The sequence below is a fragment of the Henckelia pumila genome, unplaced genomic scaffold (genome assembly GCF_033568475.1).
Source record: "Henckelia pumila isolate YLH828 unplaced genomic scaffold, ASM3356847v2 CTG_627:::fragment_1, whole genome shotgun sequence".
Lineage (NCBI taxonomy): Eukaryota > Viridiplantae > Streptophyta > Magnoliopsida > Lamiales > Gesneriaceae > Henckelia > Henckelia pumila.
In genome coordinates this window covers 112,256-184,344 of record NW_027331869.1, presented here as the reverse complement: position 1 = coordinate 184,344, position 72,089 = coordinate 112,256, and the positions used below count along the sequence as shown (strand labels likewise).

Sequence of the window (72,089 nt, the reverse complement as noted above, 5' to 3'; positions counted from 1 at the left end):
TCAACTTTTTTTCTGAATTCTTTGAACTTTTCAAAAGCTTCAGATTTGTATTTCATCAAATACACATACCCATACCTTGAGAAATCATCAGTAAAGGTGATGAAGTAAGAATGCCCATGCTTAGTGGTGATGCTAAGTGGACCACACACATCTGTATGGATCAAATCTTACAGTCCATTGGCTCGCTCCATGTGGCCCTTAAAGGGAATTTTGGTCATCTTTTCTTTTAGACATGGTTCACAAGTAGTAAGAGAATTAATATCAGACATATCAAACATGCCTTCTCCCACTAGCTTGTTCATCATTCTTAAGAAAATATGACCTAATCGAGCATGCCACAAGTGTGCCGGATTCATAGTATCTTGTTTTTGCGTGTGTGTTGTTAATATTTCTTGGACATTATACATTGGAATATCTTTCAATTTTAAATTATAGAGATCGTTTTCCAATTCGCCTTTACCAATTAAACATTCATTCTTGTAAATATTGCAAACACCTTTGCCAAATAAACAAGAATATCCATCTTTATCAAGCATAGAAATGAAAACAATGTTTTTCACCAAATCTTGTACAAAGAAAACATCTCTCAAAATTAATTTAAAATCATTTTTCAACAATAAATAAACATCTCCCATAGCTTTGGCAGCAACTCTTGCCCCATTATCCATCCTCAAGAAGGTCTCACCTTCCCTGAGTCTTCTACTTCTTGCCATCACCTTCAAATCATTATAGAGATGTGGGCCACAGCCGATATCCAATAGCCAAGAAGAAGAGTTAATTGAAACATTTACTTCAATGTAGAACATACCCTTTCTAGAACCATTTTGGTGAAGATATTCCTTGCAATTACGCCTCCAATGTCCAGGCTTCTTGCAGTAATAACAGACGTCACTAGTCTTGTTAGCCTTAACTGGTGTGGCTGCCACGACGGGACTCGGAGCCTGACTCTTCAAGGGCACATTCTTCTTGGGATGATGGAAAGAACGCTTCTTTCCCTTCCCATGTGATCCTTTCTTCGCACCTGATGAGGAACCCACATAAAAAACAGGCTTCTCTTTCTTGATTGTGGATTCATACGTAAAAAACATGTTAACCAGCTCCTCAAGGGTCGGTTCAAACTTGTTCATGTTGAAATTCACCACAAAAAGGTCAAACGAGCTAGGAAGTGACAAGAGCAACACGTCCGTGGTCAACTCGGATTGTAGCACAAGATTCATGCTAACGAGTTTCTCCACTAGCCCAATCAACTTCAGGCCATGCTCATGGACCGAAGCCCCATCTCGCATGGGCAAAGTGATCAGCTCCTTTACAGTCGCATGTCGAAGCGGGCGTGTTTGCTCAACAAATAGTTCTTTGAGATGCAAATGAATGTCAGCAGCATGCTTTGCACCCTCAAAACATCGCTGCAGCTCATCATTCATAGAAGCCTGCATATAACACTTGGCTTTCAAGTCATGGTCACACCAATCCTTGTAAGTCTGTAGCTCATCAAGGCTACATCCAGTCGGAGCCTCAGCAGGGGGCGACTTATCAAGTGTATATGCAATCCTCTCCGAGTTCAAGACAATTTTCAGATTTCTTAGCCAATCGAGGTAATTTGGACCAGTCAGTGCATGTTTGTCGAGTATTGCAGATAACGGATTGCGAATTGATGACATGTCAAAAGTTTTGTACTGAAAAATAATAACAGATAAATGTTAATGACTATTTTTAAATATTTTGATAAGATATAAATTTATGAACTTTTACTTCATAAATTTCTGCTCCCACTATTTTGACATTTTCACTACCCTATATTGAAAACGGGAAACATATTTTCTCAGTAGGTACGTAAGGTCCAATTAGCCAATCATGATCCCGAATAATATCAGTCAATCACAATTCCTAAAAGGTAGTTTCCAATTGCATCACCATGCAACCGTTGCGTAAACTTTTGTCTCACGCTTGATTAGGACCCAATAATATAACGTCGTACATCTTTACGTGTCAAGCCTTAGCCATCGATATTGAACCTTAATGGACGGTCACCATGAATTCCCCCAATAATATGAGCCGAATTCATGAGAGTTCCACGTAGTTCACATCACCATATCAATGGATGTCACAAATTTCAGGCATCCAAGCCCCCAATAATATGAGTCGAGCATTGAATATGGGTAGCGTTCATCATGCACCCATTGTCGATAGAAGACAAGGAAATTATAAAAAAAAATTTATAATTCCCTTTTTTCGGGATTGATATAAATTTTGAATCTAATTCAAAAAATGAGGGTTTTTAATTTTGAAATGGTCTCATCATTAATTTTAAAACTCACCATGTTTGTTCGTATGATTGCCGGATTCATGCAAATTTGCTATTATAAAATAATAACGTACATACTCATTATTTATAATATATCATGCATATATTATAAACAGTAAATTAACAAGGATGATCAATCGCCCCAAAACTATTTGGCCCGTGTGAGCCAAACACGGGCCTAGGTCCAATCCTAGGGAATGCACGGGATGCAAATGAAACAATTACATAAGATTCCAAATAATTACATGTCTTGGATCTTCATAATTCATTATGGCCTACCATCTTCCAATCTTGATCTTTCACTATCAAATATTTTACATTAAAATATCCATGGAAAATAGGGATACATCTCATGGGGTGAAAACGGGCTATAAACCAAGCCCACTTTAAAATTTGATAATTATTACAACTCATTCAACACAAAATATCCTAGCATACACCTTGCAAATTGGGCTTGGGCTTTTGATCATCCTTCATTCATAATATCACATATCATATACCATCAAGTAATTATCACAATAATCAATTGATCAAATATTATATATCTTGGTCCAATCACTAACCGCCACAATTATAAATTAAATTAACAAAATAAACAAACACCTTAGTTTACTTTCTAATTAATTTATTTAAAACCAAATTTCTTGTAAATCACCATTTACTATAAATAATCAAAGTCCCACTTTAATTATTTATTTCATGAGAAAATACATTTTTTATAAAATTTGATTTTTCACAAAAATCAACTATTACAATTTTAACAACTTAGGACCCTTGACACTTGGATATCCCAAAACACTTTTGGAAATCCAATTCGTCAAAGTCGTTGCAGGAGCTCCGTCTTCGGATTCCGGCAAACCAAAATTATTATTATTTTTTTTATTAAAAAATGAGCTGCCCCAAACTGCCCGAAATGGGCAGCCCCTCATTTTATAATTTTTTTTCAAAAACAGCCCCTAAATTGATGGAAAAATGATTTTCTCATGCGGTTAGAAATTTATCTCAATATAATATTCAAGAAATTCTACACAAAAATGAGTAAACTAGGCTCTGATACCACTGTTAGGGATCAGTTACCTCATGCTCGAAAACGCAGCGAAAGTTTAAAATTTTAATATAAACACCGAGCACTTGTGTAGCATTCAAAAATCATCAAACATCCATAGGGTGTTTAAGATTTTTGAATGGTTCTCATTTATCGAGTGGAAAGCTCCTAGTTTATGGTTGTACACCATTAGTCCTTATGACTCGGGACAAAATGGAGACTCTATACGGTAGAATTTCACTTTGAATTGTTTACCAACTCAACTGGGGTCATCAGGTGGCAAGGTTGGGTGTTGTGTCGAAACATATAGGAGTCAATGCATTTTAGTCGGGGATTCACTGCATACCTTAGGGTATGAATATCCTATGTGATCTCATGCATATGTAGCTTGAAATATCTGATCAGAGTATGTGGTAATTAAGAAAGGGGTTTCTTGAATTATACCTTCAATGCAACTACGGCATGACCCATAGTTATCGATTCACTGACAACTCTCGATAAACAAATGGTTGTCGAATCGTTCGGGATATATGATTTGAAGGGACCGTACTGTACGCTAACCATAATTGATTGATTCTTACAGGTACTATCATTTGGTTCCTAGAGAGTCATGTAAGCAATGCTGCTAGACGTTTAACATGACTGGTTGAGTACTATCAGACTTGAGTTTTCTGACGTTCTTATTATCAAGGAGTTGATAAATAAGAATGGAGCTATATAGGGTATGCTCATATTAGGGACTTGTTGATCTCGAATCACTTGGAGATGTGAACCCACTGCTAGTTGTATCAATGAACCATTGAGGGTCATAAAAGTACTAGCTTTCTAGATTCCATTGAGATTAAAATTTGTTCAATGTGTTGAGCAACTTATAAATAAGTTTATAAGTAAAATAAATTAGAAGTTTGACTTCTAATGGAGAATAAAAGGGAAAGTAAATTTTAATTTGTGAATGTGTTCCAAGATTAAAATTTGAATTGAATAAATAATTAGTTTTTGAAAATGGTGATTTTCAAAACTATTGTTTTGAATTTAATTAAATTAATTCAAGAGTTAAAATAATTAAACACTAGTGGATCTTGTAGAGTCCAAATAATTAAATTAATTCAAGTGTTGGATTAATTAAACACTATTGGGTCTTGTAAAGCCCAAAATAAAAATAGTGTTGAATACTTATTTTACTAGTGGGCTTGAATAAATTCAAGTTGGATTTAATTAATTGATTAAACTTAAATGGATTTGATTTTAATAATTAATTATATATTAAGTTCAAGGGTCATGTATATATATGTTTGACATATATATATTATATTTGTGAAGGAATATGAAGGGTTAAAAGATTGGACACAATTTTTCATGCATGCATTTCATTTTTCCATGCATGATTTAATTGTATCAATCATATTTGACCATGATAATTAGATTATATATATTCCTCCACTAAACCACAACATAGTCGTGCACTTCAAGTCCATAATTCTCCAATTTTGTCTTTCATTTTTGGGAGAAAATGCAAGAAATATCTCAATGAAAAATGCTCTAAATATTCTAGTGCATATTTAGAGTGGATCTAGTTCAAATAGTCATGGACCTAATTCGAAGAGGAGCTATTTTCAAACAAGGTGCATCCTTGGAGGCTTGAATCCATTTGAGCAAGGTGTGATCTTGAAAGCTTGTAGATTGTGTCTACCATTTCAAGAGCTAAATTGTTTACAACTTGGTTGGAGCCATAAATAAATCTTTTGAGATTGATAGGTAAAATCTTCTTAAACACCTTATGGATGTTTGATGATTTTTGAATGCTACACAAGTGCTCGGTGTTTATATTAAAATTTTAAACTTCCGCTGCATTTCTGGGCTAAGGTAACCGATCCCCAACAAATTCATCATAGAATTCAACCAAAACAATTTTCTCAAAAGTAATAAAGATAGACTAAATGAAAGAAAAATTCAAAAAACGTTGCGAAGTTTCCAATCTTCTTCGCTTACCTCCATGAGTTCTTACGCCGCCTCCCTCTTTTTTTTCTTGTGTGTCGTTCTTGTTCACCGTGTATAATTTTGTATTTCTGGCCCTAGAATCCATCCTAATTCTTCTTCATTTTAAAATTACACCAAAATATTTATTTCCTTATCTCAGGCACGCTCGAGCGCAAGATATTCCCGCTCAAGCGCAAACTTTCGGACTTGGGCTTCAAAAATTTATTCTGCCACACTCGAGTGCAAGATCTGCCAGCTCGAGCGCAAAATATTTTGTCTCAAATCTCAACTTTATGCTCGGACACACTCCAGCGGGTAAAACTATCCGTTTGAGCACTAAATATTTTGTCTCAGCCTCGGAATTCCCTCTTTGCATGCTCGATCGCCCAAAAGTAACAGCTTGAGCGCAAGTTTTTTTGTCCCAATACCAAAAATTCTTCATAATACCTATAGTTTAACCAAAAAACTCAAGTAGTAGACCAAGTGCATGAATAACAAAAAAATCAAACATGAATGATCCTAAATACGTAAAAACCATGCCAAATGGACTCAAAAATATCACAACACAATAAGAAAAAACACTCTTATCAGATTGCAAGAAGTGCATTTAATGGGAGATAGATTGTTCGGGTGCAATAATTATCTCTGCTGGTAGAGAGATTGAATGGTGGCGCTTGGACTGATGTGCGGTTTAAAAGATTTGAATTGCACCATTACCACTGGCTATAACTTTTGGTAAAGCGGCTAGCGCTCGTTCCTACACATAGTTTGTTGAATAGAATGGTGGTGTGACCCAAATGACCATGTATCAAATCCGTAATTGTTTGAACCATCTAATTTGTGAAGAAACAATGATTAACAATTTTCCTCTTGTGAATTTGTTAATTCGTAGGAACAATGATTGACAAGATTAAATACATCTGCTTGTGTATGTTTTGTCTAAATTCATCAGTCCACTAGTTTGAATGCTACCTTGGATTTAAATCTTGATCGCTTGTATCTTGATTGATTTATTGGTAAGGGTTAATTTAGAACGCTTGTGTCTAATTAACTAGAATTAAGGTGAGATTGGAATTAAATTTCAATGATGAATATTCAATGAGAATTAATTATTTTTAGAGAATCGATGATCAAGTGAATAACTCAAGGGTGTAGTCGATCGATACCAAGACTCGTTTTAATTGATTTTTTCGTTATAATTTTTATTCTTGCATGCTAGTAGATAAAATTTCATTTTTAATTGCTTTTACTTTTTAGTAGTTAATTTCAAATCCAAAAACCCCCCCATTTATTTATTTTTAGTATTTTTTAGAGCACAAATAAATTTTGCTTTCCTCGTGGGAATGATCCGTACTCTCACTACTTCATGTTTATTTAGTTAATCTAAGTTGGGTTAATTTGGGCGCGACACGACTAAGCGTTACCACTTATGCTCACTTTCGATAGATGTGAACCCTTTAGGCTGAGCCATGTAAATCTCTTCCTTAATATCACCGTTAAGAAAAGTTGTCTTCACATCCATCTGACATATTTTATAGTCATACCATGCAGCTATGTCAAGCATTATCCTTATAGACTTGAACATTGTGACTAGAGAAAAAGTTTCCTCAAAGTCAACTTCTTGTCTTTGAGTATTCCCTTTTGCTACCAATCGAGCCTTGAAGGTCACCACCTTCACATCCGCCCCATGTTTCCTCTTGTAAATCCATTTACACCCTATAAAAACAATTCTTTCAGGTGGATCCACAAGACTCCACACTTGGTTCGAATACATGAAATTCATCTCAGATTCCATAGCTCCAAGCCACTTGGATGAATTGGCATCAGACAACCCTTCCTTGAAGGTCCTTGGATCACATCCATGGTCAGGCTCATCTTGGCCTTCTTCAAGAAGTAGACCATACATCATAGGTGATCTTGATATCCTCTCGGATCTTCTAGGATCTTGTATCTCCTCTCTTGGTTGTTCGGGTATGGGCTCTACAATCGTGAGTATTTCTCGAACTTCTTCGAGTTCTATCATCTCCCTTTTTCTATCCAATAGAAATTTCTTCTCCAAGAAGGTTGCATTCCTAAAAACAAACACCTTTGTTTCTTTGGGATGATAGAAATAATATCCAACCTAATTCCTTGGATATCCCACGAAGTAGCATAAAATGGATCGAGCATCCAATTTATCTCCTACTGTCTGCTTCACATAAGCAGGACACCCCCATATTCTAAGATAAGAATACTTAGGAGGCTTTCCCATCCATATCTCATACGGTGTCTTATCAACTGTCTTTGAATGGACATTGTTCAACAATAGTGCCGCTGTTTCAAGATCATATCCCCAAAAATATGGCGGCAACTCCGTGAACCCCATCATAGACCGAACCATGTCCATCAAAGTCCGGTTATGACGTTCTGAAACACCATTCAATTGAGGTGTAGCAGGCAGATTCCACTGCGAGAGAATCTCATTCTCCCTAAGATACTCTTGGAATTCTGCACTCAAGTACTCACCACCTTGATCCGATCGAAGTGCCTTGATGCTTCGTCCCAACTGTTTCTCCACTTCATTTATGAATTCTTTGAACTTTTCAAAAGCTTCAGATTTGTATTTCATCAAATACACATGCCCATACCTTGAGAAAGCATCGGTAAAGGTGATGATGTAGGAATGTCCATGTTTAGTGGTGATGCTAAGTGGACCACACACATCTGTATGGATCAAATCCAACAGTCAATTGGCTCGCTCCACATGGCCCTTAAAGGGAATTTTGGTCATCTTTTCTTTTAGACAGGGTTCGCAAGTATTAAGAGAATTAATATCAGAAATATCAAACATGTCTTCTCCCACTAGCTTGTTCATCATTCTTAAGGAAATATGACCTAATCGAGCATTCCACAAGTGTGCCGGATTCAGAGTATCTTGTTTTCGCGTGTGTGTTGTTAATATTTCTTGGACATTATACATTGGAATATCTTTCAATTTTAAATTATAGAGATCGTTTTCCAATTCTCCTGTACCAATTAAACATTCATTCTTGTAAATATTGCATACACCTTTGCCAAATAAACAAGAATATCCATCTTTATCAAGCATAGAAATGAAAACAATGTTTTTCACAAAATCTGGTACAAACAAAACATCTCTCAATTCATTGTACAACAATAAGTAAACATATCTCATAGCTTTGGCAGCAACTCCTGCCCCATTGCTCATCCTCAAGAAGGTCTCACCTTCCCCGAGTCTCCTACTTCTTTTCATCATCTACAAATCATTACAGAGATGTGAGCCACAGTCGGTATCCAATACCCAAGCAGAAAATTTAATTGAAATTTTTACTTCAATGTAGAACATACCCTTTCCAGAACCATTTTGGTGAAGATATTCCTTGCAATTACGCCTCCAATGTTCAGGCTTCTTGCAGTAATGACAGACATCACTAGTCTTGTTAGCCTTAACTGGTGTGGCTTCCACAACGGGACTCGTAGCCTAACTCTTCAAGGGCACGTTCTTCTAGGGATGATGGAAAGAACGCTTCTTTCCCTTCCCACGTGATCCTCTCTTCGCACCTAATGAGGAATCCACATAAAAAACAGGCTTCTCTTTCTTGATTGTGGATTCATACGTAACAAACATGTTAACCAACTCCTCAAGGGCCGGTTCCAAATTGTTCATGTTGAAGTTCACCACAAAATGGTCAAACTAGCTAGGAAGTGACAAGAGCAACACGTCTGTGGTCAACTCGGCTGGTAGCACAAGATCCATGCTAACGAGTTTCTCCACTAGCCCAATCAACTTCAAGCCATGCTCATGGACCGAAGCCCCATCTCGCATGGGAAAACTGATCAGCTACTTGACAGTCGCATGTCGAAGCGGGCGTGTTTTCTCAACAAATAGTTCTTTGAGATGCAAATGAATGTCAGCAGCATGCTTCGCACCCTCAAAATGTCGTTGCAGCTCATCATTCATAGAAGCCTGCATATAACACTTGGCTTTCAAGTCATGGTCACACCAATCCTTGTAAGTCTGTAGCTCATCAAGGCTATATACAGTCATAGCCTCAGCAGAGGGCGACTTATCAAGTGTATATGAAATCCTCTCCGAGTTCAAGACAATTTTCAGATTTCTTAGCCAATCGAGGTAATTTGGACCAGTTAGTACATGTTTGTCGAGTATTGCAGATAACGGATTGTGAATTGATGACATGTCAAAAGTTTTGTACTGAAAAATAATAACAGATAAATGTTAATGACTATTTTCAAATATTTTGATAAGATATAAATGTATGGACTTTTACTTCATAAATTCCTGCTCCCAATGTTTTGACATTTTCACTACCCTTTAGTAAAAATGGGAAACATATTTCCTTAGTAGGTACGTAAGGTCCAATTAGCCAATCATGATCCCGAATAATATCAGCCAATTATAATTCCTAAAAGGTAGTTTTCAATTATAATATGACGTCATTCATCTTTACGTGTCAAGCCTTAGCCATCGATATTGAACCTTAATGGACGGTCACATGAATTCCCCCAATAATATGAGCCGAATTCATGGGAGTTCCACGTAGTTCACATCACCATATTAATGGATGTCACAGATTTCCGGCATCCAAGCCCCCAATAATATGAGCCGAGCATTGAATACAGGTAGCGTTCATCATGCACCCATTGTCGATGGAAGACAAGAAAATTATAAAAAAATTTATAATTTCCTTTTTTCAATCTTGATATAAATTTTGAATCTAATTCAAAAAAATGAGGGTTTTTAATTTTGAAATGGTCTCATCATTAATTTTAAAACTCTCCATGTTTGTTCGTATAATTGCCGGATTCTTGCAAATTTTTTATTATAAAATAATAACGTACATACTCATTATTTATAATATATCATGCATATATTATAAACAGTAAATTAACAAGGATGATCAATCGCCCCAAAACTATTTGGCCCGTGTGAGCCAAACACGGGCCTAGGTCCAAGCCTAGGGAATGCACGGAATGCAAATGAAACAATTACATAAGCTTCCAATATTTACATGTCTTGGATCTTCATAATTCATCATGGCCCACCATCTTCCAATCTTGATCTTTCACTATCAAATATTTTACATTAAAATATCCATGGTAAATAGGGATACATCTCATGGGATGGGAACGGACTATAAACCAAGCCCACTTTAAAATTTGATAATTATTACAACTCATTCAACACAAAATATCCTAGCATACACCTTGAAAATTGGGCTTGGGATTTTGATCATCCTTCATGCATAATATCACAAACCGCCACAATTGATAAAATATTATATATCTTGGTCCAATCACTAACCGCCACAATTATAAATTAAATTAACAAAATAAACAAACACCTTTGTTTACTTTCTAATTAATTTATTTAAAACTGAATTTCTGGTAAATCACCATTTACTATAAATAATCAAAGTTCCACTTTAATTATTTATTTCATGAAAAAATACATTCTTTATAAAATTTTATTTTTCACAGAAATCAACTATTACAATTTTAACAACTTAGGGCCCTTGACACTTGGATATCCCAAAACACTTTTGGAAATCCAATTCGTCAAAGTCGTTGCCAGAGCTCCGTCACCGGATTCCGTCCAACCAAAATTATTATTATTTTTTTATTAAAAAAATGAGCTGCCCCAAACTGCCTGAAATGGGAAGCCCCTCATTTTTTAAATTTTTTTCAAAAACAGCCCCTAAATTGATGGAAAAACGATTTTCTCATGCGGTTAAAAATTTACCTCAATATAATATTCAAGAAATTCTACACAAAAATGAGTAACCTAGGCTCTGATACCACTGTTGGGGATCGGTTACCTCATGCTCGGAAACGCAGCAAAAGTTTAAAATGTTAATATAAACACCGAGCACTTGTGTAGCATTGAAAAATCATCAAACATCCATAGAGTGTTTAAGATTTTTGAATGGTTCTCATTTATCGAGTGGAAAGCTCCTAGTTTATGGTTGTACTCCATTAATCCTTATGACCCGGGACAACATGGAGACTTTATATGCTAGCACTTCACTTTAACTTGTTTATCGACTCAACTGGGGTCATCAGGTGGCAAGGTTGGGTGTTGAGTCAAAACATATAGGAATCAATGCATTTTAGTCGGGGATTCACTGCTTACCTTAGGGTATGGATATCCTATTTGATCTCATGAATATGTAGTTTGAAATCTCTGATCAGAGTATGTGGTAAATAAGAAAGGGGTTTCTTGAATTATACATTCGATGCAACTACGACATGATACATAGTTATCGATTCATTGACAACTCTCGATAAACCAATGGTTGTCGAATCGTTCGGGATATATGAGTTGAACGGACCGTACTGTACTCTAACCATAATTGATTGATTCTTGCAGGTACTATCATTTGATACCTAGGGAGTCATGTAAGCGATGTTGTTAGACATTTAACATGACTGGTTGAGTACTATCAGACTTGAGTTTTCTGACGTTCTTATTATCAAGGAGTTGATAAATAAGAATGGAGCTATATAGGTATGCTCATATAAGGGACTTGTTGATCCCGAATCACATGGAGATGTGAACACACTGCTAGTTGTATCAATGAACCATTGAGGGTCACACAAGTACTAGCTTTCTAGATTCCGTTGAGATTAAAATTTGTTCAATGTGTTGAACAACTTATAAAGGATTTTATAAGTAAAATAAATTAGAAGTTTGACTTCTAATGGAGAATAAAAGGGAAAGTAACTTTTAATTTGTGAATGTGTTCCAAGATTAAAATTTGACTTGAATAAATAATTAGTTTTTGAAAATGGTGATTTTCAAAACTATTGTTTTGAACTTAATTAAATTAATTCAAGAGTTAAAATAATTAAACACTAATGGATCTTGTAGAGTCCAAATAATTAAATTAATTCAAGTGTTGGATTAATTAAACACTATTGGGTCTTGTAAAGCCCAAAATAAAAATAGTGTTGAATACTTATTTTACTAGTGGGCTTGAATAAATTCAAGATGGATTTAATTAATTGATTAAACTTAAATGGATTTGATTTTAATAATTATTTATATATTAAGTTCAAGGGTCATGTATATATATGTTTGACATATATATATTATATTTGTGAAGGAATATGAAGGGTTAAAAGATTGGACACAATTTTCCATGCATGCATTTCATTTTTCCATGCATGATTTAATTGTATCAATAATCTTTGACCATGATAATTAGATTATATATATTCCTACACTAAACCACAACATAGTCGTGCACTTCAAGTCCATAATTCTCCAATTTTGTCTTTCATTTTTGGGAGAAAAGGCAAGAAATATCTCAATGCAAAATGCTCTAAATATTCTAATGCATATTTAGAGTGGATCTAGTTCGAATAGTCGTGGACCTAATTCGAAGAGGAGCTATTTTTGAACAAGGTGCATCCTTGGAGGCTTGAATCCATTTGAGCAAGGTGTGCTCTTGGATGCTTGTAGATTGTGTCTACCATTTCAAGAGCTAAGTTGTTCACAACTTGGTTGAAGCTATAAATCAATCTTTTGAGATTGATAGGTAAAATTTTCTTAAACACCCTATGGATGTTTGATGATTTTTGAATGCTACACAAGTGCTCGGTGTTTATATTAAAATTTTAAACTTCCGCTGCATTTTCGGGCATGAGGTAACCGATCCCCAACAAATTCATCATAGAATTCAACCAAAACAATTTTTCTCAAAAGTAATAAAGATAGACTAAACGAAAGAAAAATTCAAAAAACGTTGCGAAGTTTCCAATCTTCTTCGCTTACCTCCATGAGTTCTTACGCCGCCTCCCTCTTTTGTTTCTTGTGTGTCGTTCTTGTTCACCGTGTAAAATTTTGTATTTCTGGCCCTAGAATCCATCCTCATTCTTCTTCATTTTAAAATTACGCCAAAATATTTATTTCCTTATCTCAGGCACACTCAATCGCAAGATCTTCCCGCTCGAGCGCGAACTTTCTGACTTGGGCTTCAAAAATTTATTCTGTCGCGCTCGAGTGCAGGATCTGCCAGCTCGAGCGCAAAATATTTTGTCTCAAATCTCAACTTTATGCTCGGACATACTCGAGCGGGTAAAACTATCCGTTCGGGCACTAAATATTCTGTCTCAGCCTCGGAATTTCCTCTTTGCACGCTCGAGCGCCCAAAAATGACGGCTCGAGCGCAAGTTTTTTTGTCCCAATACCAAAAATTCTTTATAATACCTACAGTTTAACCAAAAACCTCGAGTAGTAGAGCGAGTGCATGAATAACAAAATAATCAAACATGCATGATCCTAAATACGTAAAAACCATGCCAAATGAACTCAAAAATATCACAACACAATAAGAAAAAATGAAACTTATCAGATTGCAAGAAGTGCATTTAATGGGAGACAGATTGTTCGGGTGCAATAATTATCCCTACTGGTAGAGAGATTGAATAGTGGCACTTGGACTGATGTGTGGTTTAAAAGATTTCAATTGCACCATTACCACTGGCTATAACTTTTGGTAAAGCGGCTAGCGCTCCTTCCTACACACAGTTTGTTGAATAGAATGGTGGTGTGACCCAAATGACCATGGCTTGATCCCACCTCAGCTTTCTTCGCTAAAAGATAACCAGATTTCACACTATACTCTCCATTATAGTTGAAATGCCAAATGTGTCGATCAATCCCATGTAATATATAGATTGGAAACTTGCAAAGTTTGTCATGATCAATTGGCCATAACACTCGATTAATCTTGTCCCAATCCCAGCCACCTTGCTCCAACATTAGATCACAAACACGCAAATTCGCATATTGTGGATTAGGCGATGTGATTGGTATAAAATTTAATGGTATCATCAACCAAGGATCAGCGAACACTGAAATATCTCGTCTGTTTCTAATCCTCCAACGGAGTCCTTTCTTTAACAAAGATCTACCCATAATAAGCTCCTCCAAATAAAAGATGGATTATGGCCCAAAGAAGATGTTAAGGCTGTTGTATGCTGAAAATATTTGGCCTTTAGTGATCTGGTAACCAAAGAATGTGGATGATTGATCAATCTCCATATCTGTTTTGCAAGTAACGCCTGTTGGAAGAACGAAGTATTTAAAACCCATAACCACTTGAGATTTACGAAAACAATGGCGCTGCCATCGGAGTCAGTGAATGCTCCTGTTATTATTATTATTCTACCAAAAAGGAGTGACCAATTTTTGTAAGCCCGACTCAAAACCAAAAGAATACGAAAAACCGACATGGTTTAAGTTGGGATATCCTGGGCCACAACTTTGATCAAAACCTCTCGACCAGTATCTGAAAAAATATTACACCGCCATTATTGCATTTTTTTTCCAGGCGCTCTTTTTTACCACATCAAATATTTGCCTTTTTTTTTACCCACCAAATCCGGTAGTCCCAAATAAGTTGTATGTGACTCATTAAATTGCATGACAAGTTGCTTACAAGCTTGTGATTTCTCGAGAGCACTCATATTTGGGCTAAGGGTAATGGAAGATTTCTCATGATAGATTGATTGCCCCGAAGCATTCACATATATTTGGAGAGATTCCTTAACCATCTCACAATCATTCGGACTCGCTTCACCCATTATCAGACTATCATTTGCAAAAATAAATGACTTACAATTGGAGCCGATCTAGCGAATCGAATATCTTTCAATGAATCGTTATTTACTATTAATCGTAGCATACTTGAAAGACCTTCAGAGGATAACAGAAATAGATAGGGTGATAAAGGACATCTTTGTCTTAATCCACGAGTTGAACTAAATATTATAGTGGGATTCCCATTAATAGTAATGAAAAAACTGGTAGAATGCAGATAACGCATAATCAACTCTATCCAATGAGTAGGGAATCCCATTTTGATCATACAAAGGTGGAGAAAAGACCATTCAAATCGATCATATACTTTACTAATGTCTAATTTGGGCGTCATAAGGCCCTTTCACTCGCGTTTATATTTATGAAGAGTATGGATGCCCTCAAAAGTCACCATGATATTGTCATTAATAAGCCTACCTGGGACAAATGCACTTTGTTCAGATGAAATTATCTCATACAAGAACCCTTTAAGTCGATTTTCCATAACGCAACCAATTTAGCCACCATCGAACATAAATTGATAGTCTCAAAATGATTGACTCTCCGAGGCCGATGGATTTTCGGAATTAAGGCAAGGGGTGTAATGATTCTATACTTTTAATGAATTTTTTGCGGAGTTTAAAAGTTTAGATGTATTCAATCTAAAATTTTATATACTTTATAAAAGTTTGGTGGTATTCAAGATGAATATTTGTAGAGTTTTAAAAAATCATGTGGTACTCAAACTTAACTTTAAAAACTTTATAAAAGTCTAGAGGTATTCATATTATCAATAGATTTTTTAAGACTCAATGGAATTATATTAAGTACAAGAATTAAAACATAAGGTACAACAATAAAATGTCAATAATTTTCTTTGATTCAACCTAAAGATTTGGGTGGACATTTAATTTTAAATTTATCATCAAACTCGTACACTTTCATTTCTAAAAATATATTTTTAAAGACTCAATGGAATTCTATTAAGTACAAGAATTAAAACATAAGGTACAACAATAAAATGTCAATAATTGTCTTTGGTTCAATCTAAAGATTTGGGTGGACATTTAATTTTAAATTTCACATCAAACTCATACACTTTCATTTCTAAAAATAGTGTCACATTAATTGTTTAATTGTAATGAATTTAGTACTATTTATTTATTTTTGTAAATCAAATCAAATCAAATCAAAAATTAAAAATTTATTTATATTGATAAATAAAAATACTTTTTAAAAAAATACATAATTAGAAGTTATAGAAACTCAACTACAAGAAATAATAAATTTTAAAAATCACAATATTAAGTTACAAAATTCATAAACTTATAGAAAAGATTTACAAATGTCTATAAAAGTTATGAAAAACAAATCTGCAAGATTCTGTGAAAATTTTTAGAAGTCTGTAAGATTCTACAAAAGTCAGTAGAAATCTATCAACTTCACAAAAGTATGTAATTTTTAAAAAAAATCAGTAAATCTCGGTAATGAATACACTCCCTTAAATATGTGTGATTGAATACTTCCAAACTTTGTGCCATTATTCAATATGTTCAAATAGATAGAAGAGACACGGATCCCAGAAGCTGCCAATGATATTGAAAAAACCCACGTGATAACCATCCGGACCTGGGGCCTCCCAAGGATGCATCGCAAAAATCGCATTTGATATCATGGTGAGAATAAGGAGAATTGAAAGTTTCTATCATTTGGGAAGACAACCAGCAGTCTAGCCCTTATAAAGTAACCTCAATATCAGCACATGATGGGTTTGAAGATGTAAAAGATTTGCAAAATGGTGCCACAATGCTTCACAAACTTGAGCATGAGATTGAGTCCAAAAATTATCAAGTATTTATAGCCCGCTGATAAAATTTTACATTTACGTTGTGATGTTCTTCTATGAAAATATGTGGAGCCCACACTGAGCCCAACATATATATATATATATATATATATATATATATATATATATATATATATATATATATATGTACAATTATATTCCCCTACACCCCAAGGGGTGCAGGGAAACTGGGTCGCCAGCCTAGCTGGCGCCCCATGTGGCTTCTTATTTTTTTTTTTATTTTTTTTGAGTTTTATTTTGAATTTGGGGGCTTTTGTCGTGGAAATAGAAAGCCAGAAACTCATTTCCCTTTTTTTTCCTCTTCTAGGGCGTGATCTAGATCGGGAGAAGAAGATAAATTTTGGTCTCGGTCTCGGTGGTGCTCGGTGGAGGTCGAGGTCGAGGTGGTGCTGGTGGATGGCGAGGTCGAGGTGGTGGTGGTGGTGGTGCTGGTGGTGCTGGTGCTGGTGGAGGTCTCAGTGGTTTGGTGGTGGTATTGGCCATGGTTTTGGTCTCGGTCTCGGTGGTGTTGGTGGAGGTCTCGGTGGTCTCGGTGGTCTGGTGGTGGTATTGGCCATGGTGGAGGTGCTGGTGTTGAAACACGTTCTCGGATCTGTCGGATCTGATACTCATAGCAGCGGGAGTTTAAAATATTTATTTTTTGATCTAGAACGATTCCAGATCATGGGTACCAAATCCGTACGATTAAAATAATATGAGTAAAATAAAACAATAGTAATTTTACCTCTCAAGTCTCAACTTGAGGTTATGGACTCCAACATATAAATCTGCTCTTCTTGTATATCCCAGGAACCGATGCCTCGATCAACTCCTGAATCAGGTCCACGAACAAAAATCTAAAACCCTCTGACAGACTGCACTAGAAAGTCTATCAGAAGTTTCTACGAAGAGAATAACAGATTTGATCTGTTAAACCAGACTGCAATTTCGAAAATTGCAGACTGGAATTTTTGAACAGAAGAGGGGAGGGGATCGGCCAACCCTAGGGAGACTGCTCTCTAGGTTTCAAAAATTATGAGCTGTGTTATGTAATTTTTGTACTGCAATAACTTATTTATAACATGGGCTGCTAACATCTTAGGGCCCATTAGTCATAAGTTCAAGCCTGACAAGCAAAGCCCGCATGTTCATAAATTAATATAAAATTCATCGTGACTCAAATTGATAAACCAATTTTACCAATGTGTACAAAAACCTTTTCTGCATATTTTAAAGTCAAGATAAATTTTCTGAATCCGAATTCAGTGGTTTCCAAAAATGGCATCCCCATGTCATTTTAGGAAATCTCACTCCCTTTATTCATTAATAAGAAGTCCTACTTCTCGTTCGCTAAATTTAACTCATTAAATTTAACTATCTCAACGGAGATTAAAAATCTATTACTTGTGTGACCCTCAATGGTTCAGGGATACAGCTAGCCGTGAGCCCACAACTTCTTGTGACTCGGAACAATAATTTCCGACTTGCCCATCTAATCATGGTAAGAGCCCCTAGCAACGTCGCCCCATGATTCCCTAGGTATCACTGATAGTGCCTGCAAGAACCAGTGGGTTTTGGTTAGCGTATAGTATGGTCCCTTCAACCATATATCCCGAGCAAATCAACAACCATTGGTATATCGAGAGTCGTTCGAGATTCGATAACTATGCAATATATCTTGAAGATTAAATAGTGACATCGCATGTGCAACTAGGAAACCAAGTAACCTAAAACACATCATGCACTATGGCTAGAGATTTGTCACACTAATATCTCCTCAGATCGCATAGGATATCCACACTCGCAAGCGTGTGGTGAATCCTTGACAACAAAACATTGGCTCCTATATGTGTCGTAACTGTACCCAATCTCGACACCTGATGACCCTCATGGAGTCGGTAAATGAGTCAAAGTACAGTACTAGCATATAGAGTCTCCATGATGTTTCAAGTAGTAAGGACTAATGGTGTATAACCAAAACCACGGACTTATCCACTCAATTAGTGAAAACCACTTGGAAAGTCCGAATAGGGTAATTCGATCATCCATCCAATGAATATCCATTTGCATGCTTCGAACATCTTTATGTTCCATACCAATGAAGCGTGGTACTTGGCATCGCAAATTCTAGTCTCAATCTCGAGCGATCCTTATCCTTATTGTGGACGGCTTAGGAACTGGTTTAGAATATACAGTGATTACAAGATGTGTTTCATGATAGTCATCCATATCCACTATCACATCTTACATGCACTTCAGTATATTCAAAGTCTTTATTTAAACATCGTATAGTACGTCACAACATAATAATATGATAAAAGATAAATTAAATGCCAATGAAGAGTGTAAATTATATTAAACAAAGATTGTTTACAAATAGAGTCATAAAGGCCCTTAGCCACAAGTTGGCTAGAAGGGCACCCACTCTTTCAATCTCCCACTTTCCCTAAAGCCAACTAGTCATACTACGTAGTCCAATTGCTTCGCGATGTTTGTCAAATAATGGTCCTGGCAAGGGCTTAGTAAGTGGATCAGCGATATTGTTTGCAGAGGCCACTTTCTCGACAGTAATGTCTCCTCTTTTCACGATCTCCCGGATGATATGGTATTTCCTCAGTATGTGTTTGGATCTTTGATGAGACCTTGGTTCCTTTGCTTCAGCAATGGCACCAGTGTTGTCACAGTACACCGGGACTGGACCAACAGCTTCAGGAATGACCCCCAACTCTTGGACGAAATTCCTTATCCAAACGGCCTCTTTAGCAGCAGTTGATGTTGCAATGTATTCTGCCTCAGTGGTGGAATCCGTTGTGGTGTCCTGCTTGGAACTCTTCCAAGAGACAGCACCGCCATTGAGCATGAATACAAATCCAGAGGTTGATTTTGAGTCATCCACGTTGCTTTGAAAGCTAAAGTCGGTATAGCCTTCCGATTTCAATTCTCTTCCTCAATAAACCATGAATATATTCTTAGTCCTTCTCAAGTACTTAAGAATATCCTTCACAGCTTTCAAATGCATTTGACCGGGGTTGGCCTGATATCTGCTCGTGACACTCAGAGCAAAGGCTACATCCAGTCTGGTAGATATCATCTCATACATGATACTACCTATAGCTGACGCATATGGTACGTGTGTCATTTTCTCTATCTCTTTGTCAGTCTTGAAAGACATTGACTTGGATAGAGAAACTCCATGACACATAGGTAGATGTCCTCTCTTGGACTCATCCATAGAGAACCTCTTCAATATTGTGTCGATGTAGGTCGCTAGAGTGAGTCCTATCATTCTCTTAGACCTATCTCTATAGATCTGTATTCCTAGAATATAGGACGCCTCACCCAAGTCCTTCATCAAAAATATATCTGATAACCATATTTTATTGACTGCAACATCCCTACATCATTCCCAATGAGTAGGATGTCGTCAACATAAAGCACTAAGAATGTCACAGCATCCTTAACTACTTTCTTGTACACGCACTGTAATGCCCGGGATTAATTGAATTAATCCGAGAATTATTTAATTTTAATACGAGTATATTTAATTTGGGAATATTTAGAGTTTTGATTTAAATTCTAATATTCTTAAATTATTTAGGATTGAAATTGAATTAGATTAAAGGCTGAGGACCAAATTGCAATTATTGAAGATTTGAGGGGCTATATTGCAATTATTATTGAGGTTATCAGATTTGTAATGTATTATCATCATGTCTACGTGTATGTAGGAGGACACTTTCAGAAATTTGAACAGAAAATCGAGCTCTTCTCTTGTTCTTGCAATTTTGATTTTCAAATTGCCGTATCTTTTGATCCGGTTATCCGATTTTAATTCCGAAAAGTGTTTTGGAATCCTTGAAACGAGGCCTTCGATTTGCTGTAAGTTTTTGTATCTTTCATCATGGTTTAAGAATTCGAAAATGGCAGAGATCAGATGTGATTATGAATTTATGTTGTTGAACTTCTATGTTGTGTTATATTGAAGTCGGGTTGAGGAACGGATGTCGTATCGGTTTTTTATGAATTTCCAGAAATTATTTCGAAATCCCTATAGTATGTTATGCTGGTTTTGATTGATATTCAGATGATATAGGATGTGAATGATTATTAGAATTGTTGTAGTTGAGTTTCGGTTACCGATTTTGTACCGTTGCTCCGCCGGTATAGAATTTGAAACTGTTTTGATGGATTATGATGGAACTGTGGATGAAGTGAGTTCTTGCTGATATTATGAGTTATTTTCGCTGTGTTTTCAGTTTTGAAAACAAGGAATATCGAACTCGAACCTTCAGCTTCAAACCGGGATTGAATTGGGCCAAGATTTATGAAGTTGAGCCTTGAAAATCAAGTAGTGTTTGAGCAGATTTTTGACACAAGGTTATGTTGTATGGCTTGACCAGATTTGGGAGCATATTTTGATAACCTTGAAGAGCTTGAAACCAAGACAAGAAAGGTATAAACCAACATCGAACCACGAGATATATAACTCGAGTTAGATTTGACTTGAGTTTCCCCAAACCACATACTTATTTGTTCTTGTTGGAATTGATTTATTTTCAAGTCCATAGATATATGTTCTTGATTGTTTATTGATAGATGAATTTGTATGAGATAGATGATGGCATAGATAGATAAATCTATTGCCTTTCCTTGCTAGATTAGCTGGTCTCTTGTAGGTGGCTTAGATTAATGCTTCTAGAATTGGTTGCACCTTGGTAAGCCACTAGATCTTTAAGAGTTGAAGGCGGATGTGCCATGTCTTAGGATGGCTGATGTGCCAAATTACCGAATGTTTGGACTTGTATCGATGCGCTTAGGAGTAGATCGAATCCTATGACCGAAGATCGATATAGTGGACCGAAGTTCGGGAATAAGAACGTACCGCCACCTCGAATGGGAGAGTAGGTGGGAGATTTGTTACGTTCTTATTCAAACTGGGATCCCTAGATGAGAGTTGAGAAAATAGTCAAGTCTTGGTCTAGAGTTAAGACTAAGAGTCAAGATCAAGATGTCAATACAAAGAAGGTAGAGTCAAGACTAAGACACTACTTAGATTATGTTATGCTTTGATTATAGCATGTTTTTGTGTTATGCTTTGATTTATAGCATGCCTTTGTTTTATGCTTTGAATTATAGCATGTATTGTTGTTATTGAATATTTTATGACTTAATTATGATAGTGATTACACTTGAATTTGATAGCATGCTATATGTTGCTTATACTGGGAAATGTATTTCTCACCGGAGATATCCGGTTGTTGTCGTGTTTGTATGTGTGCATGACAACAGGTGGTTCGGGAACAGGGCAGAGATGAGCTTGAAGAATAGAGATTGAGAGATTAGAGTGATGATCCGGTGTAGATTTGAAGTTGCTGTTATGTTATGTTAGTTTCAAGGACTATGCTTGTATAGAACTAGACTTGAACTTTAGTCTAGAATGTATGCTCCTTGAACTTGTAATCACACTTGATCTTGTGGTGTTTTCCTTTGCAATGACATGTATTTTATGTTATTGCCTTGTTAATGTTTCTTAGAATATGATGATGCTTAATGGACTTGATTCAACATGTCTAGAACTTGATCTTTATCTTGTGCATGTTTTATTATCAAAGGATCAAGTTGGGAAGCAATTATTCAAAGCAAGAATGAGCTGCAATTCTTGGGCAAGAATCTGCCCAGGGTAGCGCCCGAGCTGCAAAAAATAGCAGCCCGAGTGCAGCCCAGGGCAGAGGGTTCTGTTTGGAATCAAGCAGGGCGCGCCCGAGCGGCGCTTTTCAGCCGCTCGAGCGCGGCCCAAGTTTAAAAAAAAATAAATAAATCTTTGCAGCTTCGGATGCTTGTTGATTGCTTATCTTTAATTCATGATCTTGGATTAATTTTATGATTTGAGAGACTAAGAGCCGGGTCGTCACACGCACGGTTCCTCCGGGTTCTTGATGAAACCAAAGTCCTTTATTGTTTCATCAAATTTTTGGTTCCAACTTCTTGACGCCTGTTTGAGACCATAAATTGATCTATGAAGCTTGCATACCTTATGTTCGCTTCCCATGGATGTGAATCTCTCGGGTTGCATCATATAGATCTCTTCCTTGATGTTTCCATTAAGGAACGCAGTCTTCACATCCATTTGTCATATCTCATAGTCATACCATGCTGCTATGGCAATTAGGATTCTTATGTACTTGAACATTGCGACTGGTGAAAAAGTTTCATCATAGTCAACACCTTGTCTTTGATTATAACCTTTTGCGACCAATCGTGCCTTGTAGGTCAGTACCTTACCATCAGGCCCAAGTTTTCTCTTGTAGATCCATTTATATCCTATAGGAACAATTCCATCGGGAGGATCTACTAAAGACCAGACTTGGTTTGCATGCATGGAGTCTATTTCAGACTGCATGGCTTCAAGCCATAAATTCGAATCGGCATCAGAAATTACCTCCTTGAAGTTTCTTGGATCACATCCAATGTTGGGTTCACTTTGATCCCCTTTAAGTAGGAGATTAAGTCGAACAGGAGGTCTAGAAGCCCTTTCGGATCTTCTAAGAAGTGGCGCATCATTTATTGGTTCCTGAGGTGTGGGGTTGTTATTTTGTATCTCGGGTTCTTCTCGAACTTCTTCGAGTTCCATCATTTAGCCTTTTCTATCAAGTAAGAACTCCTTCTCAAGGAAGGTGGCATTCCTAGAAACAAACACTTTTGTTTCAGTAGGATGATAGAAGTAATATCCGATCGAATTCTTCGGATACCCTACAAAATAACACAAGGTGGATCGACTATCCAACTTATCTCCCACTGTCTGCTTCACGTAAGAAGGACATCCCCAAATCCTCAAGTACGAATACTTAGGAGTTTTGCCAGTACATAATTTGTATGGAGTTTTATTCACTACTTTAGTGTGAACATTGTTCAACAACAATACCGTCGTTTCAAGTGCATAGCCCCAAAACGAAGATGGTTGCTCAGTAAAGCTCATCATAGATCAAACCATGTCCAACAGAGTTTGATTACGATGCTCTGCTACACCATTGAGCTGAGGTGTGGCAGGAGGAGTCCACTGAGAAAGAATTCAATTTTCTTCAGATAGTCTAAAAACTCGGTACTCAAGTATTCACCGCCTCGATCAGATCGAAGTGCTTTAACACTTTTACCTAGCTGATTTTCTACTTCAGTCTTGAATTCTTTGAAATTTTCAAATGATTCAGACTTATATTTCATTAAATATAAATACACATACCTAGAATAATTATTAGTAAAGGTAATAAAGTATATGTGACCATATTTAGTACCAATACTAAATGGTCCACAAACATCTGTATGAATCTGATCCAATAGATTTTGACTACGCTCAGGCTTTCCCTTAAAAGGTGTTTTAGTCATTTTAACTTTCAGGCAAGACTCACAAGTAGGTAGAGAATTTATATCTGACATATCAAACATGCCCTCTCCCACTAGCTTGTTCATCCTCCGTGAGGAAATATGACCTAGCCTAGCATGCCAAAGATTTGCTGGGTTTTGACTATCGTTTTTCCTTTTCATTGTTGTTGCCGTTTTATCAACATAATTAACTGGTACATCTTTTAATTTTAAGTTATATAGATCGTTTTCAAGTTGTCCACATCCAATTAAACATTCATTCTTGTAAATATTGAAAATCTCATTCACAAAATTGCAAGAAAAACCATCTCTATCAAGCATAGAAACAGAAATAATGTTTTTAACCAAATCTGGCACAAATAAAACATTTCTTAGAAATAACTTAAAATTTTTTTGCAAAATTAAACAAACATCTCCCACAGCTGTGAGACCTCGAATTCTAATCATCAAATCTCGACAAAGAAAACATAAAATTAATCCAGCACAATTGGCGACGCAAAATCGGACATTTGGCGACGCAAAATCACGTCGCGAAACAAAAATTTTTTTTTTTTTTTTTTAAAAAAAAAATCGAGCTTGATGGCGCGGGCGCGCCGGAATTTCGCAAAATGCGAAATTCCAAGCCCAGGGGAGGCACGGGCGCCCCTCAAGTCGTGCGGGCGCGCTGCCCCTTCGACCTGCACTGAAAAACACTCTCAAAAAGCAAAACTAAAGCTTGGGAAAGTGCAAAACCATAAACCAACTTAATCATAAGCATGCATTGATACACCAAACTGTCAAAATACAATACATGAAGTTCTAGAGTTGTACAATAATCAATCTAGTAGAACATGCATCACTTCTAAGTTCCATAACCGATACAAAATGAGTTCGAATACAATCTACGTTCGATTACATATTCGACTTCTAAAACAACAAGGCCTCACGTCTATCATCTCAACCACCTAGCCATGCTGCCTCTGACTCGGTCCTGCCCCACCTGTTGCCAAGTACACATACAAACAAAGATAACAGCCGGATAATCCGGTGAGAATATAATTCCCAGTAAAAGAGACAAACATGCATATCATAAAAACATCTCAAACGAAATGCATCAACTTCCAGATATTCAATTAACAACCATGCAATTTCGAAAGCATATATAAACTCAATTCAGATGCATAAATGCAATGCATGTCTTTAAATCTGGGATTATCAAGTCGGATAATCAAAAGAGTTGCTGCTTTTGCTTTTGGGATCCCGAGGACGAGGTCACGTAAACAACTCACCGACTCTCCCGATCGAGGTGGTGCTATGTATCTCCATCCTCTAGACTTTGGTGCGACTATAAGGAGTATGCTAGCACTAGGTGAAACGGCTACACCTAGGCCACTCACAATATAATCCCCAAAACGTCTATCATAAAAGGGTCGTCCTGCCCGCTGTTCAAATCAAGGATTCTGGCTCAAGATGAATGCAATGCAAAATATAACTCAATCAACTAAATTCAAGAGCAATAACATGCAAATATGTGATTCTTGTGAACACTCGAATCAAGTCGGATTCGAGTCACACGTTCCATTCCAGTCTAAGTCATCTTATACCTCTTTTCAACAACGTCGATGCTCCAAACCTGGAAACAACAACGATTCCTCAATTCAAGATTCAATCAAACTTCCTAGTCGATAATAAGAGAATCGATACTATACCGGCTCCAATCTCCAAGTTGCACAAAGCTGCAATCTCGCAACTCCACTGGCCTCAAATCAATCTGTACAAAAAGTAATAAGGCTCGAGATTAACATACAACTCAATCGAAGGCTTGGCTCAAACAATTCGAACCGATAGACAATCCAAAACTCAAACCGGCGGCATAACGGCTATAATCTGATCAAACCGGAAATGCAGACAGCATAATATCAATCCAATAGACTCAAATAAATCAACATTCAAACATTCAAACACAAATCCAACACATATCCAAACTCACATTTTCGAAAATCCCTTCAAAAATTCATAACAATTCCGAACGACACTCTATTTCAAAATCGACAGAGAATAAACGATCAGAACTCTGCCAAGATCAACATACTCGAATCTCAAACGATTCTAACGACATCCCAAAACTAGAACGTATCTGATCGGAGAAATACTTACGGTAGAACGAAGCTCTCGCAGCCGTGATCGCTAATCTGCCTTCAGAAATAAATTCCAACGGACGGATCAAGCTCGAGATGAAATCTGAAAGCTTGGAGAATCGATTTCTTCAACAATGGAGGAGGGAGGCGTGAAGAGGAAGATGATCCAGTGAAAAGAATAGTAAAATCTCCTATAAATATCTAACAAATCTAATATTTGCATTTTAGTCCCTCAAAAATCCGAAATTTGCAAAAAGGACCCTGAACAAAATAAAGTCGGCTCTTGAACTCTCGAATCTCCGATTATCTCAAATAAAGTCAATTAAGATAAAATCGGGGCGTTACAATTCTCCCCCTCTAAGAAAAGATTTCGTCCTTGAAATCAAACACGGTTCCAACACGAACTGTGTCTCTCAAGTCACTCCTTCAAGTCCGTCAATCAAAAGTCGACTCCTTTACGTCAGAAAATCTTTCTAAGCTCAGTCACAATTCGATTCATCTCTGGTTCCAGAACAAATGACATAGGAATTATCTCGAAAACACAGAGATATTCATTTCTTCTCGTACATGTCTTGCAAAGTGCCTCCAATAACTCATCAAATAGTTGACATTGTACAAAGTCTTCACAAGAAACAAGAATTCTGCCAACTAGTGCTAAGTCGAGCACTACAACTCATGGCATCTCCTCTAAGGTTCGCCTTGTCTGATCTGACTATCCTTCGTTCTGAGGATATCAACTGAACTCAGATGTACTGGAATAACAAAACCTCTACGGAGACTAATCCAGAAGAAAAGGAATAACAAAGATCTCTGTCTGAAATGACCAAATCCGACAGTCAAAACAATCTGACAAAAAATTCTGACAGAATATCCATCATCTGATTATGTCTGAGTACCAATCCGTAGAGAAACAATAGAAGCTTAATAATCTTCAATCATACACAGATAAAAACTCAACTCAAACAGATCACAGAACTCTCGCAATGTATCCCTCGAACATAATCTCTATCCCATTCTGATTCGGCTCAAAATCAAATTTCTTGATAGGCCTCCTATCTGTTTCAAACTCTAAACAGAAGTGTAACAATCATCGATCGAAGAAAATACCGATAGTAGATAAAATAAGAACATATATTTCGGCTCAGAGCATCAGCTGTTGCATACAATTCCTCAGAAAAGATTCGCAATCAGAATCTCATATTATCAAATCCTCTTCTCTGTCTCCAAATCAGTTCCGTCTGCGAAAACAAATACTCCAATTCCTAAGATTAGAACAGATCACAAAAATTTCCTCATAAGACAATAGAAAATAGATCTTCTAATAAATAAGATCGCTGCGAGCTCAAAGTCCAGATTCAGACATTGAGTCTCGAGCGTCTTCAACTGTCTCGACGTCTAGATTACAGTGCAATTCCACTGAATAAGAATACATCCCAAAATCTCGATAAGAAGAAGTGCAATGCACCGTAAGGTCATCAATACAGAAGAAAATAAAGAACAATGAAGCACTGATCAAACTCTTCTTTAATCAATAAGAACTGGTCTCATAAAATTTGGTTCAGACAAACGTGCAAACTCTGAAGATAACTGAGAAATCGGCTCCACGACGATAAGAATCTCTTGAAGAATCTCATTCCAAATCCAGTCTTCCAAACCTCTTTCTTACTAACTCTCAGCTGATGATTTCCGATCTCAAGTTGATGCTGAATCTAACCTCGTGACTCGGAGGAAATCCAAAAAATCTCATCTGGAATATTTCAGCAAACTCTCAAACCACTGGTTATCAACAAATTCGGGCTAGATTCTAGGACAACAACTTTATACAAAGAGAATTCCTCCGTACAATTCTGAAATCAAGCGGTCATACGACAGACAAGAGAAACTACGGAAATTCAAAAACTAAAAGCAGACCGAGCATTCTAATAATACCCTCAGTTAAGAAAGTAAGGAGCGTAATAGAAATGTTAGAATAAGAGCATAAAATCATACTCAACGGTTACCTTCTGTGTCATCATCAGGTGCAACACAATTCTGCGGATCCTCATTGAGAGCAAGATTCGACGTCTGTTGAATCGGAGGTTTATTCAATATCGAAGAGCCTCTAAGTCGATTATGGTGCGGCGGCTGAAATGAGTGCACCACACGAGTTTGTATCTCCTGTTGAACCATTGGTCTAAAAGAATTCCTCGACTGAGATCCAATGGTATAACGTTGAGGACATCTCCTAGCAAAGTGTCCTGGCTGAAGGCAGATATTGCAGCATCCAAAAATTCCCAGACAATGCTCACTGCGGTGTTGACCTCCACAATTATTGCAAGATACACCGGAAGACCCTGAGCTATGTCCGGAGCCAGACTGTTTCGATCCGCTGGAGCTAGAAGAACTACTCCCATACTTCTTGAATGACTGACCTCTGGGTTGCAAAAGACCCCTATTGGTACTTCCTCTGTACTCAGTTGATTTCTGAAACGGAATTTGCCTAAGAAATTCAGCTTTAAACAAACTCCACAAAACAACCAAACCTTGATTCTCTAATGCCTTCTTCCTAGAAATCCACCAACTTTTGGCAGTCCCTTTCAGTTGGTACATAACTAACCGAATTCTACGGTCATCGTTGTATTCCAGAGAATCAAACAACTGGTCGATTTCTTCTAACCAACTTACACATTCCACCGCACTCTCTGTACTCTTCAGGATTGGGGGTTGAAAGGTCTGGAACCTCATCAACAAGGCTTCCATCGGCGTCGGGGTAACGTCCATTCTTCAGTCGCAGAAACAACCTCATTCAATCGAATTCCGATGCGGCATGTCTCCTGTTCCAAATTCATCGAGAAACACACATCTCAATTTCGAGAGAATTAGGACACAAACATCTCAATCTAAATCTCAATCTCAATCTCAATCATCTTGTGTCCGTAATCTCTATTCAACAATTTTCTTCTATCTCAAAATATTCAATTGCAATTGAGAAACAGTTACAGTTTATATCCCAGATAATTCATGCTTTACAATTAAAATCACAAATCATGCAATTCAAATAATTCTCAATAAGTAAAGCATGCTCGCATGGTATTTAAACAATCAATTTAAATAACTTAATCGCATGCGAGAATTCATTTCATGCGGACTCGATCTACCCCGCTCACTTCTAAATTCAGTCCAAGAATCTTATGCTCTGATACCACTTATTGTGAGACCTCGAATTCTAATCATCAAATCTCGACAAAGAAAACATAAAATTAATCCAGCACAATTGGCGACGCAAAATCGGACATTTGGCGACGCAAAATCACGTCGCGAAACAAAAATTTTTTTTTTTTTTTTTAAAAAAAAAAAATCGAGCTTGATGGCGCGGGCGCGCCGGAATTTCGCAAAATGCGAAATTCCAAGCCCAGGGGAGGCACGGGCGCCCCTCAAGTCGTGCGGGCGCGCTGCCCCTTCGACCTGCACTGAAAAACACTCTCAAAAAGCAAAACTAAAGCTTGGGAAAGTGCAAAACCATAAACCAACTTAATCATAAGCATGCATTGATACACCAAACTGTCAAAATACAATACATGAAGTTCTAGAGTTGTACAATAATCAATCTAGTAGAACATGCATCACTTCTAAGTTCCATAACCGATACAAAACGAGTTCGAATACAATCTACGTTCGATTACATATTCGACTTCTAAAACAACAAGGCCTCACGTCTATCATCTTAACCACCTAGCCATGCTGCCTCTGACTCGGTCCTGCCCCACCTGTTGCCAAGTACACATACAAACAAAGACAACAGCCGGATAATCCGGTGAGAATATAATTCCCAGTAAAAGAGACAAACATGCATATCATAAAAACATCTCAAACGAAATGCATCAACTTCCAGATATTCAATTAAAAACCATGCAATTTCGAAAGCATATATAAACTCAATTCAGATGCATAAATGCAATGCATGTCTTTAAATCTGGGATTATCAAGTCGGATAATCAAAAGAGTTGCTGCTTTTGCTTTTGGGATCCCGAGGACGAGGTCACGTAAACAACTCACCGACTCTCCCGATCGAGGTGGTGCTACGTATCTCCATCCTCTAGACTTTGGTGCGACTATAAGGAGTATGCTAGCACTAGGTGAAACGGCTACACCTAGGCCACTCACAATATAATCCCCAAAACGTCTATCATAAAAGGGTCGTCCTGCCCGCTGTTCAAATCAAGGATTCTGGCTCAAGATGAATGCAATGCAAAACATAACTCAATCAAATAAATTCAAGAGCAATAACATGCAAATATGTGATTCTTCGGAACACTCGAATCAAGTCGGATTCGAGTCACACGTTCCATTCCAGTCTAAGTCATCTTATACCTCTTTTCAACAACGTCGATGCTCCAAACCTGGAAACAACAACGATTCCTCAATTCAAGATTCAATCAAACTTCCTAGTCGATAATAAGAGAATCGATACTATACCGGCTCCAATCTCCAAGTTGCACAAAGCTGCAATCTCGCAACTCCACTGGCCTCAAATCAATCTGTACAAAAAGTAATAAGGCTCGAGATTAACATACAACTCAATCGAAGGCTTGGCTCAAACAATTCGAACCGATAGACAATCCAAAACTCAAACAGGCGGCATAACGGCTATAATCTGATCAAACCGGAAATGCAGACAGCATAATATCAATCCAATAGACTCAAATCAATCAACATTCAAACATTCAAACTCAAATCCAACACATATCCAAACTCACATTTTCGAAAATCCCTTCAAAAATTCATAACAATTCCGAACGACACTCTATTTCAAAACCGACAGAGAATAAACGATCAGAACTCTGCCAAGATCAACATACTCGAATCTCAAACAATTCTAACGACATCCCAAAACTAGAACGTATCTGATCGGAGAAATACTTACGGTAGAACGAAGCTCTCGCAGCCGTGATCGCTAATCTGCCTTCAGAAATAAATTCCAACGGACGGATCGAGCTCGAGATGAAATCTGAAAGCTTGGAGAATCGATTTCTTCAACAATGGAGGAGGGAGGCGTGAAGAGGAAGGTGATCCAGTGAAAAGAATAGTAAAATCTCCTATAAATATCTAACAAATCCAATATTTGCATTTTAGTCCCTCAAAAATCCGAAATTTGCAAAAAGGACCCTGAACAAAATAAAGTCGGCTCTTGAACTCTCGAATCTCCGATTATCTCAAATAAAGTCAATTAAGATAAAATCGGGGAACACACAAGAGAATCTTTTAAAAGCAAAACTTGATTTGAAACTTGATTCTGTTTGTGATGCGTGTCAACTTGGCAAACACACAAGAGAATCTTTTAAAAGCAAAAATTTTATATCTACTTCTATGCCCCTTGAACTTCTTCACCTAGATCTATGTGGTCCATCGAGGAACTCTAGCCTAGGAGGAAAGCTTTATGCATTTGTCATTGTGGATGATTTTTCACGTTACACGTGGACATTGTTTTTAGCCCACAAAAATGATGCCTTTGATTATTTTAAAACTTTTGTCAAACGAGTTGAGAATGAGAAAAATCTTTCAATAAAGCAGATCCATAGTAACCACGGAACTGAATTTCAAAATGAGAGTTTTTCAAACTTTTGTGAAGAGAAAGGCATCGGTCATAATTTTTCTTGTCCTAGGACTCCTCAACAAAACGGGGTCGTTGAGAGGAAAAATAGGACACTTGTGGAGATTGCGAGGACCATGATATGTGAGCATTCTCTACCAAAATATTTTTGGGCTGAAGTAATGAACACTGCCTGTTACATTATCAATCGCGTATCAATAAGGCCAATTCTCAAGAAAACTCCATATGAATTATGGAGAGGGAGAAAGCCTAACATTTCTTACTTTCGAGCTTTCGGTTTCAAATGCTACATACATAACAATGGTAAGGACAACCTTGGCAAATTTGATGCCAAATCCGACAAAGGTATCTTTCTCGGATATTCTACCTCAAGTAAGGCCTTTAGAGTTTTTAATAAACGCACTTTGCTTGTTGAAGAATCTATGCATGTTATTTTTGATGAATCTATGTCTACTATTGTTCGCACTAACATTGATGATGTAGAATTACTCGAAGAAGAGTTGGCTTCCTCAAGCCTAAATGATATAGATGTTTCCGTTGAGGAAACACCACTTCCGAAAGAATGGACGCTTCACAAAGATCACCCAATGGATCTTATCATCGGAAGTCCTTCAAAGGGAGTAGCCACTCGTTCTTCTCTTAATAATATTTGTAATCATCTTGCCTTTGTTTCGCATGTTGAACCTAAATGCATAGATGATGCTTTGTTAGATGATGCATGGATAATTGCGATGCAAGATGAGTTGAATGAGTTTAAACGCAATGATGTTTGGATTCTTGTTCCTAGGCCGCATGATAGATCTATCATTGGCACTAAATGGGTGTTTAGGAATAAACTTGATGAGCATGGTACAATCACTAGAAATAAATCTAGGCTTGTTGCTAAAGGATATAGTCAAGAAGAAGGCATAGATTATGATGAAACTTATGCGCCTGTTGCTAGACTAGAATCCATTCGCATGCTACTTGCTTTTGCTTGCTCTAGAAATTTTAAGTTATTTCAAATGGATGTTAAAAGTGCATTTCTTAATGGTGAATTGAAAGAAGAGGTTTATATTGAGCAACCTGATGGCTTTGTTGATCTTTCTTTGCCTGATCATGTGTTTAGACTAAACAAAGCATTGTATGGTTTGAAACAAGCTCCTCGAGCTTGGTATGATAAACTGTCTACTTTCTTGCTTTCAAATGGTTTTTTAAGAGGAAAGATCGACAATACCTTATTTACCAAGAATGTCAAAAATGATCTTTTGATTGTGCAAATTTATGTTGATGACATAATTTTTGGTTCTACTAATGAAACTCTTTGTCAAGAATTCTCTAAGTTGATGCAGGAACACTTCGAGATGAGTATGATGGGGGAACTTAACTATTTCCTCGGATTACAAATCAAACAGTGCAAGGATGGGTTCTTTGTGAACCAAAGCAAATACATTAAGGAGATTCTAAAGAAGTTTGGAATGGAGAACACAAAATCATCATCCACACCGATGAGCACAGCAATCAGACTTGACAAGGATGAAAATGGTAAAACTGTAGATCAATCTTTCTTTCGTAGTATGATTGGCTCCTTACTATATGCTACTGCTAGTAGACCGAACATTATGTTTAGTGTTTGCTTGTGTGCACGATTTCAATCAAGTCCAAAGGAATCACATTTGTTCGCCTTAAAACGCATTTTCAAATATCTTTCAAATACTCCAAATCTCGGCTTGTGGTATTCAAAAAATTCTTTCTTTGATTTAAAAGCTTACTGTGATGCCGACTTTGGTGGATATAAGGTGGACCGAAAAAGCACTAGTGGAACTTCTTTCTTTTTAGGAAACTGTTTAGTTTCTTGGTTTTCAAAGAAACAAAATTGTGTTGCATTGTCAACGACCGAAGCCGAATATATGGCTGCTGGTAGTTGTTGTGCGCAAATTCTTTGGATGAAGCATCAATTGCTCGACTATGGCGTCTCTTTTTCAAAAATCCCTATTTTCTGTGACAACACTAGCGCCATATGTCTAACAAAGAATCCGATTCAACATTCGCGCACCAAACATATTGACATTCGTCATCATTTTATTCGTGACCACATCGAACGAAATGAAGTTGAACTTCAATATGTTGACACGACAAATCAAATTGCCGATATTTTTACAAAACCACTAGATGAAAAAACTTTTATTCGTTTGCGTGGTGAACTTGGCATGATTGAGTTGTAATCACTTGTTGACATATTCTAAAGATAATGACATATTAAGGGGGAGCTTAATATAAAATTCGAGCAACTTAATTTTGGATAATACAAATTAATTGTATTTATTCAATATTATACGCTCATATTTTGTTATTTATGTGAAATTTATGTGTTGCATTTTAGAAATCATATTTCAATTCTCATGTTTTTGCATATTTTTCCAGTCTTTTTGATTATCACAAAAAGGGGGAGAATTAGTTTGGTTAAATACTTTAACTAAAGGGGAGAGTTAGTATGGTTAAATGCATGAAGAATAAAATTGGTTATTTGATAATCATTTTCTTCTTAGCTAATTGTTTAATTTAGGGGGAGTTTTATTCATGCAATTATATTGTGCAAATTTAAATTATTTATTTAATATTGTACATTTATTTCTCCTATTTAACCAAGTTTTGTGATCATCAAAAAGGGGGAGATTGTTACGCCTTAAACGCATACAAATCTCGTGTTATGAGATTAATGTTTTTAATGCATTAACAAGTCTCATAATATTATGTTTTGATGATTACAACTCGGTTAATTGTTACTAACCATTTAAAGTGAGATTTTGCAGATTAGAATTTATTGACAAATAAATTGTTGGAAGTTATTTTGAAGCTATACATGTATTTATAAAGTCTTTTATTTCTCATTGAATGGATGAAACATTGTTAAGAGATATGAAAAAAAAGAGAAGAAGAAGCCAAAGTATGGAGCAGCAACTTCCGAAAATTACTGGGAATTTTCTAGGCATTTAAATCCAATCTCCACCTGTCATAATCGTGATGAAGACGTTTTACATGTGTTGTCCAAATTTGAGAGCAATCCAACGACTAGATATGGAGTTATGATTTTTCCACAAAAATTGTGCAGTACCTATTTCTGCAGAACTTGTAGTGAAGAATGAAGAATCAACTTCTGAAAATTACTGAACGTGCTTGAGACATCCAAATCAAATCTCCACCGATCAAAATCAATATCAGGATGTTTTCAAACTTATATCAAAATTTCATATCAATCCAACGGCTAGATATGAAGTTAAGATTTTTTTACAAAGATTGGACAGTACTTATTTCTGCAGAACATGAAGAAAATTATGAAGATTCAACTTCAGAAATTAATTGGGATTGTTTGAGACATCCAAATCACATCTCCACCGATCAGATTCAAATTCAGGATGTTTTACAACCTCTGTCCAAATTTCAGATCAATCCCACGGATGGATATGGAGATATGAATTTTTCAAATTTGTTGCACAGAACAAGTTCGAAAACTTGATGAAGTGACTTCCGAAAATTACTGGAAATGTTTGACTCATTTAAATCAAATCTTCACCGTTCAAATTGAAGATCCAGATGTTTTAAAGCTTCTGTTTAAATTTCAGATCAATCCAACGGTTAGATTGGAAGATATAATTTTTCCACAAAATCCGCTCAGTGCTGGGAAAATGTAGGCAGCGGCGCCGAACACTTTTTGTCACTCCTTGACTTCATACCACACGCTCCAAGCACTCAAATCAGATTCAAAACTTTGCCAACTATAAATAGAGGCCATCCAAGTTCATTTGAAGACATCCCAACTCATCTCTTCTCTCCTTTGCAAGCAATTTCTCACTATCAAAGTGTTTGTGTGATATATTTGAGAGTGTTTGTAAAAATAGTTTGTGAGTTGGTTGTGCTATTGTTGTAAACACTTGAGTGTGAAGCCAAGTGTGTTGTCGTTGTAAGCACTTGAGTGTGAAGCCAAGTGTGGTGTTGAGGCTATCCTTGGAGCCCTTAAGGCCAAGAGTGTTGAGTTATATCGGCGCGGTGATCGTGTCAAGTTGTAAGGCTATCCTTAGAGCCATCAAGGCCAAGACATTCGAAGTGCTAGTGGATCATTGGTTAATCGACTTAACCAAGAAGGGAAGACGTAGACGATTTATCGTCGAACTTCCATAAACATCTCTTATCCCTTTTACTGCTTTATTTACATTACGCATTTATTTACCGCACTTATTATTTGATTGCTTAAGTCTTCCGCTTGCGTACTTGCATAATCGCTTTAAATTGCTAAAGTTGCCAATAGAACCTAAATCCCCCCCCCCCCCCATTAGGTTCTAACAATGATATACTGAAAAATAACAAACAATAATCAGTGATTGTTTAATTAATTTAATAAGACATAAAATAAGGCGAGTTTAATTTTATGAATTACTCTCCCACTATTTTAACGATTTCACCACCCTCTAGTAAAAACGAGAAAACTATTTTCTTTAGTAGGAACATGGAGCTCAATTTACAAATTATAGTTCCGAATAAAATCATCAAATTATAATTTTAAAAAGGTAGAGTTCAATTGCTGCTAGAGCAACCTCTATGTTTTTACCTCATATCCAATAAAGGGCCCATTAATATGACACCGTTTAAAGTGATATGTCAAGTTGACCCATCAATATTAAGTTGTGATGGACGGTCGCCATGTGAACCCCCAATAATATGAGGCGATCCCATGGGAGTTCCACCCAACTTACAACAATTGTCTACTCAATGCACAACTTTCCGGCGAACGGGCCTTCCCAATAATATGAGATGGACCACGGTCGCGGGTAGCATCTATCATGCAATGATAGTTGATGGAAGGTAGGAAAATATAAACTATATTTAATTTTTCTTTTGTTAAACTTGATATTAATTTTAAATCATATTTAAAATGAGGGATTTTTAATTTTGAAAAATTGTCTCATCATTTTATATAATTTGTATGCTTGCGGGATTCATGCAATTTAGTCTAAACATGCATACAACAATAATATCAAATATTAAATAAAAGATGATCGATGTCTAGATCTAATCGACCCGTGGTTGTCAATCACGAGTTTAAGTCCAATCCTATGTGATATGCAAGTATGCAATGCAATCCTATTACATTGAGCTTTCAATTTACATTTCTTCGGTCTTTATCATTGTCTGCTGGGCCCACCATTATCTTCAAATTTTTATCTCCCACTAAGTCTAATAAATTTTGATGATAAGTAGGGGATACATATTTTAAGGATGGGAACGGACCATAAACCAGACCCACTTATATTACAAATGACAAATCAAATTGGGCCATAATACAAGTCCATTAATAAAAACTCAACAACAATAATAAAAACCAAATGTAAACAACCTAACATACACCTAAAACAAATTGGTCATGGCAATCGATCATCCTTTTATCCAATTATTTAATTCAATTAAATGATTGGATAACATGCAATTCAAAATGGCAATAATTGTAAATAGATAAAATCATATTTTATACATAAAATCCCATTTTATATATAAAATCATATTTTATCTAGTTTATCCATAAAATTATATTTTATACATAAAATCTAATTTTATATAAAATCATATTTTATTATCAATTGTACCAAAATAATTATTTTTCATAAAATTTAATTTATTGGATTAAATTTATAAATTTCAAAAATTCAAATTTATCCAAAAATTAATTTTCTTAAAATTTTGGGTTCAAACAATTTTGACTCATTGCCTCGTGGACCAACCGAAACAATTTTCGATCGGGCCAAAAACTAGGTCCAATAACTATTAACGGGCCGAAATTCATAATTTCAAAAAAATAAAAGATATAATTTTTCTGGGCTGCCCGGGACGATCCCGGGCAGCCCCCGACCATCGGAGGCCCAGCCCCGCGCAGCCTTGCGCGCAGGGCAGCGGGCAGCCTTAAAATTTTTTTTTTTCGTTTTGTTTTTCTGAAAAACCGAGGCTTTGTACAATCGGTATAATTTTAATCGTAAGATCAGAGAACAACCTGACTCTGATACCACTCTTGGAACACGTTCTCGGATCTGTCAGATCTGAACCCATAGCAGCGGAATTTTAAAATTTTTATTTTTTGATCTAGAACGATTTCAGATCATGGGTACCAAATCCGTATGATTAAAATAATATGAGTAAAATAAAACAATAGTAATTTTACCTCTCAAGTCTCAACTTGAGGTTATGGACTCCAACAGATAAATCTGCTCTTCTTGTATATCCCAGGAACCGATGCCTCGATCAACTCCTGAATCAGGTCCACGAACAGAAATCTAAAACCCTCTGACAGAGTGCACTAGAAATTTTATCAGAAGTTTCTACGAAGAGAATGACAGATTTGATCTGTTAAACCAGACTGCAATTTCGAAAATTGCAGACTGGAATTTTCGAACATAAGAGGGGAGGGGATCGGCCAACCCTAAGGAGACTGCTCTCTAGGTTTCGAAAATTATGAGCTGTCTTATGTAAATTCTGTACTGCAATAACTTATTTATAACATGGGCTGCTAACAGCTTAGGGCCCATTAGTCATAAGTTCAAGTCTGACAAGCAAAGCCCGCATGTTCAGAAATTAATATAAAATTCATCGTGACTCAAATTGATAAACCAATTTTACCAATGTGTACAGAAACCTTTTCTGCATATTTTAAAGTCAAGATAAATTTTCTGAATCCGAATTCAGTGGTTTTCAAAAATGGCATCTCCATGTCATTTTAGGAAATCTCACTCTCTTTATTCATTAATAAGAAGTCCTACTTCTCGTTCGCTAAATTTAACTCATTAAATTTAATTATCTCAACGGGGATTAGAAATTTATTACTTGTGTGACCCTCAATGGTTCAGAGATACAGCTAGCTGTGTGCCCACAACTTCTTGTGACTCGGAACAATAATTTCGGACTTGCCCATCGAATCATGGTAAGAGCACCTAGCAACATCGCCCCATGATTCCCTAGGTATCACTAATAGTGCCTGCAAGAACCAGTGGGTTTCGGTTAGCGTACAGTACGGTCCCTTCAACCATATATCCCAATTGAATCAACAACCATTGGTATATCGAGAGTCGTTCGAGATTCGATAACTATGCAATATATCTTGAAGATTAAATAGTGGCATCGCATGTGCAACTAAGAAACCAAGTAACCTAAAACACATCATGTACTCTGGCCAGAGATTTGTCACACTAATATCTCCTCAGATCGCATAGGATATCCACACTCGCAAGCGTGTGGTGAATCCTTGACAACAAAACATTAACTCCTATATGTGCCGTAACTGTACACAATCTCGACACCTGATGACCCTCATGGAGTCGGTAAACGAGTCAAAGTACAGTATTATCATATAGAATCTCCATGATATTTCAAGTAGTAAGGACTAATGGTGTACAACCAAAACCACGGACTTATCCACTCAATTAGTGAAAACCACTTGGAAAGTCCCAATAGGGTAGTTCGATCATCCATCCAGTGAATATCCATTTGCATGCTTCGAACATCTCTATGTTTCATACCAATGAAACGTGGTACTCGGCATCGCAAATGCTAGTCTCAATCTCGAGCGATCCTTATCCTTATTGTGGACGGATCAATTGACTAGGACTGGTTTAGAATATACAGTGATTACAAGATGTATTTCATGATAGTCATCCATATCCACTATCACATCTTATATGCACTTTAGTATATTTAAGGTCTTTATCTAAACATCGTATAGTACGTCACAACATAACAATATGATAAAAGATAAAGTAAATGCCAATGAAGCGTGTAAATTATATTAAACAAAGATTGTTTACAAATAGAGTCATAAAGGCCCTTAGCCACAAGTTGGCTAGTAGGGCACCCACTCTTTCAGCTGGTGGTGGAATTGTGGTCATGATGGTGGTGGTGGCGTCGGTGGTGGTGCTGGTGGAGAATTAGGTAGAGGTGGAGGTCTAGGTGGTGGTGCTGATGGCGGTGATGGTTGGCCGGGGTGATGGATGGGCGGAGGTGGAGGTGGAGGTGGTGGTGCCCGGGGTGACGGTGGGACCAGTTATGTCGGTGATGGGTGGGGTGGTGCGGCTGAGATGGCTAGTGGGGATTTGGAGAAGAGAAGAAGGGGGAAGAAGATGGTGCAATCTCAAAAATTGGGCCCAATTTGGGCCATTTTTTAAAATAAAAAATGCAAAAAAAAATAATCATAAATAAAAATAAAAATGATGTGGGCGCCAGTTGGGCTGCCAGCTCAGCTGGCGCCCAAGTTTCCACATTCCTATATGTATATATATATATAGAGGAATTTTCAGCTGCCCAACCATGTTTTTCCACTTGGTCCGCGACCACTAAAATCCGGTAGTGGGTTTTAGTGATGCGAAAAAAAACAAAAACCACTAAAACCTACTACCGGGTTTAAGTGGTCGTGGACCAAGTAGAAAAACATGGTTGGGTAGCTGAAAATTTCTATATATATATATATATATATATATATATATAAATTTTTAGTTCTAAATTCTACTCATTATTATGGCCCTAATTTATATATAAATTTTTAGTTCTAAAATCTAAAAGTAATTTTAAAATTTTGTGATAAATGTTAAACTTAAATAAAAAACTATTTTTATTTTAATTTATAAAAATCGTATGCTTTGATTTTTTTAAATATTTAATGTTATAATATTTATAACATTACTCAATAATATCTTCATAGTTTAGTTTTTTTAAATTCTATGAAAATGATAGAACGAAACATTAATTTAAATTATATATATATATATAAACAAATTGATAAAGAAAGCTATAATTGAATATATTATGGAATTAACGAAAACAAAAAATTGATGTTGATTACTTAAAAATTTAATCTATTAAAATATGATCGAATATCAAACACATGTTTTTAACTAATTAAAAAACGTAAAAAAAAAAATTGTATTGCTAAAATTATCGTCCACTTCTTGCAATTTCCATAGCAATTGAATCACGCACTTCCATCCAATATACATTGCCAGGATTATCTTTATTCTAAGTCTTAGAGTTCGCGGTAGATATATTACGCTCAATAGATGGTTGATAACTTTCATACTCAGCCATTTGGAATGCCTCGTCTGAAACAGTTTTCTTTCTTACGTAGTTGTGAATTGCCATTGTTGCCAACACAATTTCTCTTTGCGCATCAATATGATAATAAGGCATATCAGCCAAAATATTCTATCTTGTTTTCCAAACTCCAAATGTACGTTCAACACAATTCCTGCATGAAGAGTGGAAAAAGTGAATTTTTCCTTCAAGTTTCTTGGTGCACGTAATTGCAAGCTCCTAGCTCAGCGAAAGTCTTCAAAATGGTACCTTATATTTTCACCTTTATAAGGAGCCGTGTATCCTGGCATATGTGAATATCAAGCATCAACCAAGTAATAGTTCTTTCCTTTAGGGTGAGGAAAATTAAGTTCCGGCCTACGAATAGCTTCTCCAAATATTCTATTATCATGAGCAGCTCGTTCCCATCCAGCCCACACAAATGTAAAACACATTTTAAAATCTACAACTGCAAGAATATTTTGTGTAAGAAAACCTTTGCGTCCAATATATGGGATTGCCTTTCCTTGCGGTAATCGTGCCTTAACATGTGTACCATCAATTGCCCCAATGCAATCCTATTAATCATTTAAAATAAACACTTTAGTAGATCACATTAATAAATAATTTAATACATGAACATGTGATGTTTATGATATTCAAAATAAATATAACATACGTCAAAAAATGGCTTGTATCGTTGATATTGAGGCATATGGTATCCTTTGCCTTCATTATACTCAGGATGAGGTTTAATTATATCTTAAACTAGCTTACCAACAACTTTCAGAACTCTATGAAAATGTCTTGAAATGGTTTCATCTGAATGATTAAATATCTCTTGTAGTAGTCTATTATCTGTACCATGAGCACAAATCATCAAAAAAAATTCCCACTTCCTCATAGATCGACATTCCCATGGTGGAATACAATTCATATTTCTGGGTCAACTCATGACATAAATCAAAGAATACAGGTTTTGTCAGATGAAAAGCTTGGTAAAACCTTATTTCATGCCCATTTAATACTTCTTCTACGAATTTATTACCCGTTCGGTCAGATGTGTGACATGGAACTTTATGAATATAAGTCTCAAAATATTTTAAAATGCCAAGTGTTGTTACTTTGCTTACAATCAACCATTCTATATCGTCTTGGAATCCATCTTCATCTTCAATTGGTTCCTCCTCAAAAAATGTATTTGAATGATTTAAAGCACAGTGTTGAACATCACAAGGCTCCATTAAACTATTGAAGTCATGCCAAAAAAGAAAAAAAAACAAAAACAAAAACAAATATAAACAAGTATAAGATGTCAAAACAAAAAACATTGACCAACTTCAACAAAATATTGTATCATGTTTACAATCAAAACAATAATAATAAAGAAACAAAAACAAAAGAAGATTAAAGATGCAACAAAACCACTAATAAAGGCGCAAACAAATCACTATCAAAGTAAGTCATTTTTCTTGTTCATGTCATGGTTATACTTTAGCCATGCCAACCGACAATCATCATCAGGTTGATTGAGAAAAATCACCCGCATTTCTTTTTTGCTCAACAAGTTACAAGCAAAACACCAAAGTTCAGTTTTATGTTCTAGTCCAGGAACATTCTTTAATATCACCATTGCAGATTCAATATCTTTCTCTGTCGAAGGTGCAGAGGTTGTGGTGCTCTTATTTTCCAAATACTTCAAAAGAGAGTGAATGTCTTCCTTTAGTGAGGAAGCTCCAGAAACTTTCTTCTTTTCCTTGTTGTCTTCTCTATTAAATTTTCGCTTGAGCGATGACAAAGATGGAAACACAATGTCGTTGCCCATATTACTTGTTTCTTTGATTCCAAATCTTGTGTCATTCTCCATTCCCAAATCATTATATTTACTATCATCAATTTCAACATGTTCTTCAAAATCAGGCAAATCATCATTTTCCTCACAATCTCATCATTGTCACCAACGCAATGCACACGTTGTTGGGTTGATGCCCTTGCCTTTTCCCCCGTTGCAGCAACATCAGAAAATAACTTATCATATCGAACCAAACGAGTGATAAATCTTTATTTCTAAGACATACTCTCCATTTTCCTGCAATAATAAATTATATTATAGCAATCTAAGATTTAACGATCAAATAAACAATTTTATATAAATAAAGTTAGAAAACTTACACTAAGTTTTCTCTCCCACCATTCATCGGAGGCATCTAGTGAATTATTTGTAGGATTCCAACCAACTCCGGTTTTCATATGCATTAGCTTCTTGAATAATAACCAATCTTTCTTCATGGAATCCCAGTGGTTTCGAAGTTGCTTGTACACATATGTTTTTTCAGTTGCCTCATTAAACATTCTCACTAAATTTTTTCATCTATTCGCATTAAGTGACCATTTGGTCGATTGCCCAATAAAATTTCCTCCTCGCACAAATCAACAAATTTCAGCGATAGAAATGTATTCCACCTTGCATTTGAACGCCCTTCACTTTGTTGATTTGTTTTATTTGAATCCTTGCTTGTATTCTTACTCAAAATTGGCTTTGACGTGAGTTCTTTGTTTCTACTGTCTTGATTTTCCATTTCCAAACTATATTGCAAACCAAAATAAATAAATAAAAATCTGACTTCCAAAGATGACTTCAAAAGAAAAATTATAAATCAACCTATGCATATAATTTTTATTAAAGGTATAAAGTACGACTCCTAATTTTAAATAGGCAACAAGTATTATCGTACAAATAAAATTTAAATCTTTACTTGACAATAAAACTAGAAAACATGCTAAATCCCCATTGAACAGAAGGTAGGCTGTTGGGCAACTCAAATTTTACCATACATTGTCATGCTAAATCCCCATTGAACAGAAGGTAGGCTGTTGGGCAACTCAAATTTTACCATACATTGTCATGCTAAATCCCTTGTGCATTGTACCACCCAATAAAAATAAAAAAATAAAAAAAAAAGCCAATAAGAGAAGACAACACAAGCATGCAAACACGAGCAAAGAATGTTAACATGTTTCATTTCAGAAAAAAGATGTTAAACTAAAATAAAAAGCTCATTTATTCATCATCATGTATTTAAATCAATGGTTTAAAAAAGGGCAATATGAATAAAACGTGTACAAGCAATTCCCACTAAAAACTTAAGAAATTCAAATTCAAATCTTTAAAAGATAAACACACACACACACACCAAAACAATGAAAATCATTAATTTGAACATCAACCAAAAATCCACATCTCTCTGAATATTTTTCACATAGTTAGCCAAGAAGTCCTCGAGAAAAGCTCGAGTCCAAGAAATACTCATCTAATCATACATCTGAAGTAAAGTTTCATCAAAGTGTTTGACCATGCTTAAATTTGATTTAAAATAAATAATAGGAATAAATTTAATAAAAAAGGGAGAAGACAATTGAATGCTTCACCGGATATCATGTACGTGTGTTTAAGAAACACATGAATGTGTGTGTGTTCTACTAATTACAAAGTTATCATGTGCGCATATCTTCATGCTTCAAACATGTGTTAACCCCACATGGCATGAAGTGTGTTGAAGAAAATCAATCCAATACATGAACATACATGGTAGTTCACTGAAAGAGAAAGCAGTAAGAACCCAGAGAAATAAAAGAAAATGAATTGGAAGCGTTAGGGTGGAGCCACGTTAATCACTACTCAAATACGAACAATTGCGCATATGCTTGAGCATCAAATATTTTCTTTCAATCCCAATCCCAAATTAAAAAAAGTATGATTCTTCATCATGATATTATTACTTTAATCAACAAAAATGGCCAATATGAATAAAACACGCAGAAGTAAAGTTTCGCATCTAAAAACTTAAACAATTCAACCTCAACTCTTTAAAAGGAAAAAAACACGAATGAAAATCATTAGTTCCAATAGCAACCGAAAAGCGAAATCCCTTCAAATATATTTCTCACATTTAACCAAGAAGAGCGAAAGTTACCGTTGAACAACACGTCCTTTGTAAATAGAATGCAAATTTCATAACAAGCTTTGAAATTTGAACTTAGTATCATAGGAACATTTATTTCTATAAATTTAACATAACGCGTGCATAACTATTCAGTCCAAACTCTTATCAGCTACCAACACCCTTGAAAACCACATAAATTTAGATTCATAATTTGTTAGTCCAAACCTTCCCACTGCAGAACCAGCCACATCTACACCACCGTCACGAACAGCTGGGTCATACTTCTCATCTTCCGAATCATCCTCGGATTCATCCACAGAGCAAACATCGGGCATATTTTGAACCCTTGTGCATTGGACCAACCATAAAAAAAAGGTAATAAGAGAAGACAACACATGCATGTAAACACAACCAAAATATGTAAATGTGTTTCATTTCAAAAACAGATGTTAAACTAAAATAAAGAGCCCATTTATGAGATATTGGAACATTCATCCAACGTTTGAGCTCCCACACTACCGAGGTACTTCACCCAAGTAAAATAACTAGGTCGAGCAATCACGATCCCCACCACTGAAATACACAAACACAACACAGCTTAAGATTATGAGCTGCGATTAATCGCATACCTCAACAATGACTAGAACATGACTTTCCAACTAAGAAAATATTCAATCTAGAATGTATAAATACTCAACGAATGCCAAACATCACATATGCATATAGCATATGACTTCCCAACAGTGGCAATCTAAAATTTGGAACATTTAAATACTAAACTAATGGCAAACTGCAAACATCATAAAGCAAAGTAATGAACAAACAGAGCATACGCGCTTCCAAGTAAGAATATTCTAAAGCTAGAATATAGAACAACTCGACTAATGATAAAAGAATAAATTAGTTGCACATCAAGGTACCACTTCCGAAGGCGGTCATTTGCCTCAGTTCTTTTATATTTACGACTTTCATCATCTACGTGGCCAACTGGAATCGTAATATCATCATCGCCATCCTAAAAATATATAACAGAATTAACTTCCAAACTTCATATGAAACAAAAAGATGAAAAAAAAAGTTTAGCATATGAGGATACATCTATATTCCTCTTTTTCGAGCCTACTCCAAATTATGGCTTTTGATATTAGTTTCAAGCTTGGTCGAAGGCTCCACTTATGCTTTGGGTGAAGCCTCACTCTAGCATTGCACAACACCAATCCGCAGCTAAGAGAATTTTCACATATTTAATAAAAAGCACCATGCCGCAAGAATACCACTACATTTGATTACAACATTTAGAACTTGTTGACCAGCAGGACGCATATCTCTGCTTTGTCATCTATGTGCACCCTCTCCATTTCATCTTTTATAGTTATTGACTAGAACATGTGATTTACAAATTCATAGAGCAATCGTTAAATTAGCACAAGTAATGAACCCCTGTTCTGAAGAGTTAAAAAGAACTTGTTAAATCCAAATTCCATAATGAACAGACCGGGGATTTTATTTCATTTTAACTTTGTTCGAATCTCGTGGCACTGAAGATTGAAATTTCAAGATTGTAAACCAGGAGATTTCTTTTTGAGCATTCAAATGAACCCGGAAAAAGGATAAATGGTACCTTGATCTCACATAGCATTACATCACCCCGCCAAACAACACCTCGAAAAAGACGAGGCTCAGCATTTTCGTCCCTCTGCGCCAAAAATGTCAAGCAGAAAGCGAAATACCGAAATGGTTAACCTTGACAACATTCTCGAGACGGAAATTGCTTCGCTGTAACCAACCCAAAAATACACAAACAAAATCATCATGCCTATTAAGCAAACAAGGCTATTATTAACAATATCAAATCATTCGTCTAACTTTTTTCTTATTGTAGAAGTTTAAGGTTGTTTCCGCCTTTCCCCTGATGTAAGCTAAATGGCCGGAATGAAAAAAAGTACACCCTCCACCGCATACATATTTTTTTGGATCCTTATAATCATCACATAGCTGTAAACAAAATTAAACAAAGTTTAGTTTTCGACCAAAATGCCTAAACATGGTGTGTACTTATATTAAAGATAGTACCGAATTTTAATCATGATTAACTATCGAATAATGATACAGTGTAAACCAAATTAACTATCTAATATATAGTATGGTAGAAGAATACGATAAATTCTTCTTCCCCCAATTCAATTCTGCGCGTCTTCAGCTAATTACACATATCAGAAACTCAATTTGTATCAAGAAGAAGAAGAAGAAAACAAAAAAATTACCCGGAAATACTCGGAAGAGAAATACGATCACGAGAGCGCCATAATACATAATTTTGTGTAAAAATTTAAGACGTAAAAATTTGGTACACGAATTGTAAATGAATTATTGAAAATAATTTAATTGGTATATAATCAAACTCAAAAGTTAATTTTATCCTTTATTTAAATTACTTTTAAATTAAATATTGTTATTAAATTGATTAATTAAACTACATACATATTTTTGTCTTTTAAATTATTATATTAATTACAATTGTAAATATAAATTTATATTTACTAATTACTATACTATAAAAAGAATATTATATATCATTATACAAAAAAAATATTCAACGTAAAATTTATAGATTATAAATGAAAGACACACACATATATATAATTTTTAATTTGATTAATATAAAGAATAATATTATCACATAAACAAAAAAATATATATCGTTTATTATATATTTTTAATATATATTATTTTTGAATATATAATTTATCAATTGTTATATATGTTTGTGTATGTTCATGTTTGTATTAATTAATATTTACAATGTTTTGTACAATGAGTACGATTTTTTTTCTATAATATAAAATTTAAATAAATATAAATTTATGTTTATAATTGTATTAATAAAATAATTTTTAAAAATAAATTGTGTATCTATTTTAATTTAACAAAAATATTAAACTTTAAAATAATGTAGTTGAAGGGTAAAATTGACTTTATAAATTGAATATGTACCAATTAAACCATTTTCAATAATTCATGTACTAATTTGACATTATACCAATACTTCTCAAGGTCTTTTTTAATTTTGTGTAAAAAATAAAGTCTATCATGAGATGATTGTCACGAATTTTTATCCATAACAAGAATCAATACTACATTAAGGTACCGTTTGGTACAAGTACAATTAGTACTTGTACAACTTTTACTATCCAATCTCGCGTTCTTCTCGTCATATTATTTATCCATCTATTAATTATTTATTTTACATCAATCAAATCATTAATCATTTATCTTACATCAATCAAATCATTGAATTTAAATTACTATATTACCCTTATAAATAATATAATACATATTTTATTTATTCTTAAAAGGACAAAATGGTAATTTATATTTTTAATATAAAATTCAATCAATCAAATCAAATAAACTATAATCTATCAATCAAATCAAATACTAAATTAACTATCATTTTTTATTTATTTTATATTACATTATATTACTTATTCAAGTATTATTTATTCTATCCTCGAACCAAACGGTACCTAAATATAATGTTTTTTTATGAGTGACCCAAATAGGATATTTTTTTCACAAATTGACCTGTGAAACCGTTTCACGGAGTTTTTGTGAATTTTATATAATTACAATTAAATTTGTTAACCTTGAAATTATGAAAATTACACAATAATATTAAATATCAATTTCACGGAGTTTTTGTGAATTTTATATAATTACAATTACATTTGTTAACCTTGAAATTATGAAAATTACACAATAATATTAAATATCAATAAAAAAATTGACTATTTATTGGGACATTAAATTCCTACAAAAAGATAAATAGTTTATTAATTGATATTTTAATATTTTTGTGATAAAATCAAAATTTTAAATTTAGATTACATCTTTGTTGCGTGATTTTTGTTCGCAAGCGTACGGTGTCAAGTTATAATTTAGAAATTAAGTATAAGTCGATTCCACAGAGAATAAATCAAATTATATTATATTAAATATTTGAAACTAATAAAATCTTAATACTATTTAGAGCTACTAAAAAGAGTTGATTTTAATCATCTAAAAATTACAATAAATAAATTTAACTAACAATAAATTTGCAAGACGAAAGATCACGGAGAGTAAATTCTAGAGATTCGACTTCACTTGACTTCCACTAAGATTAATCCATATTTATTGCTTAATTATAAATTTTTTTAGTTTATTAGTCAAGAATCCGTATTATTTTTCACTCATTTTCCCAAGTGATGGTAGAAGTTCGTATCTAATATTAAACTCAATATTTCTATCAAAGTTTGAATATTAAATTCTGTAAATAGCACAATAATTCTAATGGCTTCAATGAAGTTATATGTATTCCAAACAATATAAACACCAGCGATATATTTTTCTATATCGTATTCAAAATCCCTTCTCCCGAGTGATGAATTTGAAACAATAAATCATTCAATCTATTGTCAGTAAATTGAAAATATTAAAAACAGAAAAACACAAATAAGTACGAAGAATTCAAATATATAAATCAAAAATCTAAATCATGGGTTCAAGTCAAGATCCATCTACCATCTAGACTAAAAAGTTAGTTGATGATGAATTTAAAAAAAAACAATGCATGTTCTTCCAAAAATCCATCAAAACAAAAAGTTAGAATAGAAGATGACAAAGAATTAAGTTAGAATAAACTTTTGCGTCCTCGGATGGTCGTCTTTTGTCTTCGTACCATGTTCTCTTGCTCTTATGCTCTCCAACAATCTCCAGTCGTTGTCCTCTGTTGCAAACCCTAAAAAAAGTCCTCTAAAAACGCCCAAAATTTTATTTTTAAATCGTCGCAAAATGTTTTCAAATTTGAAAAGGATAGTAGCGCGGGTGCGCTGTCCATGTAAAGCTCAGGAGTGAATGGGCTAGGTAACAGGTGATGGTGCGTCGTGCTCTATTCATTGATTTTTTGCTCCGACATCGATACTCGCAATTTGTTTCGCTTCGTCCGTATCTCTTTCTCCTCTTTTCATCTAATTTCACCTTTCTTAACCTACCAAAAAATGATTGTCACCTAAATTCCTGCAAACGACACAAACAAATACAAAGACACATAATATCGCTTGATAAATAACAAAAACCCAATTAAATCATATAAAATATAAATGCAATATTGCACTTATCAAATCCCCAAACTTAAACTTTTGCTAGTCATGAGCAAAATAAAATATAAAAAAAAAAGAGAAAAAGAGAAAAAAACAAAACAAAACAAAACAATGCACACACAAAATAAACAAGTCACAATATCATGTAATGCAATCTGCCTCAAGTGATTTCTCAATCTTATCTACCCAACCTAACACCTAAATAAAATTATGCAACAATTGAGCTTCATAAATTCATTAATCTCACCCTCAAGTTTCAAAACATAATCTGTCAAGTTCAAATTCAAACTCACGCATATCAAAAGGATTTTTCGATCAATATTAGTGTAACACCCCTAAAATATTAGGTAACTATTTGAAATTTAAACTTAATTTCACTATTATTATTGTTAGGAAAGGTTTTGGGGGAAAATGAGAAACTGCTAGAGGAACTGATCTCTTGATATAATTGTAGCAGTTGATCTCCAAAAATACTTAGTTTGGTTCAGTTGAGGTTAATCAACAGAATCATTTTCCTTCTCGTATGTCGATGTTAATTGACCAACTTAATACGTGCGGAATGAGGTCAACTAAAATATTTGAACTTGTAATTTGATGGATTGTACGTGAGTATGATAAACTGAAAGTAAGAACACAAAAGTTTTTTTATGGATGTTCGGAGATTTCAATGACTCCTACATCACCCCTTCTTCCACCTCGTAAGAATTCACTCTAGAAGACTTTGACTATTACAATCAACTTGCAACAGCCCACATCAAGACTAGGACTTATACACACTGTCTATTCTAGAACTTTTAGAAACACTCAAGAACACAGTTCACGACTTCTTCTTCGTACACTGAGGTTTGTAGCACCTCAACTGATATATCACTGATACAACACTTGTTATTACAACAAAACTTATCACTAATTGATCCTCACTAATCTGTTATTCTTGAATACTTGTTCTTGTGTTCTTCGACTCTCAGATGATAGGCTTCAAGATGCTTTCTGTTTGCTTACTTGACTGAGTGGGGATTTCAGTTTACCCTTGATAACTTGAGTAAGTGTGCGAGAATTCTTTTTGAGCCGTATGTGTTTCCAATCCCCTTTGATGTCTATTTATAGTGGGCGGGCAACGGCTCATTTGAATTCAAATTAAATGTCATTATTTTGTCTTTCCGTAGACATTCCCTGACAAAATCATACACTAATTTGTTTTGAATATGTGGTGTCTAGTCTTGTACGATTGATCTTATCCATATGAGGTAGACTGAGGAAGTAACCAATTAGTTTGTGGACGATTCATTTGATCGTTTAGATAGTCTTCGGTTGAGTTTGATATAATTTGGCTTTGATCAACTGACAAAATTTAGCTTATGTAAAACTGATTCAGTTTAGCACCCTAAATTGAATGCAATTTACCTCATTTACTTTGGTTGAGCTTCGGTCAATGTCGACTTAGTTGATGTCTTTCAGTTTAACTCGTTAGTTTGTGTCTTAGCTGGCAAGTGTACGGTGTCGAGTTATAATAAAGGAATTAAGTCAAAGTCGATCCCGCAGAGAATGAATAAAATGATATTATATTAAATATTTGAAACTAATAAAATCTTGATCCTATTTAGAGCTACGAAGATGGTTTGAATTTAATTAGCTAAAAATTTCAATGAATAAAATTAATTAACGATGAGTTCAGAAGACGAAAGTTCAATGACAGACAAATTCTAGAGGTTCGATATCACTTGACCACCAGTCAGTTTAATTTCTAAAGAAATCTATATCGTAGAAAAATTTACTAACCAAGAATTCAATTATTTTCTACTCCCTTTCTCAAGTGATAAGTAGACATTCGTATCTAACATCAAACTCAATATTCATATCAAAGTTTAGATATCAAATTCGGTAAATAGCACAAAAATTCTGTAATGACCCGATTCCATTTTTACAAGATTAATTAAATAAAAAATGGTTAAGCATGGATTAGAGGCTTAATTTGGATTTAATTGGACAATTTTCGGATTTTTGGCCAAGGGCAACTCGGAGGGTCCGAACCCAAGATCGGAGGGTCTGAACCCTTCGGAAGCTCAATTCAAGGATCGGAGGCTACGGTGAGTTCGGAGCGTCCGAACCCCAATTGTATTGTCCGAACTCAGTTAGGCCATGCAGCTGGTGAGGTGTCATTGCTGATCGGACACGCAGCAGTTCGGAGCCTCCGAAGTCGAGATCGGAGCATCCGAACTGTGCATGCAGTGACGTGGTCTGCATGCAGAGATCAGAGAAGCGCTAGAGCTATACCTTCGTCCATCGTCATCCCGCTGAGGACGACTGCCCCAGAACTTGGGCACCACTCCGCTGCAACTCCGGAGCACCTTTCCAACTCCCGGACCAAGCCTAGGAAGGTTGGAAATCACCCAAAAACACCTAGAAAACTCTAAAACTAAGAGAGAGAGAGAGAGAGAGAGAGAGAGAGAGAGAGAGAGAGAGAGAGAGAGAGTGAAAGGTGCGAGAATTCTGATTCTCAAAGGGCCTATTTATAGGAGGAGATCGGAGCGTCCGATCTCCTCCTATAAATAGGCCCTCCGAGAATCAGAATTCTCACACCTTTCACTCCTCTCTCTCTCTCTCTCTCTCTCTCTTGGTTTTAGAGTTTTCTAGGTGTTTTTGGGTGATTTCTAGCCTTCCTAGGCTTGGTCCGGGAGTTGGAAAGGTGCTCCGGAGTTGCAGCGGAGTGGTGCCCAAGTTCTGGAGCAGTCATCCTCAGCGAGATGAAGATGGACGAAGGTATAGCTCTAGCCCTTTATAGAGAATAAAGAGTATGCTATAGCTTAGTTAAGGCTTTTAGAATAATATTTTGATGCATGAGTATTTTGCATTGTAGTTCAGACTTTAGGCTTGGACATAGAGTTGGTGTAGTTTGCTTAGTAGATTTAAGGTACAAAAGTACTGTCCGAGATATCCAAACTAAGTATGCATGTATTATGTGTTTGCATGGTTTATTTTATTATATGACATGATTTTATCTGCATATACCTATCATGACTGTATGTTGCATACATAAGAATATTGATCCAGTATCTTTGAGATATCCTGTAGTAGTAGGGCGCTCACCTATGAGTAGTGGATGGTTGGATACGTATGTCTTGTGTCAGGTCACCGTTATGGTTGGACTTGTACCAGTATCAGGTCACCATTATCCAATGGGTATAGGAGACACCTCCTGATGCGATGGCGCAACGTGCTATGTACCCTGGACCCAGTCTATGAGCTTGTTTCTTGACCTCGTGTCTTGGTACCCTTACACTTGCATTCATGCACACATAATATTGTATATTCATACTCTCATACTGAGCGTTTTATGCTCACATCCTCGTATTGTTGTTTCTGGACACCCTATTCTATGGGGCAGGTTTGCGATTGGATGAGGCAGGTGGTTCCAGGAGGGCTTAGGCTACATGTTTCCAGCAGTATTTACATATTCCTTTCCTTGGGATTGTATTTTTTTATTTGGTTTCCGCTGAATATTTATGATTATTATTGAATTAAATTAAATGCATGCATAAGATCTTGATTAGTAGGTGATCACGGTGCGGGTCACTACATTTATGGTATCAAAGCATGCATAGTAATCTTGGGATATAGATTTTGATCAAGGTAATCGTTGCTTGTCTTGTAGATGGTAGGTCAGGATGATCAGAGTAGTCATGGTAGTGTTGGACGATGAGGTAATGATGATGCTCAGAGACATCATTGGGGATATCGTCAACATCGTGAGAGGCACCACCGTGATGATCACAGGTGTTTTAGTATGCATTTATTTACGCAGTTGGTTCCTAGGCCACTAGTTGGGGGCGAGACCCCAGAGCATTCAGAGAACTGGCTAGAACGAATGGAGAGATGTTTCTAGGAGTTCTGTTGCACTGAGAAACAAAAGATGGAGACTCTCAAATTTCTAGTAGAAGGAAGTTCTAGGAAATGGTGGAGATCTACGTCCGCACCTATCATCGCAGCGCGACAAGTTGTTAATTGGGTTTCGCACATCTTTTCACAAGCTGTACTTTTCTCCCGCACTCCGATGGGCGAAAGCAAGTGGATTACTAGGTTTGAAGCAAGGCTTGATGTCCATTGACAAGTACCGGCAAAAGTTCTTCGAACTGTTGTCTTATTGTCCTCAGATCTCTGAAAGCACCGAGGCCAAGTACAATCTGTTTCTCCAGGGTCTTAATCCAAAAATCTATGATCGAGTAGTTGTGGGCGATGACATGACTTATGAGGGACTAGTTAGTCGATGTCTCCAGGCAAAAGACAGCATCCGACGTAACCGTTCTTTCCTCTCGTCTAGACCCGCGAATTCTTTGGTTCTCCGTGCTAAGTCTTTCAAGAAGTCTGCTTCTTCTTCCTTCGGATCTGGGGGAGTGATGCGTTTTGGAAGAAAAGGTCAGTGTAACCATTGTGGTAAGAATCATCCGAATGACAAGTGTCAGAATGCTGCAGGAGCATGTTCTTGAACATCATTCAAAAATCAAGAGAAAGAAATAAATAAAAAATAAGGTAGATGATGCTTCTCCGTCCCCGAAAGTCGCTTCGTCCGTATTCGCGCCAAGAATGCTTCTTCTCCCTTCTCATTGGTATCTAGCCGTCTTTAGCCGTCCAAAACTGATGCAAACCCTCGATCCTCTCTCAAATAAACCAAGAAATCCTTTTAAAATTCGAGACATAAAAGCTTCAAAAAAATAGAGCAAGTCGGGCTCGGGTGTATCACGACAATTTTTCTTGGGCGCAGGTGCGCTGATAGGAGGGCGTGGGTGCGCTGATCGGCATCACATTTCTTTGGAAATAAAGAGCTCCAGGGCGCGGGTGCGCTAGTGTTCGGGCGCGGGTGCTCCTTGTGTTGTTCCTTCTTGTGCAGAATTCTTGCAAAAATCATATCTTGCGTTCTAGCCATCGGATCGGGCTGAAATTTGGACAGCAGCTTTAAACATCTTATATTACATTTTGAATGGTAGAGATCAGATTCAAATCTTAAGATATGCCAATAACTTCTAGACAATTGCTGCTTCATGATTCCTTCCTTTGCCTCTTCTCGGTGCTCCGCCTTTAATATTCGCACTTCTTTTCGCTTCAATCTTATCTCCTTCTCCTTATTTCATCTATTTCACTTCTTTTACATGTCAAAAAATTATTGTTACCTACATTCCTGCAAACAGCACAAACAAACACAAAAACACATAATATCGCTCAATACATAACAAAGGCCAAACTAAATCACATAAAATATAATTACAAAAATTTCACTTATCAAATTTAGACCGATGAAATATCAAACTATGTAATATTGCGACAATTATTCTCCCCAAAATATTTTAAAAAAGACAAAAATAAGTTATTTAAATGAAATGAATCTTTTTTTTCCAATATGTTGACTACTAAAAGTCATAAAATACATGAAATATGCTTCTAAATAATCCAAAACAAAATAAAATACAAATTTAGTGAATAAATTAATTAATTAATAAACATATGTCATTTTTTATTATTTTAAGTTTGAACTTGACACTTGTTAAAATTAGTCTTTAACAAGTGCCTAGACACTTGTCTAAACTAGAAGGCTTCCATTCTCCTATAAAAATCCCTCCTTGGTTGAGTTTTAGAAGAGTAATCTCTTCAAAAAAAATTTAGCTATGCTGCCAAGGAGTAGGAAGAAGTGAGAGAGAGATAGATGAAAATCAAGTGTAGAGGCAAGAAAATTCAAAGAAAAATATCAAACTTTGTCCAAAATTCCTCAAATTTCTACCCAACAACCCTTTTCTACCCAGAAGTTGAAGTGTGTTGAAGGTGTAACAAGATCTTGATCCAAATCTTTCCATAAAATTCATTTCCGTGAAGAACATTTTCTGAAAAAAATTTCCAGAAACTTGTAACCAAGGTAGTGTCTTCTATCTTGTTTTTCTTATTCTTCTTAGATGACTTTCACTTCGGTTACAAAAGTTGTTTGAAATGTTGTATAGTTCAAGTATATTCCAATAGAGCACCCAAAATGTCACCGGAAGTACTGTTTTTATACAGCCGAAACAAGCTTGGTCACCATCTTTGTTTTTCAAAATCTGGGCAAACTCCATCGGGAATTTCAAAAACTGTTCAACACAAAAGTTGTATATAATACAAAAATACATCTACCTGCCAAATCTTAGCTGCATGTGGAGACTGGATTAGCCACATGCACCGACGCGAGAGTTTCACGCGCCGTCCAAATTTTGTAGATTTCAAGTTCCAATCATTTCTGAACTGTTTTTAAGCTTTTCTGGAAAGTTTGGTGATTTTTGGACGTGTATTTTAATTGTTATGAATTTTTAAAGTTTTAATCAAGACTTTTCGATACAAGTTTTGTCCCAAAATGAGCTTAAAAAGTTTTGACTCCCACTACCGGTCCTAACCAGTGTAAAACCCTTCAAATTATGTTTATAGAAACTTACATTGGCTTGGGAGCATCGACTAGTTCTGAATAGTAAGTTATTCAGGTGACGTTTTGTGGATACCCCGGGTTCAAAACTCAACACAACAAACCAACCGATCAAGCCGGGAAAAATGAAACAATTATATATATATATGTATATATATATATATGGCCGGCGCAGGCGTGATGCGCAGCGGCTGCTTGGCCATGCCCTTGAGCGGTTCGGGCGCGCTTCCGCCTCGAAATACCCTCTATATTTGTTTTTCGACTTTAAGGCCCAAAAATGATGCGATCTCGATACATGGTCAAATAGTATAATTCAAAAGGGTTCAAAAACCATGAAATGAGATAATTATACAACAAACTCAACAATGTATAAATACCCAACATTATTCAAATTACAAGCCCGATATATCAAGTTTAAAACCACACGGAGTACCACTTCTAAACTCATCCCAAGTGTTCATGGCCCTCTATTACTCGGACCTGGATTACCTATTGTAATGCACACACTCAAGATAAAGCAACAGCCAAAAAACCGGTAAGTATAAAACTTAGTATGAACAACGGAAGTATATAAATCAATATACAAGTTCAATGCATTTCAAAATTTATAAAACTCAATCAATACTTTTCAAAATATTTTATGCTTTTGTGATATGCATGATCAATGAAATACTGGCTTCCAAATGACGGGTATCAAGTCATCGAGGTTCGTATCCGACCTCGACATCAAGGTTCACATTAAACCTTAGCAGCAATGTTGTAACTCACCATCGCATCGATGTTGTAACTTGCCGTTGATTTGTCATCAATGTTGTAACTTGCCATTGATGGTATTTAATTCATCTTCAATGTTGTAACTCGCCATTAACGGTATTTCAATTCGAAAAAACGCATACTCAATATGAATGAGATGATGCAATATACAAATATCGATGTTGTAACTCATGCATCTAGCTCGTACTCATTTTAAGTCATCTCAACTCATGTGTATGCTAACACATTCGATTCATATAATGGTCAAATAACAAGTATCGGTAATCACCAAATAATATCAAATAAAACTCATGTCATCAGTCAAATGCATGAATCGAATCATATAAATTAATCAATAGCACATAAACAAGTAAAGTGTGTGATTTTTTTCAGGACTCGAGAAATCAACTCATCTTGAAGTTCAATCCCATTCTTTCCTCGTCAATTCATACCTTCAAATCTCGGTTCCGAAATAGCTCAATCCACAAGCTACAATATAAAATACTCATATCAATTCATATTAATCAAATATCAATATTTTCAAGGCTAGATTCAACTCAAACCTTGATCGAACTCCAAACAACTCGAATTCTTGCAACTTGAATTCGATATACTTCCAATCAAATCTGAAATAGATTGTCATAGATTCATAAATATCGTTCTCAAATTCATCGGTTCCATTAGAACTCAAAAACTCATTCAAAAATTTGAACCGACGGCATAATGGCTAGAACCAAAAATTTCTGAAATTTCTCGACATCAATAAGATAATGTTTCTATCATAATATCATCATCAATTCATCCTCAAATTCTCAAATTATACACAGCCCCTTAAACGAGAATTTTCAGAAAATCATCCAAAAATATAAAACATGTTCAAACGATGGTATTTTCTGAAACCGTCTTAGATATACCATCTCTATTAACTCCAGAACATGTTTATCAAATAAATTCTTGAATCCAACAACACCCAAAATTTCAAACTTGATATAATTTAATAAAACTTACGTAGAAACGTAGCTCTCGTCGCAAAGATTCCGAACTCGTAATTATTTTTGAAATCTGATGGTCGGATGACATCGGATCAGAGGAATAAAAGCTTGAAGAAATATTGGTTATGGCTTCCCTTCCTCTCCCATGACTTCTTCTGAAATGGAATGCATACAATACATGCAACTACCTTAATAATTGCTTCAATTATTAAGAATTTCAGATTTTTTAGTTTAGTCCCTAGAATTTCCCAAAATTACAATTCAGTCCTTGCTTAAATTTTCAAACTTTGATTCAGTCCCTTAATTTCTAAAACTTGGAATTTAAATCCAAAATTCCGTAAATTCTCAAATTAAATATTTTTGGGGCATTACAATTCCTCCCCTCTAATAAAAGATTTCGTCCTCGAAATCTCAGTTACATCTCGATACTAGCAAATATGGATTGAATTACAATGAAACAAATTTCATTCAAAAATCTTGGGATATCTTTGTCTCATATCTTGCTCCAGTTCCGAAGTTGCTTCTTCAACACCGTGTCTACTCCATTGTACTTTAACCAATTGAACTGACTTGTTTCTAAGTTGGTTATCCTTTCTGTCGAGAATCTGAATCGGTCGTTCAAAGTAGATCAAAGTCTTATCCAATTCTGCCTCATCAGGCTGAAGTACATGGGAAGAATCTGGTTGATACTTCCTCAACATAGACACGTGGACATCATGTATACCTGATAGAGCTGGAGGGAGAGCTAATTTGTAAGCAAGATTACCGACTCTGTCTAGAATCTCATATGACCCAATATATCTCGGTGATAACTTACCTCTCTTTCCGAAACGGACTGTACCCTGGAAAGGAGATATCTTCAAGAATACACGGTCACCTTGCTCAAAACTCAGAGGTCTTCGCCTCACATTAGCATATTTGGCATGTCTATCTTGCGCTTGTTTCAATCTCGACTGAATTAACTTTACCTTATCTGACATTTCTCTGATCATATCATGCCCAGTTACTGGTGTCTCTTCAAGATCATCCCAAAACTTCGGAGATCTGCATTTTCTACCATATAACGCTTCAAAAGGAGCCATCTCAATACTCGTCTGATAGCTGTTATTATAGGAAAATTCAACAAGTGGCAAAGAATCCTGCCAACTGGTACCAAAATCAAGTACAAAAACTCTCAACATATCCTCCAGAGTCTGGATAGTCCGCTCTGAATATCCATTGGTCTGAGGATGGTACGCTGTACTCAAATGCAAATGAGTACCGAGAGCTTCCTGCAATCTGTGCCAAAAGTGCGAAGTGAAACGAGGATCTCTATCGGACACAATAGACTTCGGCACACCGTGCAATCTCACAACATCTCTGACATAAATACTGGTCATCTGATCATGTCGATATGTCATCTAATAAGGAATAAAGAAAGCAAATTTTTTAAGCCTGTCCACAACTACCCAGATTGCATCGCAACCCCTCGAGGATCTTGGTAGTTTAGTGACAAAATCCATGGTTATGTGATCTCATTTCCACTCTAGAACTGCTAAATTGTGCAGTAGACCACCTGTTTGCTTTCTTTCTGCTTTCACTTGCTAACGGTTTAGGCATCAGGATACAAATTCTGTTACATATGTTTTCATCTTTTCCACCATAATTGAACTTTCAAGTCATTATACATTTTTCTGCCACCTGGGTGGACACTTAACTTACTGCAATGTGCCTCTTTCAGAATTTGTTGTCTCAACTCAGAGACATCTAGCACAATGGTGCAGTTATTCACAAACAAAATTCCATCATTACTGACCTGATACTTTGACTGATGTCCAGATCTGACTTTCTCTACTGAACTCTGAATGCTCTGATCGAATTTCTGTGCTTCTTTAATTCTCATAAGCAATTCTGGTTCATCTTGGATTGCAAAAATCCTAATCGGCTGAAAATCTGTCACAAAATTCAAACCAAAAGTGCAGAAATCTTCAATCAATTTAGATACAACCATAGACAAGGACAAATCGCATACCTTCCTACTCAGGGCATCGACAGCTGCGTTAGACTTTCCTGGATAATAGTTAATCTCACAGTCAAAATCCTTCAGCAAGTCTAACCAACGCCTCTGTCTCATATTCAGTTAAGCCTGAGAAAAAAAATAATTCAAACTTTTATGGTCAGAGAATATCTCAAAGGTCTCACTGTACAAATAATGTCATCAAATCTTTAGCGCAAAGACAATGGTTGCAAGCTCAAGATCGTGTACGGGATATCGGGTCTCATGTGGCTTCAGTTGTCTCGATGTAGAGGCTATTAAATGGCGTCTCTGCATAAGCACACAACCCAAACCTCTATGAGAAGCATTAGAATAAACAGCAAAACCACATGTACCTGATGGAATAGTCAACACAGGAGCACTAGTCAATCTCTTCTTTAGCTCAATAAATCTTGCCTAACACGCATCTGTCCAAACAAAAGGAGCATTCTTCTGGGTTAATTGGGTAATTGGTCTCGCAATACTAAAGAATCCTTCTCTGCGATAATACCCTGTTAAACCCATAAAACTACGTATTTTAGGAACAGAATTACGTTTATGCCAGTTAATCACTGCCTCAACCTTGCTAGGATCAACTGCAATTTCATCTCCTGAAACAACATGTCCAAGAAATACAACTCTGTCCATCCAAAACTCACACTTGTACATCTTGGCATACAACTGCTCGATTCTCAAAATCTTCAAAATAGTCCTCAAATGTTCAGCATGATCAGTCTCATTCTTGGAATAAATCAGAATATCATCAATAAATATTGCCACAAACTCATCGATATACTTCTGAAAAATCCTGTTTATTAAATCCATGTACACAGCAGGAGCATTTGTCACTCCGAATGGCATAACTAGGAATTCAAAATGGCCATATATGGTTCTAAATGCGGTCTTAGGCACATCTGCCTCTCTGACCCTTAATTGATGATACCTAGATCTTAAATCAATTTTTGAATAGACAGAAGAACCCTGCAACTGGTCAAATAAATCATCTATACGAGGCAAATGATACTTATTCTTTATAGTGGCCTTGTTCAACTGTCGATAATAGATACATAATCTCATCGACCCATCTTTCTTCCTCACAAATAGTACCGGAGCGCCCCAAGGTGGAACGTTCGATCTAATGTAACCTTTGGCTAACAAATCCTCAAGTTGTTCTTTGAGTTCCTTCAATTCTAGTGGTGTCATTCTATAAAGAGCTTTGAAAATAGGCAACATATCAGGCATCAATTCAATACTGAATTCTAGTTCACGGGCTGGAGGAAAGCCCAGAATTTCATCTGGAAACACATCTGCAAATTCACTGAAAACTGGAATATTTGCCAACTCTGGGATAGATTTCAGTACATATACTGCATAGATCAAAAATCCCTCGGCCCCTTTCTACAGTAAATGGGTCATAGATAACATTGAAATCAAAGGGATCTTAGCTCTAGAACCCTTACCATAAAATATTCAGTTTTCTGCCATATCTGGTCTAAACTTGACTATTTTATGAAAACAACCCACTGTTGCCCTGTACTTGGTTAGCACATCGATCTCAATAATACAAGAAAGATCAGATAACCTAAGTACTGTGCAATCAAGTTCAATCACATTACCCTCAAACTGTAGATTACATCCTTTGACGATACTCACAGATATCTTCCCTTTGCCCAAAGGTGAAGAAATAGCAAATACATATGGCAAAGGATCAACAGGCAAGGCATGCAATGCAACAAATCTCTCAGAAATGAATGAATGTGATGCACCTATATCAATCAATACATAAGCAGGATAACCAGAAAAAACACAGTTACCTGCAATCACATCATCAGGTGTAGCCTGAGCCTGATACTCTGTAATAGCATAAACTTGTGATTGCTGTCTTGGAGGTTAGCCTACACTCTGGCTTCCTCCCTGTCTATTCTGACGCTGAAAGGAATGTATCGAAGTAGCCTATCTGTTAGAGTTAGCTATAGATATCGAAGAATTTCCACCACATGGAGCATCAGGACCACGTGAAGGACACACCCTGGCATAATGTCCTGGTTGATTGCACAATCTACAATTGCCTGGGACTCCCTTGCAATCATCACTAAAATGTCTTCCCCCACACTTGTTACAAAACCAAGTTGAAAATCCCAAACTCTGGACTGAACTAGACTGTCTCTACCCACTGAAGCTAGAGGAACCACTCATGCCTTTTAAATTGCTTGCCTTTTGGCCTGAATCGATCTCTACGGCCACTACTGCTACCACCTCCCTCGTATCTGCTCTGTGGCTGAAACTATGACTGAGGTTGTGGTTGTGGTTGTGGTTGTGGTTGTCCCAAGGGTTGAGACACAAATAGAGTTCCTCTTTGTCTAATAAGACCAGCTTCAGCCCCCTTGGCTTTGTAAAGAGCATCAGCAAAATTATTCGGTCTCCCAGCATTCACCAACTTGTGGCTAAGGGCTTTTATGACTCTATGTAAAACAATCTTTTGTTTAATATAATTTACACTTTTATAATGGTATTGACTTTATCTTTCTTCATATTGTTATATTATGATATAATATTGTTGTTTTTGATAAAGACCTTGAATATACTATAGTGTATGTACGATGTGGTAGCACATGGGGATGGCAATCATGAAACACATCTTATAGTCACTGTATATTCTAAACTGTTCCTAGTCAATTGAGCCGTCCGCAAAAAGGGATAAGGATCGCTCGAGATTGAGATTAGCATTTGCGATGCCGAGTACCACGTTTCATTGGTATGGAACATAGAGATGTTCAAAGCATGCAAATGGATATTCATATGATGAATGATCGAACTACCCTATTCGAACTTTCCAAGTGGTTATCACTTATCGAGTGGATAAAGTCCGCGGTTTTGGTTGTACACCATTAGTCCTTATTACTTGAAACATCATTGAGACTCTATATGCTAGTACTGTACTTTGACTCGTTTACCGACTCTATTGGGGTCATCAGGTGTCGAGATTGGGTACAGTTACGACACATATAGGAGTCGATGCTTTGTTGTCAAGGATTCACCACATACTTGCGAGTATGGATATCCTATGCGATCTGAGGAGATATTAGTGTGACGAATCTCTGGCCAGAGTACATGATGTGTTTTAGGTTAATTAGTTATCCTAGTAACACATGCGATGTCACTATTTGATCTCCAAGATGTAATGCATAGTTATCGAATCTCGAACGACTCTCGATATACCAATGGTTGTTGATTCGATCGGGATATATGGATGAAGGGACCGTACTGTACTCTAACCAAAATCTACTGGTTCTTGCAGGTACTATCAGTAATACCTAGGGAATCATGGGGAGATGTTGCTAGGCGCTCTTACCATGATTCGATGGGTAAGTCGGAAATTGTTGTTCCGAGTCACAAGGAGTTGTGAGCCCACGGCTAGCTGTATTCCTGAACCATTGAGGGTTACACAAGTAATGGATTACTAAAACCCCGTAGAGATAGTTAAATTTAAAAAGTTAAATTTAATGAAAGAGAAGTTGGACTTCTTAACTAAAGGGAGTGGGATTTCCTAAAATGACATAGGGATTGGCATTTTTGGAAATCACTGAATTCGGATTCAGAAAAATTATCTTGACTCTAAAAGATGCAGAAATGGTTTTTGTACACATTGGTGAAATCAGTTTATCAATCGGAGTCACGATGAATTTTATATTAATTTCTATAACAACGGGCTTGGCTTGTTGGGCTTAAGTTATGGATTGTGGGCTTTAAAGAGTTAGAGTCCTAACACAATTATAACTTAACCTAGTCTAAAAATTATCTATAAATACATGTAGTGGGTTCGAAAATTACGTGTGATTCAGTCTTCAAATTTTCGAACACTGCATAATTATTTCAAGAGGATTTTCGAAATTCCTCTCTCCCTTTCGGAGAAAATTCGGCTTGTGATTTTTATGAAAAATTGCAATCTGAATTAACAGATCATATCTGTTTATTCTCTACGCAAACTTCTGATTGATTTCTAGTGCAGTCAATCAGAGGGTTTCTATTTTTTGTTCGTGGACCTTATTCCGGTGATTGATCGTGACGCCATCGGTTTTCGGGATATACAAAAAGAGCAGATTAAATTCTGTTGGAGTCCATAATCTCGTTTCGAGATTTAAGGTAAAACATTAATTGTGATTATTTGTTTTACTTGTGTGAATTTAATCGTAAAAGTTTTGATACCCAGATATGGAATCGTTCCATATTAATAAAATAAATTTTTAAACTTCCGCTGCACCGGGTATCAATTCTAATTGATCTGAACACCGTTTTCCAACAGTGGTATCAGAGCCAGGTTGCTCAGATCAAACGATTAAATTAATCGATTGTAAAAAATTTTTAAGCCTCGTTTTTGAAACAAAACAAATTTTTTAAAAAACAAAATTTTTACGGGCAAAACACGGGCAGCGATCGGATCGCTGCCCGGGGCAGCGATTGTCGCTGCCCAGATGGGCAGCGACGGGCTGCCCAGCCCGAGCCCCGGTCGGGGCACGGGCTGTCCGGGATTGTCCCGGGCAGCCCGGAAAATTAAAATTTTAATTTTTAAAAAATTTTGAATTTTTGAAATTCTTGTGTTTGATCCGATCGAAAATTGTTTTTGATTAGATCACGAGGCATCGGATCGAATTGTTCGAGTCCGAAATTTTTAAAATTGATTTTTGGATAAATTTGAATTTTTGGAAAATTTATAAATTTTATCCGTTAAATTAAATTTTATAAAATTAATTATTTTGATACAATTGATGATAAGATATGATCTTATGGATGGATAAGATAAAATATGATTTTATCTTTTAAATTATGATGCCATTGCATGTTTATCCAATTATTTAATTATTGAATTAATTAATGGATAAAGGATGATCGATTGCCATGACCAATGTTTTAGGTGTATGTTAGGTGATTTACATTTGTCTTATTGTTGTTGGTGTTTATTAATGGGCTTGGTTTATAGCCCAATATAATTGTCATATGTAATAAAAGTGGGCCTGGTTTATGGCCCGTTCCCACCCCTAAAAATGTATCCCATATTTGTCATCAAAATTTATTGTAAATTTATTAGACTTAGTGGGAGACAAAGATTTGAAGAAATGGTGGGCCCAGCAGACAATGAAGACCGAAGAAATGTAAATTGGAAGCACAATGTAATAGGATTGCATTGCATACTTGCATAACACCTAGGATTGGACTTAGACTCGTGATTGGCAACCACGGGTCGAATAGTTAATGGGATCGATCATCCTTTAATAATATATGATATTATTGATGTATGCATGTTTAGACTAAATTGTATGAATCCCGCAAGCATACATATATTTGCATGATGATACAAATTTTCAAAAATAAAATCCCTCATTTTAAATATGATTTAAAATTGATATCAAGATAAACAAAAGGGAATTTTAAATATTGTTTAAATATTCTTACCTTCCATCAACGATCAATGTATGTGATGCTACCCGCGGATACGGTCCGGCTCATATTATTGGGGGGGCCCGTTCGTCGGAAAGTTGTACATTGGATCGACACATGTTGTAAGTTGGGTGGAACTCCCATGGGATTGGCTCATATTATTGGGGATCCACATGGCGACCGTCCATCACAACTTAATATTGATGGGTCATCTTGACATGTCACAATAAACGGCGTCATATTATTGGGCTCTTATTGGACATGAGGTAAAAACATGGAGGTTGCTTTAGAAGCAATTGGGCTCTACCTTTTGAAAATTATGGTTTGCTGATATTATTCGGGACCATAGTTTGTCAATTGGACTCCATGTTCCCACTAAAGAAAATTTTTCTCGTTTTCACTAGAGGGTAGTGAAATCGTCAAAATAGTGGGAGTGTAATTCATAAAATGAAATTCGCCATATTTTATGTCTTAGTAAATTATTAAACAAATCATCGATTATTGTCTGTTTCATCTCAGTATTTCATTACAATGAATTCGTAATCCACATGTTTCAATTCTCGAACAAAACAAATTTTCTGGCGCAATCTATACAGGATGGTTCCATAAGTTAAGATTGTCCTGAGTTCGAAAAAGATTTTCTAAGTGTTAGAAAAGGCTTCTCCGAAAACATCCTCGGCTGATGTAACTGCCGAAAGGTTGGCCGAACTAGAGAAATGGTTGGACCATGATCTCAAGGCCAAATGTTACATGCAAAATTCGACAAGTCTAAACAAGTTTGCCATTACTGCAAGAAACCCGATCATTGGAAACGTAACTGCAAGGAATACCTCGAGCAGTTGAGAACTGCAAAGGGTATGTTTTACATTGAAATAAATGTTTTACTTAATACTACTTCTTGGGTATTGGATACCAGACATAGATCTCACATTTACAATGAGTTGCAAATGATGACAAGAAGTAATAAGCTAAGGATGGGTGAGACCCAGCTAAGGCTCGGGAATGGTTCTAGAGTCAAAGCCAAAGCTATAGGAGACATTTATTTAGTTTTGCAGAACAATTTTAAGTTATTTTTGAGAGATGTTTTATATGTTCCGGATTTGGTCAAAAACATTATATCTATTTCTATGCTTGATAGAGATGGTTTTTCTTGCAATTTTGTGAATGGGATTTGCAATATTTACAAGAATGAATGTTTGATTGGAAATGGACAACTTGAAAACGATCTATATAGCTTAAAATTAAAAGAAGTTCCAATTAATTATGTTGATAAACCGGTAACAACAATTAAAAGGAAGGATGATAGTCAAAACCCGGCAAACCTTTGGCATGCTAGGCTAGGTCATATTTCCTCAAGGAGGATGAACAAGCTAGTGGGAGAGGGCATGTTTGATATGTCTGATATTAACTCTCTACCTACTTTTGAGTCCTGCCTAAAGGGAAAAATGACTAAATCTCCTTTCAAAGGAAAACCTGAGCGTAGTCAAAATCTGTTGGATTTGATCCATAGAGATGTTTGCGGTCCATTTAGGATTGGTACTAAATGTGGCACACCTACTTCATTACCTTTACTGATGATCATTCTAGGTATGGGTATTTATATTTAATGAAATATAAGTCTGAAGCATTTGAAAAGTTCAAAGAATTCAAGGCTGAAGTAGAAAACAAACTAGGTAAAAGTATTAAGGCACTTCGATCGGATCGAGGTGGAGAATACTTAAGTACCGAGTTTTTGGACTATCTAAAAGAGAATGGGATTCTCTCTCAGTGGACTCCTCCTATGACACCTCAGCTTAATGGTGTTTCGGAGCGTCGCAATCGAACTTTGTTGGACATGGTTCGATCCATGATGAGCTTCACTGAGCTCCCACCTTCGTTTTGGGGCTACGCGCTTGAAACGGCGCTATTGTTGTTAAACAACGTCCACACTAAAGCAGTAAATAAAACACCATACGAGTTATGGAATGGCAAAGCTCCTAAGTATTCGTACTTGAGGATTTGGGGATGTCCTGCTTACGTGAAGCAGACAGTGGGAGATAAATTGGATAGTCGATCCTCCTTATGTTATTTTGTGGGGTATCCGAAGAATTCAATCGGATATTATTTCTATCATCCTAATGAAACAAAAGTGTTTGTTTCAAGGAATGCCACCTTCTTGGAGAAGGAGTTCTTATTGGATAAGAAAGGCAAGATGATGGAACTGGAAGAAATTCGAGAAGAACCCGAGATACAAAATAGCGATCCTACACCTCAAGAATCATCACAAGACACGCCTACTACAAGGAGATCCGAGAGGACTTCTAGGCCTCCTATTAGATATGGTCTTCTTCTTGAAGGGGATCAAAGTGAACCCGACATTGGATGTGATCCAAGAAACTTCAAGTAAGCAATCTCTGGTGCGGATTCAAATTTATGGCTTGAAGCTATGCAATCGGAAATAGATTCGATGCATTCTAACCAAGTTTGGTCTTTAGTAGATCCTCCCGATGGAATTGTTCCAATTGGGTGCAAATGAATCTACAAGAGAAAGCTTGGGCCTGATGGAAAGGTATTGACCTACAAGGCACGATTGGTGGCAAAAGGTTATACTCAAAGACAAGGAGTTGACTATGATGAAACCTTTTCACCAGTCGCAATGTTCAAGTCCATAAGAATCCTTATTGCCATAGCAGCATGGTATGACTATGAGATATGGCAAATGGATGTAAAGACTGCATTTCTTAATGGAAACATTAAGGAAGAGATCTATATGACGCAGCCTGAGGGATACACATCCATGGGAAGCGAGCATAAGGTATGCAAGCTTCAGAGATCAATCTATGGTCTCAAACAAGCATCAAGAAGTTGGAACCAGAAATTTGATGAAACAATAAAGGATTTTGGTTTCATCAAAAACCCGGAGGAACCATGCGTGTACAAGAAAGTGGTTAAGGATGCGGTAACATTCTTAGTACTTTATGTTGATGACATTCTACTCATGAGGAATGACCTAGGGATGTTGCAGTCAACAAAGATATGGTTATCAGGTAGATTCTCGATGAAGGATTTGGGTGAGGCCTCCTATATTCTTGGGATACAGATCTATAGAGATAGATCTAAGAGAATGATAGGACTTACTAAATCAACCTACATCGAAACCATATTGAAAAGGTTTTCAATGGATGGGTCCAAGAGAGGACATCTACCTATGTGTCATGGAGTTTCTTTATCCAAGTCTATGTGTCCCAAGACTGACGAAGAGATAGAGAAGATGACACACATACCATATGCGTCAGCCATTGGTAGTATCATGTATGGGATGATATCTACCAGACCGGATGTGGCCTATGCTCTGAGCGTCACGAGCAGATACCAAGCCAATCCCGGTCAAATGCATTGGAAAGCCGTGAAGGATATTCTTAAGTACTTGCGAAGGACTAAGAATGTGTTCATGGTTTATGGAGGAAGAGAATTGAAGTTGGAAGGCTACACCGACTCTAGCTTCCAATGTGACGTGGATGACTCGAAATCAACCTCTGGATTTGTATTCGTGCTCAATGGCGGTGCTGTCTCTTGGAAGAGTTCCAAGCAAGACACCACAGCGGATTCCACCACTGAGGCAGAATACATTGCAGCATCAGCTGCTGCTAAAGAGGCATTTTGGATAAGGAAATTCATCCAAGATTTGGGTGTAGATCCTGAAGCTGTTGGTCCAGTCCCGGTGTACTATGACAACACGGGTGCCGTTGCTCAGGCAAAGGAGCCAAGGTCTCATCAGAAGTCCAAACACGTACTGAGGAAATACCACATCATCCAGGAGATTGTGGAAAGAGGAGACATCAGTGTCGAGAGAGTGGCCTCTACAGACAATATCGTTGATCCGCTTACTAAGCCCTTTCCAAGACCATTGTTTGACAAACATCGCGAAGCAATGGGATTACGTAGTATGACTAGTTGGCTTTAGGGCAAGTGGGAGATTGAAAGAGTAGGTGTCCGGTTAGCCAACTTGTGGCTAAGGGCTTTTATGACTCTATGTAAAACAATCTTTTGTTTAATATAATTTACACTTTTATAATGGTATTGACTTTATCTTTCTTCATATTGTTATATTATGATATAATATTGTTGTTTTTGATAAAGACCTTGAATATACTATAGTGTATGTACGATGTAGTAGCACATGGGGATGGCTATCATGAAACACATCTTATAGTCACTGTATATTCTAAACTGTTCCTAGTCAATTGAGCTGTCCGCAAAAAGGGATAAGGATCGCTCGAGATTGAGACTAGCATTTGCGATGCCGAGTACCACGTTTCATTGGTATGGAACATAGAGATGTTCAAAGCATGCAAATGGATATTCATATGATGAATGATCGAACTACCCTATTCGGACTTTCCAAGTGGTTATCACTTATCGAGTGGATAAAGTCCGCGGTTTTGGTTGTACACCATTAGTCCTTATTACTTGAAACATCATTGAGACTCTATATGCTAGTACTGTACTTTGACTCGTTTACCGACTCTATTGGGGTCATCAGGTGTCGGGATTGGGTACAGTTACGACACATATAGGAGCCGATGCTTTGTTGTCAAGGATTCACCACATACTTGCGAGTGTGGATATCCTATGCGATCTGAGGAGATATTATTGTGACGAATCTCTAGCCAGAGTACATGATGTGTTTTAGGTTAATTGGTTATCATAGTAACACATGCGATGTCACTATTTGATCTCCAAGATGTAATGCATAGTTATCGAATCTCGAACGACTCTCGATATACCAATGGTTGTTGATTCGATCGGGATATATGGATGAAGGGACCGTACTGTACTCTAACCAAAATTTACTGGTTCTTGCAGGCACTATCAGTAATACCTAGGGAATCATGGGGCGATGTTGCTAGGCGCTCTTACCATGATTCGATGGGTAAGTCGGAAATTGTTGTTCCGAGTCACAAGGAGTTGTGAGCCCACGGCTAGCTGTATTCCTGAACCATTGAGGGTTACACAAGTAATGGATTACTAAAACCCCATAGAGATAGTTAAATTTAAAGAGTTAAATTTAATGAAAGAGAAGTTGGACTTCTTAACTAAAGGGAATGAGATTTTCTAAAATGACATAGGGATGGACATTTTTGGAAATCACTGAATTCGGATTCAGAAAAATTATCTTGACTCTAAATGATGCAGAAATGGTTTCTGTGCACATTGGTGAAATCAGTTTATCAATCGGAGTCACGATGAATTTTATATTAATTTCTATAACAACGGGCTTGGCTTGTTGGGCTTAAGTTATGGATTGTGGGCTTTAAGGAGTTAGAGTCCTAACACAATTATAACTTAACATAGTCTAGTAATCATCTATAAATACATGTAGTGTGTTCGAAAATTACGTGTGATTCAGTCTTCAAATTTTCGAACAATGCATAATTATTTCAAGAGGATTTTCGAAAATTCCTCTGTCCCTTTCGGAGAAAATTCGGCTTGTGATTTTTATGAAAAATTACAATCTGAATTAACAGATCATATCTGTTTATTCTCTACGCAAACTTCTGATTGATTTCTAGTGCAGTCAATCAGAGGGTTTCTGTTTTCTGTTCGTGGACCTTATTCCGGTGATTGATCGTGACGCCATCGGTTCCCGGGATATACAAGAAGAGCATATTAAATTCTGTTGGAGTCCATAATCTCGTTTCGAGATTTAAGGTAAAACATTAATTGTGATTATTTGTTTTACTTGTGTGAATTTAATCGTAAAAGTTTTGATACCCATATATGGAATCGTACCATATTAATAAAATAAATTTTTAAACTTTCGCTGCACCGGGTATCAATTCTAATTGATCTGAACACCGTTTTCCAACAGTTGTCCCAAGGGTTGAGACACAAATAGAGTTCCTCTTTGTCTCATAAGACCAGCTTCAGCCCCCTTGGCTTTGTAAAGAGCATCAGCAAAATTATTCGGTCTCCCAGCATTCACCAAAGTAAAGATGTCAGGATTTAGGCCATTGATAAAATGAACGGCCTTAGCTTCCCAGGAACATGAGGTGTGAATCTCAGCAAGCTCGAGAATTTAGCAACATAGTCCTCAATATTCATATTTCCTTGTCTCAAATTGGCAAACTCGGCTCCCCTGTCCTTTCTATATGAAATAGGAAAGAAACACTGATAAAACTCAGTCTTAAATACTGCCCAAGTAATAACAGTACCTCTATTCTCCAAAGCTTTCTTAGTCAACACCCACCAACTCTTAGCCACATCAAGCAATTGATGTATAATCAATATGACTCTACGTTCATCAGAGTAGTCCAATGACTCGAATAATTGCTCGATGTCTTCGAGCCAACTTTCACATTCGATTGCATTTTCCATTCCTTTTAGGGTTGGTGGCTTAAACGACTGTAATCTCTTCAATAACACCTCCATCGGTGTAGGATTAGTGTCCATAG

The 72,089-nt window shown here is 36.2% G+C and overlaps 3 protein-coding genes across 5 annotated transcripts; all 3 read right to left on the bottom strand.

Annotated features, from left to right (window-relative positions):
• Nucleotides 1-42,363: 42,363 nt before the first annotated feature.
• Nucleotides 42,364-47,230, bottom strand: LOC140873550 (uncharacterized). Of its 3 annotated transcripts, none has more exons than XR_012148071.1 (7): nucleotides 47,148-47,230; nucleotides 46,750-46,878; nucleotides 46,505-46,659; nucleotides 45,804-45,898; nucleotides 45,109-45,456; nucleotides 43,112-43,525; nucleotides 42,364-43,028 (listed from the first exon to the last, which is right to left on the bottom strand). XR_012148071.1 is itself a non-coding variant. In XM_073276714.1 (7 exons), the coding sequence occupies exons 3-6, from the start codon at nucleotides 46,520-46,522 to the stop codon at nucleotides 43,297-43,299; spliced, it is 462 nt and encodes a 153-aa protein (XP_073132815.1). In that variant the 5' UTR covers nucleotides 46,523-46,659; nucleotides 46,750-46,878; nucleotides 47,148-47,230; the 3' UTR covers nucleotides 42,364-43,028; nucleotides 43,112-43,296. The 3 variants fall into 3 exon arrangements, 2 of the variants coding, with proteins under 2 accessions (XP_073132815.1, XP_073132816.1); XM_073276714.1 differs by having other exon boundaries at nucleotides 45,109-45,228; XM_073276715.1 differs by lacking the exon at nucleotides 47,148-47,230 and adding an exon at nucleotides 47,042-47,114 and having other exon boundaries at nucleotides 45,109-45,228.
• An 11,439-nt stretch (nucleotides 47,231-58,669) lies between these two features.
• On the bottom strand, nucleotides 58,670-59,287 carry LOC140873529 (uncharacterized). Its single transcript, XM_073276697.1, has one exon. The coding sequence runs from the start codon at nucleotides 59,285-59,287 to the stop codon at nucleotides 58,670-58,672; it is 618 nt and encodes a 205-aa protein (XP_073132798.1).
• Nucleotides 59,288-59,832: 545 nt separating this feature from the next.
• LOC140873527 (uncharacterized) lies at nucleotides 59,833-62,649 on the bottom strand. The gene is made up of 6 exons (XM_073276696.1): nucleotides 62,418-62,649; nucleotides 62,034-62,072; nucleotides 61,744-61,985; nucleotides 61,365-61,617; nucleotides 60,774-61,082; nucleotides 59,833-60,254 (listed from the first exon to the last, which is right to left on the bottom strand). The coding sequence occupies exons 1-6, from the start codon at nucleotides 62,647-62,649 to the stop codon at nucleotides 59,833-59,835; spliced, it is 1,497 nt and encodes a 498-aa protein (XP_073132797.1).
• Between the last annotated feature and the right edge of the window lie 9,440 nt (nucleotides 62,650-72,089).

What these genes read in the sequence shown, in the direction of transcription:
- LOC140873550 (XM_073276714.1), bottom strand. An exon ending in AATGACCGCCTTCGGAAGTG is followed by an intron (nt 45,229 to 45,803) that starts GTACCTTGATGT and finishes CCAATGCACAAG; the next exon opens with GGTTCAAAATATGCCCGATG. An exon ending in GCTGGTTCTGCAGTGGGAAG is followed by an intron (nt 43,526 to 45,108) that starts GTTTGGACTAAC and finishes TTTGCAATATAG; the next exon opens with TTTGGAAATGGAAAATCAAG.
- LOC140873529 (XM_073276697.1), bottom strand. Translation starts at nt 59,287, where the DNA reads ATGGCTCCTTTTGAAGCGTTATATGGTAGAAAATGCAGATCTCCGAAG.
- LOC140873527 (XM_073276696.1), bottom strand. Translation starts at nt 62,649, where the DNA reads ATGCTGGGAGACCGAATAATTTTGCTGATGCTCTTTACAAAGCCAAGG. An exon ending in TGAGGATTTGTTAGCCAAAG is followed by an intron (nt 61,083 to 61,364) that starts GTTACATTAGAT and finishes TTGAATTCCTAG; the next exon opens with TTATGCCATTCGGAGTGACA. An exon ending in AGTGATTAACTGGCATAAAC is followed by an intron (nt 60,255 to 60,773) that starts GTAATTCTGTTC and finishes ACTATTATCCAG; the next exon opens with GAAAGTCTAACGCAGCTGTC.